This window comes from Rhopalosiphum maidis, chromosome 3 (assembly GCF_003676215.2).
Source record: "Rhopalosiphum maidis isolate BTI-1 chromosome 3, ASM367621v3, whole genome shotgun sequence".
Taxonomy (NCBI): domain Eukaryota; kingdom Metazoa; phylum Arthropoda; class Insecta; order Hemiptera; family Aphididae; genus Rhopalosiphum; species Rhopalosiphum maidis.
In genome coordinates this window covers 27869968-27942056 of record NC_040879.1, presented here as the reverse complement: position 1 = coordinate 27942056, position 72089 = coordinate 27869968, and the positions used below count along the sequence as shown (strand labels likewise).

At 27.5% G+C, this 72089-nt stretch overlaps 3 protein-coding genes and 1 pseudogene across 3 annotated transcripts; 2 read left to right on the top strand and 2 right to left on the bottom strand.

The window, feature by feature from the left end:
* The first annotated feature begins 38 nt into the window (after positions 1–38).
* LOC113557875 lies at positions 39–521 on the top strand. Its single transcript, XM_026963417.1, has one exon. The coding sequence runs from the start codon at positions 39–41 to the stop codon at positions 519–521; it is 483 nt and encodes a 160-aa protein (XP_026819218.1).
* A 324-nt stretch (positions 522–845) lies between these two features.
* LOC113558939 lies at positions 846–2523 on the top strand (annotated as a pseudogene).
* Positions 2524–16787: 14264 nt separating this feature from the next.
* On the bottom strand, positions 16788–18651 carry LOC113558844. The gene is made up of 2 exons (XM_026964415.1): positions 18487–18651; positions 16788–17269 (listed from the first exon to the last, which is right to left on the bottom strand). The coding sequence occupies exons 1-2, from the start codon at positions 18550–18552 to the stop codon at positions 16811–16813; spliced, it is 525 nt and encodes a 174-aa protein (XP_026820216.1). The 5' UTR covers positions 18553–18651; the 3' UTR covers positions 16788–16810.
* A 9755-nt stretch (positions 18652–28406) lies between these two features.
* On the bottom strand, positions 28407–54049 carry LOC113557171. Its single transcript, XM_026962521.1, has 9 exons — positions 53905–54049; positions 47552–47738; positions 31780–31987; positions 31001–31178; positions 30809–30887; positions 30421–30484; positions 30231–30344; positions 30036–30167; positions 28407–29183 (listed from the first exon to the last, which is right to left on the bottom strand). Exons 3-9 carry the CDS (start codon positions 31909–31911, stop codon positions 29103–29105), a joined length of 780 nt encoding a protein of 259 aa, XP_026818322.1. The 5' UTR covers positions 31912–31987; positions 47552–47738; positions 53905–54049; the 3' UTR covers positions 28407–29102.
* Between the last annotated feature and the right edge of the window lie 18040 nt (positions 54050–72089).

Here is a 72089-nt window from a genome sequence, read left to right as displayed (position 1 = left end):
ATATATTAAATTATTAAATACATTTTTAACACCAAACGATGAACAAATTATCTAATGAGAAACTGGTGTTGAGTGACAAGAAGAAGTCTAAAAACGTTAAAGGAACCACTCCTAAGAAAATCCATCGAAAAATCGTCAAAAAACAAACAGAAGTGGTTGGAGAATTGTCGACGACTGTTGAAAAAGTCCATCCAGTACAAGTAAAACCAAAAGTGCAACATAAAGAATTGAGTGCTACTAAAGGGACCGTTAAAAAATCAATTACACAATCGGCTGTGAATAAATCGTTAGCGCAAAAAGTGTTGGCTATGACCACCGAACAAACATCAATCAATCGTCCAAAATCTCGACCTATCAAGATACGTCCAAAAGAACCGAATTCCTCGACCATCAATAAGACAGAGCCGAAGAGGTCAAAACTGGTGAAACGCGTTCTGAAAGCGATTCCTACGACATCAAAAACAACAACAACGATCGTGATGCCGATAGTCTCAGCGGGGGCATCACACAAACTAGGATAAAGTAGCTTAACGACAACTTTTGATTCGTTAAGCTAACGAAGATTCTTTTATCGAATATTATCAATAAAAGCGATTCTGTACTACAAAATTCGTTAACTTAACTATTTTCGTTTAAACTGTCGATAGTGAAAATAAAATGTCGTTAATCTGATACACCCATCAAGACCCCTCAATAATACTTACCGGAGATGGATAAGAGGAAAAACGTCATATTTCGTGTCATCGTTGATTTATTATGATGTTATCTACCTATTTACTATTTTCAAATTTTCAACTTTGACCTTGTGAAGTATTTATTACTAAGTACGATTTCCTCAGATAGACATGGCCTCAGAATTTTTAAGGTGGGAACTTATGCTATTGAAATAAAAAGTTGGACTACAATAAAGGCGTGTTGAAGAAGGATTTTGAGAGATGAACAAAATCCTTTTTATCTCCCTCTCGAAGAATTTATATTCATGTACCACATAAATTCCAAACTAGCATTTGATGTAATAAATATTATTATGCCTTTATTGTAAAATCAACGTTCTTCAGGGTTATTTCCAAAAGTGCAAGTAAGTTAATTTATTTGCAATAATTTTAGTGATTAAATTGGTGAATTTGATTTAATCTAATATTTTATTTCAGTTTCTAGTTACTGTTCATTTCTACGCTCAAGGTAATTATCCTTATAGGTTTGGGTGGTAATTCTATCCTCAACATAAGTCAGCCATCTGAAGCCAATCTATTAGTAGCATCACAAATGCTGTGTTGTCTCTTTAGACAGTTGGTAAAATTTCCAATTACAGCTGTTGAAAGACAAAAAATTTGAAGCAGCACTTTTTGAACAAACTTCAGGATCAATTTACTGCACTCACATCAATATTCTTGCTCCAACTGTCCACAAAGAGTCGTATGTCAATCACCATAGTAATCATTCGCTTAATGTCCAAGCAGTAAGTATTAAAACTATCTACTCCCCGTTATGTCTAAAATAAATATTGTTTATTATTTATGAAATAGAAAAACTCATATTATAAATTTTAATTATTAAATTATATTTATAAGATGGTTGATCCAGATTTGAAAATTTTGAATATGAATGCAAGGTATCCAGGAGCTCGCAATGATGCATATAATACGTATATTAAGTATATCTGCTGTTCGACGAGTCCACTTTAACCATGGTGAACGTTGTACACAGTTAGTTGGTATTTTGGTAAGTCATTCAGTTTCTTATAAAAACAACCAAATAAAATTATAAATAACAATTAAAATTGTATCTACATAAAATTTTGTCTAATCACTTGTTAAATAATTTTAAAATTCTCTGAGAAGTTTAATACCATACATTCTTTAAATGAATTATTAATCAATGTATATTTAAAACAAAAATTTTTAAAAATAAATCTATAACTTAAAAGGGTCTATAGATATATGATATGCTATAACTATATATTATATATTAATTATTTATTATCTACTATTTTATGTAATTGGGCTTCACTGTATTTATATAAAAATAAATAATATACATATTGTTTTTCAATTTAAATTTCTCAGACTTAAATGTTTACCTAAGTAATTGTTTTTTCAGGGGGATGCTGGATACCCATTAGAACTATGACTTATGACACCATTACCACATTATTCGGAGAAGGCACGTCAATAATTTAAATACACCAACAATCTATGAAAGGCAAGAAATGTGGTGAAACGTTTTTTTGGTGTATTTAAAAGTGTTTAGAGATGTCTTTTATATTAAAGAGTATTAATGTATGCTCTCGGTAAAGGTGGTAGAATAGTAAATACTTGTGTCACACTTTACAACACCTGAATTCGTTATAAATTACACAATCATGAAGAAGATTTAGGTGTTAAACAAATTGGTCAAAATATGGATGGGAATCTAGAAATACCTTGCATTGATCAGCAAGGTGGTCCAAGAGCAGTGGCTAAGCATATACAAACATAAATTCTAGATAAATTTGGTAATTTAAAAGATGGAGAAGATGATTAAAAAACAATTAAAGAACACACATTACACCAAAACATACACAATGTACACAATATTATGTTGAGAATAAAATAAATATTAATTAAACTCTGTCTTTTAATTTTAAAACTTAACATTTCTTGAAAGATTAAAAAAAATATTTTTATTAATATATATGATAACCGTTATAGTAACTTGAGCTATTTTTTTCAAGTATTATTTCATACAATAACAATATTAACATCTTCCTTTCATTCTCTATTCTTTTTATATCATTATCATTGTTTATTTAGTTCATTATCATTATTCTTCCCAAGATCCTCAAAGTAGTCAAAGTGCATCTCTTGTATTCATTTTCATAAATTTTCCAGATATTACATTTGGATGTTGAAGTATTGAATCAAATAATGAATCAAATAATCCATTAGATACTCTATTTGATTATTATTTCTACGTAAAACATACTGGTAAAAAAATATATATAATAATTTTTGTACATTTAATAATATATCCAAAATGTATAGATTGTATAATTTGTAAGAATTAAATAGGACCTATAAACATTTAACTGATACGTGATAATTGTATTCATTTTAGATATATACAGTGTACACAGTTTGTACTGTGCTAGTTGTATGTTTAATTGGTTAACGGTATTTTTCCCGAATCGAAATTTCCGAATGATTAATTTTTGACATTCCCAATATGTTTTTCCATTAATTGATAATTTAGAACATACGTAAATAAAACCACCATTAATTAATTTTGTTTCACTCAAAATTTTAATTTCAGCCATGATGGTTTAAAATTAAATTTAAATAGTTTTGCTATGTTCTATGTATATAATTTACCTACAATAAAATGCACTAATGTCTTAAATGTCTAATATTATGGATATTTGAAAATGGAAGTATAACGACGACCGATAGCACTCGAATAACGAGACTCAACGATTACAACGATTACAGCGATTTGCGTATATACAAGCCAGTGGCGTAAACTGGGGGTCGCACGGGGTCGCACTTGCAACCCCTGAAAATATCAAAGGGTCGCAAGTGTATCTTTTTGCGACTCCAAAAAATCACGATTTCAGTTTTCAAAAAATTGAAATATTAATATAATAATAAATTAACTAATTTATATTTTGAGAACCAATGTTTAACTTTGTTTTGAAGCACTGGAATTATTATTATATTTATATCCTTTCCACAATTATTTATAGTTTTGTTATTAATCATTTTTTATTATTATACCAATATGTATATTTATTGTGATCGGCCGACTCGAGTCTCAATGGTAGCTGATAATAATTACAGAGGCCGCCGATTACTACTGCAGTAAATGATATTATTCCTTCAGTAAAAAACCAAGGCTCGGCAAGTTAATGATTTTTTTTAACTCAGTTAAGTTGATATGCGTCAATAAGAAAAAGTAAAAGTTAAAAGTTTAATACAATTTTTGGTTAACTCAGTTAAATATTTTTTTTTATTCGTTACCGTACTTTATTTCTTATCAACACACAACTAAATTATAGACTATAATGTTTATATTTCAAACAACATACAGTATTTCTATATAGTATGTGTTTTAATTAATAGTGTTTAATTGTGTTTTATCTAACAATAGTCATCTAAATAATAGTTAAGGTGCCTAAAAGCTGAAAATAATTAATTTACATTATTAAATAAAGTCTTTCATACAGATATTATTTGTGTGTTTGTAATAGAGTATTAGTGTATTTTTTAATAAAGAACCACAAAATATTTTATTAAATTGATAACAAGGTATTTAATATACATATTAAAAACAGTTCAGTTGTTTATATCATTATATAAATTCACAATGAAAATATTTTTTGACAAAAAAACGACTAAAATAGTGAATGTAAAAAAAAATAAATTAACTTATTTCTTAAAATGAAAGATAAATTCGTTAACTAAAAAATAAATTTAGTAAGTTAATAGTTAAGTAGTTTAATATTTTAAATCTATACTTATAATATATATATATATATATATATTATATTGTATTAGGTATTGTGTTATACAAAAAATATAAATGGCAGCTGATTTGAAGCCTGCCCAACCTAAAAACTGATTGCAACCCTAACAATTTAGCCCAATTTACGCCACTGATACAAGCGATAATAATATCAAAAATATCGGTGTAAAATTCAAATCCAGTTAATTGTTTATTATGTAGCGAAGATGGTAATAGTATATAAGTTATACATTTATACATAATATAGGCATATGTAGCTGTAACGACGGTAAAGTGCGATGATGGCAAGATGCGCGTACTTTTTCCGTTTTTGTAAATACTATGTGATTTTACATGCGTCGTGTGGACGAATAAAATAATTATTGATAGATTAGAATGTATAACGATAGCTGTATTTTAGCTTAGGTTTAAAATATGATCCATATGAAATATGCCACTATAGCGCCTCGTTATAACAATTTTTTTAAATTTAAAAAAGAATTTGATTCCGGAAACAATTACGGTCGGGAAAAAAAGTTCCGGGTTTTCGGATTTTCGGTCAATACAAATCGGGAAAAAGTTCATTCAGGAATTAATCAGAGCGTTATTACAGTATCACATTTTGGAACAGTCAATAAATAAGATATCAGAAGTACCATAACTAAAAATACCAAAAATCAGTATAAAATATTATTTTGTCATAGTTTCATTGTAGTTATGATAATCTAAAATCTAACTATACACTTAATATTATTTTTTTTTTAGTATAATAATAATCTTCATTAGAAACTCTATAAGTTCTAAACATTTTAAATTGTCATAATAAATGAAACAACCAATTAGTTATATTATATTTTTTTTTGAAAACTAAAACATTAGACATTTTTATTTTATTTTTAAAGTCCATTTAAATGTTGCTAAATGTGCTAAATTTAATTGGTATCTATACCTAAAATATATTTTGATAAGAAGACGTGACTTCAAGTAATATGGTTTATTGAAAGGGTTTACAGTACCCATCAGTTAGTTACATAGTTAAACAATAAAAAAGTTTAAAAAAACTTTTTAATTTACCATGAAATATCGGATGGTTGAAATACAATATCAAAAATCAGGAGTCTTAAATTCAATAAACAGTATTACTTGAAACATGAAACCATGTTTTTTTTTGTAAAAAATATGATTAATTAGTAGTTACGTCTGACAAGACAAGTGCTACGTTCATAAATAGAAGTAGGTACCAAACCATCGTTAGCCAAAGGGGTCAGATTCCCTCTTTGGCTTTTTATTGTTTTTTTTGTTTTTGCTTACATTATGCAGTATGCACTAAAATGTAATATTTTGTGATCATGATCTATCGAACTATTGAATTTCGACAATTTTGTCAATACTAAATACCATAATAATTTTATTTTATTTTATTTGTAGCAAAGTAATGTTTATTTAGTTGAAATGGTCAATGCCGTCCCGACTATGTTTATACTTTATTATAGCTTATCTTATTATTTATGGAGACAATACTTTATGTATAAATTATCGTTGTTATTAAATTATGAGAAATCACTAATGAGATCATTATCGCTACGGGTTTAGTTAACCGCGTATACGTAGTACACTAGTGCATAGTACGTACCTACCATTTATTAATCTGAAATCTAAAAAAAGACATTCACAGGATTGTTGAAAATTGGTGAAAATGTATTTGTTACAGGAACGGCCTAACACTTATGCCAGTTTATATTTTATTTATACATTTAATGATGTAGCATTTTATAATTTTATGAAGTATTGGAGTGAATAATTGTCCATATTGTGTTTAATGTGAATTTTGAATCAATTCAAATTATATTCATTGTTCCTATATTTTACTACCAATGTAAAAAGTTTTGGGAGGGCGGGGGATTTTTCCATTTTCCCCTACCGTTTGGGTTTCTTTTTTTTTATCCTCCTCCCCCTTTAAGAAATCATGTCTACGCCACTGTATCGGTGTCCACCCTATTTACCCGGCGCACGACAGTAGGTACACAATAGTTTTCATGATCATAAATAACCCGATATGGAAACGATTATATCAGCAATACATACTATTTAATTTTGTTCGATTTTGTATTGATATCGTTTTCACACAAATAAAAACTATGAATCGTTAAGTTGTCATAAATATATCGGTAATGTATGATTTAAATAATTAACTGTGTTTGAACCATTATTAATATTATTATTGTTTATTTTTTGAAAAATATAATGGGTCCCGTTGAACAGTTTCGTGCGTGGGCCCATAAGTTCACAATTTATAAAAATAAACTTAATAAGGGGCCGCTACACCAGCATTTGTTTTCTCTGTCTATCTCCCACATAATATAGGAATAAAGATGCTCCGTATTTCCGCGATTATGACTCTCTGGTTCAGTTTAGGACAAAAGCACCTATAATGTATTTTATAAAGAAGAGTATTTCCTGTACATTGACCGGATAGATTTTTAATATTTACATTTTTTTTTATAAATATAAGTATGTTTTAATTTAAAATAATTTCGATTATTTTTAACCACTAATAATTTATTCAAAATTGTGTGAGATTATTATTTAATTTATTTTCTTAAATTTAAATGTAAAAATATAGAACACATTTTGTTCGAAACTGACGCCCGGTTTTAAATTCCCGCCGACGGCGACCGGTTCTCGTACGTGCGGAAAATATAATCTCCATGAACTATTACGTCCCCCCACTCTATCACAGTGTCTTTGATGTCCGCGATCGTCGATGTCGTCGTGGGAGTCGGTCGGCTGTCTTTTACTCTTTTCTCGTCACCCGAGTTGGCCGGACACATTCCGGTCGCGGTTTCGTGTCTCCGCCGCGAGTGAAATTTGTTGTTATATCTTATATTGCCATGTGTTATAGTGGTCGGCATTTTTGTTCGAACTCGAGCGGTCATCCGGTTTTATGTACGTGCGATGTGCGAATAACATCTTAACTATATTTATTTCCATTACGCCCGCGAGTGCATTTTTTCTATATAGCCACGTGTTATCGCGGTCAGTATTTTCCGGAGTTAAGCGGACATCCGCTCATTCCGCTCGGCTGTACGTGCAACTAATTTGTTAATTAAATTTACTTATATTACGCCCGTTATATACGCACATAACTTCGCCACCCGATTACGCGTTGTAGAACGGCTGATGCGCATTCATATATTTATATCTATCGGCCAGTTAGCACTCACCGCCATCGCGAGGTCGTTGACCTCAAGACTGCCGTGCTAAGTGAAAACAGGATAACTCCATTTTCCGTAAAAATGAGGTTTTTGTTTCTATAGGTAAAATTAGTGGTTTAAAACCGATTTTTTTATGTAAAAATAGCGTATTTCCTATTAAAACATTTAAAACCCATATTTAGATAAAATTTTAAATAAGAAAATATGCGGTAAGTCCAGTATATTTTATGTTTACTAAGTGAAAACACGGTAGATCCAAATACTAAGCAAAAACTCGGTATATCACATGAAAAAAACTGGAGTTACCGTGTTTTGGCTTATGTTCATACGTTAGAAAAAAAGAATATGTACGTGACATAAAGTCACATTTTATAAATTAGAAACAATGATTATTTGATACTTTGTAATTTATTAAATTGATATTGTTACGAATATTATGGTCTCGACAGTCGACATGGTCATCGATGTATTAATCATTTATTAACATGATAATACGATCAAACGGTAGTTTAAAAATATTATAGTAATATATAATACAACTACAGCTGTCTCGCTTTGAGTCGTTTAACATTATTTATTAATTATTATAATGTATTAATTTATAACTTATATTTTTTAAACCGTCATCACACGTGGCTAGGTAAAAACTATAGACTTTGTCGATCCGATAATGTTGTATTTGTATGACATAGACTTAAATAAGGTATGTCCAAAAAAGTCTAAGCAATAACCCGGCAAGTCCATTATTATATGGAGCTTAATACTCCGATTTTATGATAGTCCTTTTTCTCCTTAAAAAACTCAATAAAGTTAAAATAAAAAGTGTTCAACCAATTCTAGATGTAAAATTAGATATATCAGCACAAGGTTTGACCAAATTTTTGTATAAACACTATTTTTAGGCTCGATTTACTGGTAATAACGTTATTTGGTGTTTCTCAATAATCATGTTGACTGGAGTTATCCTGTTTGCGATTAGCACGGCAGAAGAGTAGTCAGCTGATACGCGGCTATATTATTCATATATCGCGTGGGACTGTCGTCGCTCCAGTGAAGACATTTACGCGGACAGGTTTTATTTTAATATATAGGTATAAATTTGTTTATTATTATTAATTATTAGTTATTATCGAATATTATATCTATGTATGTTGATACTTTATATACTGTGTTCTGGGCGCCCATATTATTTATATTGAATTGTTCTTACTTCTTATAATTATTATATCATATTTCTGTAATTCATATCTTTTATATTGATTCGGTAACCCTCACGTCGACACTACATTTCTTATATTTAGTTATCCCGACCAAATGTTAGTCAATAGTTGAAGACGCAGCACCTTTTAAGAATCATATTGAATGTATCATTTTAATAAGCACAATAATATTATAACAGCATTTTACACATTTTAAATTTAAATTAAAATAGGTACACATATTTAAAATAATAAAATAAACATTGTTATTTATAAAATATTATTATATTATAAATTATAGTATGTACATTAACATTTAATTCTATGTTAATATTTCATTAGTATATTTTAGTAGTAATTCAATTCCTTATTTCCACCATAAGCTTACTGGAAATATGTTAATACAATTCGTATTATTAAAACAGTGGTTCCTAACATGTCTATGGTTATAAATTGGTGCCTTTGTAGAGCCCATTTGTACTATTTGTCCCTGGGCCCATTGTTTGAAAAATCTGAGTGGGTATATATATCTGGTTAATAAATAATACAGATTTACTGTACACAGGTAGGTCGATGATGGTTATAAATTTCAAGTCTATAGATGATTATCACCACTTTAAGAGCTATAATCATAATGACTTTCAATAAAACAAGACGCCATAGTACTAGCAATCATAATTTTTTTATGCTATTAAACATATATGAAATAAACAAGCGTTCACAAGAATGAAATAGAACATGTTGACAAGCCGGGTAGAATCAAACGCCATGAAATACTAAATTTAAGACGGAAATACGGCGAGAATAACGATTGATGAAGCAGAAGGTAACAAAAATTCCGCCGTTGGCGTGTGGAGGGCATGAACATATGTCGTATACGGTAAGTAACAAACACGACCGGTCGTCTGGTCTTGTTATCCGACAGCATTACGAATAACAGCAAAACACGTGCTATTTTTTCGCGAATATTTGTAATTACTTACCGATGAATTCATGGTTATTTTTGACTAATTTTCAATTAAACAAAACGGTGACGGCAACTATGAAATGTCGGTAGTAAATTTGCCGACAAAAAAGCAGACAGCAGCACGAACACAGACGCCCAAAGACAGAGAGGATCAACAATATAAATAAAAGGAAAGTATCAAACTGTCGAGTTCAATAGCTTATTCAGAATAAGAATCTTAAGAATGCCCACTAGAACGTCCAAACATCGATTTGTTCGCGCACGTTTGTTGCCACAATGACAGCTGATGTTTGTCGTCCTTGGGCTGCCCTGCACGTGCAGCAAATGTTTACGTAGTGAACTATAATATTTCACAGTATTATTAAAATCGTATTATTAGGATCCACTGTACACACGGCAGCAGCTGTCAACCGCAAAGGGCGACGATGACGGCGGTATTCGACAATGACAATCAATCGCACAGCACACCTGAATCTCGCCAGGGCGGTCGAGCCGTTCCGGCGGCGTAGTATGCATGCACGAAAGTGGTTATTCTTATTATGAATAGAATAAGTAAACAACCAGACAAGAATACTGAATGGTAGTCTTGTCCGTAATTCGATCGATAGTATATTAAATGCAATAAAACCATTACTGGCGTATCATTTGTTAGATTGATACTATCATCGCCACAACACAAAGCCAACGCAGGAAAGCGGACAGATATTAGCACACAACAGCAACAAAAATTAATTATAATAAGTTTAACCCTAAACCGGTAGCGCAACTACCAAGAAGGTTAGGTGTATCAAACACCAGAGCCTGCAGACTGCAAGATCCCCACAACCACACACACCAAAAGCAAAACTAACTAATAATATTTTATTTTCGTGATTGATAATAAATGTAAAAATCACATTATTTTAATTTTTAATGCATGGGTCAAATTTCAGAAAATAAGTACTACTAACTACTAACTACTAATACTTTATAAACTTATAACATACCTAGTTCGTATACATACATATATTAAGTCATTATAGTAACAATAAAATATAATTCAATAATTAATGAGCATATAACATAGAAAAATTAGGTAATTGTATATTGTTATCCGGGGATCAAAATGTCCGAAAACCCCGATTTTTTTTTTTTTTTATACAATTTTGCATAACTGGTAAAAACTGCAGGTCCGAGTTAATTCAGCTGAAGTGAGATGGTTAATTGACTATTTAGTTATACCCCATACTGTTGTACGCCATTACCCAGACTGCCCACTTTTCATTTTCATAGCTGGATTTCGAAGTATTTTGTCTCTTTCAAAAATAAACTTCATCTTTTATATAGGTGTATTACTTTTATAATTTCATGTTATAAATGGTATAAAATAAACATATATAACTTCCATATTACAAATCATATAATTTACGTAGTTAACCATAAAAATATACTAAGGAATCGTATGGTCCTAAGCGTTTTACTCAATTTATAGTTCCATGAGTTTGGTAAAGAATTAAAAAAATACTGGGACTAAAGTAGATCACTAAATAATGTTTAATAGTTTTTAAATAAATACTTATTAATAAGTTGTAATTAATATAATTCAATTAAATAAAATCATAGGATTCGCATAAAACAAGAATAAATTGTATTAGAAATCGCTAATAAAATGTAACATATATTCACGGCTATAATTTTCAAAATCCTCTGGTTGATTATACAAACTAACTGGATGACCATGTACACGTAAATGACAATTTTCAGCAAGATAACAATAATTATTATAATTGTTTAAAATTTATTTTGTTCATTTTTCAGGTCTAAAATGTCTTCTATGTTTGATTGAGTTTTATACGTTTTCGAATTTTTCGGTTTATAATTCTAAAGTCGTTTTTTTTTTTGATTTTCATCGCTTTTCAGGCATTCATTGTTTTGTTGATCTATAATCATAAAATATTCTATCAAAATCTTTATACTTCTGATATGTGGCGATTCCATTTTTTAATCCTGTAAGTTAAAGGTAAATACTTTTTTTTTTGGTTATATATACATCAGAATTATCTTAAGTCATAAAAAATGGTTATGAAAATTTGAACACTTGTGTTATATCACATTCCATCACTCCATATTTGATTATTACATCCTTGCATAACCGGTAAAAACCGCGGGTCTAAGTTAATTCAGCTGAAGTGAGATGGTTAATTGACTATTTAGTTATACCCCATACTGTTGTACGCCATTACCCAGACTGCCCACTTTTCATTTTCATAGCTGGATTTCGAAGTATTTTGTCTCTTTCAAAAATAAACTTCATCTTTTATATAGGTGTATTACTTTTATAATTTCATGTTATAAATGGTATAAAATAAACATATATAACTTCCATATTACAAATCATATAATTTACGTAGTTAAACATAAAAATATACTAAGGAACCGTATGGTCCTAAGCGTTTTACTCAATTTATAGTTCTATGAGTTTGGTAAAGAATTATATATATAAATAAATAAATTTATAACTGCCTCATTATAAATTGTTAGTAAATAAAGATGGTTAAACTACAAGACCTTGTGTTAACAGTTTAATTAGTTAATATTTAAGTTTATATAATTTTGCTAACATTAAATTGCTGGTATACATTGTATAAGTTATAATATATGTTAATAATATTAATAAGATTTGTAAGTTCTGTTGCTTTTTGGTAACGAACAATTTTAGGTACCTTTTTATATTAAAACAATAAATTTATCTCTTTTTAACTAACAACTTGAGTTAAATAGTTAAAATTAAATGTTGGTTATATTTTAACTTAGTTCAATTGATACTCAATTTTGAATTAAATTTTAACTAATTTATTTATTTATATTGTAATTTAATTAAGTATTTAATATATACTGTGATGTATAATATATAGATAATATAAATTGTATTGTGTATTATTGAAATTAAATTATGTACTTAGTATATATTGTAATATATAGTATATAGGTAATATAAATTGTATTGTATACTGAAATAAAATTATTTACTTAGTTTATATCTTTATTATTAATAGTTTTGTTTATATATTTTCTTTATACAATTTCTTTCCAATATTTAGGTTATCTACTAAACAAAAAAATTGCTATTAAAGGAATGAAAAGTAGTAGGTGTTTCCAGTGTTGGAGAATTGCTTCAAAACATAAATGTTTAACCAAATACAAAATGAAAAGATAATTTATACTAAAAAAGTGAAATATGTTAAAAATAAAAACATAAGACTTAAAAAAAAATTAAGAATGCATCAGTTTATGAACTTTATATTTTATATTCTTATTTAATCTATTATATCTCTCTGTTTTTCTCTTCATACATAGTATATGGGTATGTAAACTTCAAACAGCTATTAATATGTATAGAGAAAAATGTGCAAGTATAACAATCAAAAATATTAGCAGCAAGAAGCTTTTATAAGCTGTATAGCTGCAGCCAAAGTTAGTAGTATACATGGTATGCTTTATAATACTTATTGGGTAAATGAAAGTTTGCTTATTCAAATTAAAATTTGTAAAGCATATGAACATTTGAGGAAACATAAAATATTGGCTCTTCCTAGAATTGATACTCTAAGCAGATACATTAATAAAATGGATAGTGGTTATGGGTTTGCACATAGGTATTTTTGAATTGCTTAAAAAAATTCATCTGAAATGTCCATGGAAATTCGGTATTGATACCTTTATTAATATTCGCACACAAACAACTTAAATTTATAATCACAGATTTTGGGTGTTTTGAAAGCATTAAGTATTATTTTGTACTAGGATTTATAACATCTGATGACAATGTATAATCTGTCTGCTGTGGTTAGTTAAAAATATTTATCGGAAATCTGAGTGTGTACTGTAGATTGTACTGAAGAGTCTATTTTATTGGATTTTAGTATAGAAATGCATTCATTTGAATTTTATAAAATAATTTGACGAAAAATCTAATAATTAAACAATTATTTACAAATTCACAATTTACTGCCATATTATAATACAACACAAAATTGTCAAAATGTGATTCTGACACAAAAGCTGTTATCAGAAAAAAATGCATTCTGGTAAACAAAGCGAGTACCAACGTTTAAGGTGATACAAAAAGGATGTCAAACATTCCAGTCTGTGTGTGAGTGCAATTTATTTTTCATAAATGTATAATATATTAACTCTAAATTGTCACTTCAATACATTTTAGATTCAAATTATTCTGAATTTTTTAAGATAATAATTTTATATAATATTTTATAATTCTTTTATACTTATACAATGTAAGACATACTAGATAGAGACAACACACATGGGTGCAATGTCCTCTTAATTACAAATTTTCAATATTAAAATAATTATTTATAATCAAATTTATACTATTATTAGAAAAGTAACTGTGGAGAAAAGAAGGTAAAGTAATCCATTAATTATGATTATATAGTAATAGTACTTATTTAGTATACTTCTATGATTGTATGTTAAAAATAATGAACTAGGTTTGCGTTTAATTAAGTAGGTATATACAAATACATGAAATTGCTTTAAAATGGTAAAAAAAAAGTATTTTGCTTTAGTGAATTAAATTAATTTTAATTATTTCAATTAAAACTATCAAAGTTTATTAAAAATATAGTTGCTACCATTTAAAAAATAAAATCTATTTTATTATTAGTACAATTTTGTGCTTAAAATTTTTTAAATCAAATAAAAAAATTAGTGTGGGAAAATCATTTAAACCGGCCCTCTATATTATGATATTTAACATTATACATAAAAAAATAATATTAGGTACTTGTGTTCTTTAAGGCAATAGGTGGTTCGACTACACCCCCCTCCCATATACAATTTTGTTTACTGACATAAAATTTGCACATATATAATATAGCAAAACAATTTAACATGAGTTCTTTGTTAAGTAATGCACTTTTTTTTAACTCAAAAAAACCTATTCAAAACAAAGGCACCAGGTTTTTTAAAGATTGATAAATCTAATTCCTTTTTTTACTTAATTTTTCCTAAAATTTTTACATAAATATTTATATTTCAATAAATAAAATGTTGAAATCAAATAACATAAGCAATTGTATAGTCACAATGTATCAACACATTAACATGATATAAGAAAAACTTGTGTCTTTATATCTATATTATTATTATTGATTTTTGTTAATTTGTTATTCCTACTTAAAATATAGTTAACATCTTATAGTTCCTTTATTATAGCTCGATTCGCGGCTACAACGTTGGTATTATATTTAGGCATATTATACACGTATAATCACCGTAGTCTTGATAAAAAGTCAGAAATTATGAATTATGATAAAAAACTAAGTATACAATGAAATAAAACACAGTTAAACTGTATAATTAAAAAAAACATTTAATTGAAATATTATATAAAATCATAGTTGAGCATTTATAAATTTTACTTTATAATTTGTTTATAAAAATGGATACAAAATAATTAAAAATACACAAACGTCATTATAATACTTTATAAGGTTTTCACATAATATATTCATTATTTATATATTATAAACTTAACTTAATGAGTTAATTAATAAATTACCAGTTATAACATGGTAAAAAAACAAAAAATCATATTAAATTAAAAATTAAGACAACGTCTGATCCAATTATTGTATTGTCACATCTTACAAGTGTGTACAGTAACATATTTTTTTTTTTGGGGAGAGAGTGTCCAGATAATATAGGTATATACTTATTTGTTAATTGGTTGCAATATTTCTGTTTTACACCTACTACCACAAACCTCATAATATACTCATCAAATATTGTAATGAAAATTTTTTATTTATTTAATTAAAAGTAGTAATTTTTATGTAATTTAAAAAATCTTACAGGTATAAAATACCAACTGTAAACATAATTATTACTATGTATTGTGTTTGTTAAATTCAATAACAATGATGCAATAAGAATAACAGTTTTATAAATAATTAAAAATATAATAGGATAATAAGTACATTATTTAAAACTAAATTTATTTTCCTTCTTAATTAGTTAATGACTTATTTATATAAATAAAAAAAATTCAATATTTAATGTCGATAAATTTTGAAGGGAATTCGGCAAACAATAATATGTGATTTAATATGAACTAATTTAAAATTAGTTTATAACTATATAATATTAAATTAATTCATAACAAATCACATATTATTGTTTGCCGAATTCCCTTCAAAATTTATCGATATTAAATATTAAATTTTTTTGGTTTGGGAGGTGTCCAGACACCATGGATACCCCCCCTCCCCAAAAAAATATGCCACCAAGTTTGTAACATAATAAAAATTAACGTTCAACAGTTCTCATTTAACTTGCAAATTTTAATATTATTGTTTTTAATTTACCTATTATTAAACTTAGAAATAACAATAACAACATTCACTATGGTTTGTAGGATATTTTATTTTAACATTTTAAATTTAAAAACAACTTAAAATCATATAAAATATTACAATTTAAATATTTTTATTACTCGCTTCAAAATTAAAATTTTAAAAACGCTTCCATCAAACTATGGAATAATATGTTGTTACCTTTAAGAGAATGCTACACTTGCATATTGTGTTGTCTCCAGCTTGTAAACATACAAAATATCAAATTTTATATTCATAATAATCTATTTTACTTATTTTACTGTTATTTTTAAAATTAGGTTGAACTGATATTATAAATATATGTAAGTTAAGAGTATTTTAGAAATTGTAATTTTTTTGTAAATTTTAAAATTATCATAATTAACTTTAAATTTAAAATGTCAATAAAACCTCTAAGACATTACAGATAATAATTTAAAATTAACATTTTATAATAGGTAAATTCATTAATTTTAAAAATAATAAAGTAAAATGAATTGTTGTAAATATAACATTTACCATGTTATACATTTGTAAGACGGTGACAACACACACAAATGACACATTCTTAAGTTATTTCCTATAACATTTACAACCATGGAGGTGCATATGATTAAATTTGTTTATCACATTGTCTGTTGGCTCAATATCATCACGGTTTACTTGGTTGACATAATTTGCTGACAAGTCGATTTTAAATGGATTCTTTGTATTATTATAGATTGCTGATGAGTTCATTTTAAAAGGTTTCATTTCATTGATTGCCATTGCAGTTGAGTTAACATCAATATTTGTCATGTTTTCAACCAAATCCATTGTCATGTCAAACTGGCCCTTCATACGTTTACCGTTGTAAACTCCGTTTACAGTAATCTTGTTCACCACGTTATGAAGACATTTCTTAACATCTTCATCGGTATGATCCTCTGTTAGCACATTTTCGAGGGTCTCCCAATGTTCATCAAGTTTCAATGACTTAGTGATCACCCTTATACAGTCCATAGTGTGTTTATTTCGGTACAATTTTAAATTCTATACAACATAGACATAAAAATAAATAAAATAGGTAATAAAACTTTTGATGCACATTCTAATAATACAATAATATTATTATTTTAAAATTATATTTATCAGCCAATGTCGAGACAAGATCAGTTAGCTCATCCTTACATGTTAGACATCTCGTATATAATAATCAGGTACCGTCCAGAAGGGGGATTTTAGGGGGTGTCTCATCCCCAAGTGTACAATATGAATATGTCAATTGGCATATTGATACATTAAATATTTGAATTGGCACTTGCCAAATTATAATTTTTTTTATACAATTTATAAATAATTTTGTAAATACTACAAAGTTCAAATATGATAGCATAATAATTTATAGGTATATATAATATATAATATATAAGGTATACTGTAATAATGATGGAAGTATATAAGTTAATTTTCCAATTACCAAATGTCCAACACAAATACTATAATACAATTTAAATACTAAAATATAGTTTGTTAAATAATTTAAAACTTTTGAATTTTGATTTTTCAAATAGAAAAATTAAATTTTTTAAGTAAATTCAATTATTATTTTAATTAAATTTAACTTGTGTTCAAATAGTTAAGTTTTAATTAAAACCAGTTACCTATTTTTTAAATTATTATTTTATATTTGTTAAATATAACATCATCATGAAAGATTAGCTCCTAAACGATATAATTTTAATGCCACAACTCAAGCTGAATTCACAATGCATCTATTTTATAGAAAAGAATTTAAAATGCTTCTCAATACTCAGTTAAAACTAACAAATGAAAATTAAAAATCATGTATTTCTTCTATTCAATAATTATTTGCTTTATTTTCTCAACCATTTAATAAAAGCAATATTATATTATTTTACCAAATGGCAAATTATAATAGTTTTGTAAATATACAACAGTATTTTACATTTTGTTAATGAAAATATTTTATTGTAGTATACTTGTAAAGATATCAAAATATATTAATATATATACACATTATATAAGAGGTAGTAAAATGGAGAACATAGTAAAATATTTAAGAATTTGTAATATTGTGTAAAATATATTTACTGACTACTATATATATGTAATGTGTAGGTAGCAAATAGTTGTCGTGCGAAGCGAGAAAATTTTTTTTGAGTTGGCACATTAATGAATCTCATCCCCCTTTATTATTTTGTTTGGGACGGCTCTGATAATAATATTTTGCAACCTGTAGTACGTACCTGTTTCAATTGCTTTAGACGGCGGATGTAGTTAGCCCTATTGGTTTTGTCCCCTTTCCAATACATTATTGGACACAGTTAGTGCGTTTTCAGTACAAAACTAAAAATAAACGGATGGTCCGTAAAGTCGCGAATAAAATACAATAATACGATTAACGGGAGAGCACAGACACGAGACCATTGAACATGTGCGTCGTTTTCCGGAGAGTGTGGACCAACTGCAATGTTACCAACTAAAAATTTCAAATTTTCGTAGTTTTGTTATTAAAAATTTCGTAAATCTTATCAAATATCCCCACAAAAAAATTTTCGTATCAATAGAGGACGATTAAAGATATGTTTAAGATATTATTGTAAAGGAAAGGAATAATTTTACGATGAACAAGAAAATAAATAACCAAACGCAATATATAGGAAAAAATTTTATCACCGGCAACAACCCGTCGTCAAAGACTTATATTTGCCCACTGACAATTGTACACTCACTAAAATAATTGTTCGTGAGTCGTTTGACCACGATTATATAGGTATAAAGTATACTTTAATCGTGCAAGAGAGACAGGGTAAGTTATTATAATATTGTATTATTAAACTAATATTAATATTTTGGCTATACATCGGTCCTTTGAGTTAATAATAGTTGCATAAAATAATTTAATTAATAATCATAGTTAAAAAGATACAAAGAATATAAACGGATATATCCAAACGAGAAGAATATGTACGACGGGACGGACGTAGGTCGCGAGAGCGAGACTATACTAACTGGACATACAGTGGCGGTCAGTGGGGCCGTCGTGTGATGGTAGACAAGATACGACTATACGAGCGACCGTTAGAACGACTCAGCGGTTAACATTAAAATAATAAATACTCACCGTAAATCCAATGATGACAATAGAAATAATTCGTTTTAACACTAGACAAAAAATTGAGTTACGTAGATGGATTAATTACTGACGATAATACCGACGCGCGCCTAATCTATAGTTTCATCTAATAAAAAGAAATATATCGAACAGTGTTAAGAGTTGTATCGTGATATTTACAGTTTGTTCGATATTAATCGGGTATGCGTTCACATTTCACGTTTAAAAATTATCTAAAAGTTCAAATAATGGATAAAAAATATTGATAAATTATTATAAGTAGGTACCAGAGACAATGATTTGTTATTATTTGTAAATTTTACTTATCGAGAAGTTTACGAGTCCAAAAATGTTTAAGTGTTATTGTTATTTTAACTATTTATGTATTAATAAACTTTGTCATTTTCTAAAAATGTAACTATTTAAATTAACTTGATTGATCAATGATTAAAAATATAATCAATTGTTAATCTGTAAAAATAATTAGTAAATATTTAGTTATTCAAAAGTGGTGCAAATTACGTAATAGTTTAATACCCTTTTTTTTAATTGTATGTGGCACAAAATTAATTTTTAGATGTGGCGCAAATTACATAAATATTTTTTGGTTGTTTTTGACACAAATTACATACGCCCCTATTTAGTGGTTGTTAGTTATTATTTATTTCATAAACTAGGTACTATAACTCGCTGCTAATATAATAATACTACTGTACTTGGAGTGATTATATGTACTCGCGGTGATGTGGCTGTGGTAATGTCCACGACGAGCAATAATCAGAACATTGGGGTATGAGTGCACCATATGTAGATTATTAATATTTAGCTTAATATTATAAATCCTATTACATATGCGTACATATAATAGATACTATGTTAGCATTTTTATAGAAAATGTGTTTGGGCTTACTACCTTTCGTATACGCCGACTACTCGAACGTAAACCATAAATAAACAACCAAAATATTGTAAATACTTTACGCGTTGTCTACTGGTGACAGAGTCACACGATCACCACCACCGATCCCCATTTGGTCATCTCTACGGCTCGGAAGTCTATGCATTTTGCATTTTTTTTTTTTTTTTTTGGAACTTTTTAGACGTTGTTATCCTAGCCACAAATGTGTTTCATTAGCATGTGAATTCGAACAACTGATTTTTTATTTTTTATTTTTTTGGTGTTTATTACTTTTTAAGTCATTTTCCCACATTTATAGTCATTTTTACTGATTGCACATTAGTTCATTTCTTATTGTTTCTTGTCGACCATTATGCCGATAACTTATTTAAAACTTTGAAATTACCACGGACTAAGATTAGTACCTATCCGATTTTATTTCAACGATTATAAAGTTGTTGTTGTCGTGTTTGTAGTGAATATTATTGTACCTAAATTTTATTATTTTTTCGTAATATTTTCGAAGTGCCAAAAATTAAAACGTCGGTTAGTGCTTGTTTACGTCTACTATATTTGTAATTTTTTTTATTTAATTTTTAGTACATTTTTTGTCATATTTTGAGTAATTTGTAATCTTTGATAAATATGTATATAATTTTATAGTAAAATAGAGCACAAAAAAAATTTTTTTTATTAATTTAAAACAAATATTTGTAATTTTTTTAGGTAATTTTATAAGGACATTTTTATGTCATGTTTGCATTTTTTTAGGTCATTAACTTCCGAGCCCTAGCTCATCTAATTATCCTTATATAGTTATATATTAATTATATTATATTGTTTCTTTTATGCTTAGCTTAGCTATCTTGTTGACTATGCATAAAATTATACTAATTGTAATATTATTGTTATCTTACTCTAGTTATAGTTATAAATTGCAATATGCTTAAAAATGATTGTACTAGCTATTATATTGTTACACAACAGTTTTATTAATCTAGTTTTTAAATACCAACATTTCTTATTATTACCTATTTTAATTTATATTTTTCTTAAACGCTTAATACAACATACAGTATTAAAAATGTCGAAAAATTTAATTTTGTAACAGGCTGCAGTCCGCGAGACCTTGCGCCACTGCACAGTTCAAACCATCGTCAAGCCGGTGTGACATCGGCCCTAAGTGCAGACTCTAGCTGTTACAAATGGTAAGTGTTTTGATAAATTATAAGTGTTATCTATATCACGTTTTCCACGGTCTTTTTTTTTAGATGGTCGTGTTGTGGCGGACATCGGTTTCGGTGCAGACTCCAGTAAGTGGCGGTGGAACGGATTTCCGCGACATCATTTAGCGCAGTTCACGCTGTGTCCGGTTGTAAAACGTGATGTAATTTGCTTAACTGTAGCATTTCCGCGTACATCGGTGTGCGCGTGTGCAACACAGTGGCGCAACTAGAGTTTAAATCTTGGGGTTGCTACGATTATGAATTGCTTACAAAGTCGTGGCTACAGGCTGTTTGACATCGACCGGTGGAACACCTTGGGAAACACGACGTATCGGACACGAACTAAAATGTATAATATAGTTGGTGAAATTCTATCTATCGTATCCATTGTAATTTTTTTTAAATACAATAAAATACCAACAATTGTTTGAGAAAAAATAATTGCTTAACAGGTGAATATTGAATATCGTAAATATTTGAACCATCACAAGTTCAGTGCGTTGAAAACTGTGGTCACAAGAATTTTTCTCGTGAAACATGTCGATCGAGTTTGCCGCCAAGTGCGAAATCCGCGCCGTCATTCATTATCTCTATGGAACGCTATAAACTGGAGGATGATAATTTTCTCAAGTCTATTGTTACTGGAGATGAAACTTGGGTTGCACACTATATGCCTGAAACCAAGAGACAGTCCGAACACTAGTGTTCACCCTCAACCAAAAAGTTCAAAACCGATTTCAGTCAAAAAAATCATGGCATCAGTGTTTTGGGATCACAAAGACGTCATATTGATTGAATATTTACCTCAGGGTGAGATCATCAAAGCAGCAAGGTATTGTAAAACCCTATAAAAATTGAGGAGAGCTATTCAAAATAAAAGGAAGGGTCTGTTAACAAGAGGAGTCTGCCTGCTGCACGACAACTCCAGACCCCACACAGCCAATGTCGTGAAACAATTTTTGGGCTCATTTGGATGAGATGTTTTGAACCGCCCTCCGTATTCCCCGACCTGGTGCCTTCAGATTACCATTTGTTCACTTTCCTGAAGAAGCACACGGGTGGAAAAAAATTGTTTACTGACGAGGAGGTGAAGGGGCGGTCGAGAAGTAGACAAAGGAGGTGGCGGCAGACTCGATTGACATTATTCACAAGAAAAAATCTTGTGACCACAGTTTTCAACGTACTGAACTTGTTATGGTCTTGTTATAAAGAAGAGGAGTAAAGCTATACAGCAGTGTAGCGAACATAGTAAAAAAATATTTCCTGCGGTCGTGAGAGCCTTAGTACACTTACTTTCTGGATATGCCTCGTATTTCTAACCCAATTACTTTTTAAAATACATGTAAAATAATAATTTCATTACTATTAAACAGATTCTTTAATAAAAGTGTTGTGTATTTTACGTTATAATTTATAAGTGACATGAAGCAATTTTTGTACGATAATTTAATCTCCTAAATAAATATTAGCAATACTTTAAATAATTTTGATTAATGATTAATAAATATTGGTGTATTTACTTATTTTAATTTTAAACATAATACCTACATAAAATAAGTATAAAAATGTTATAATCAGGGCTGTGAATTTATTGTTTTAACAAACATAAAAAAATTAATTTCAAAAATGTTATTAATATTTATAGAAAGAAACTTAAACATTTGGTAACTGAGTATATCAGTAAACAACTCAAAACAAATCAAAATCTTTTTCGTTATTATTTAACGCCTGTATCTCTTTGAATAATTAGTGCTTAAGATTGTGAGACCTACACCATATTATAAAAAATAGATGTATTTTAGTCAACTTTTTTCACACACTGACACATATTTGTTACACTATTAAGTGTGACAAATATTGAAACAGATTACATGTTTAAGTATTTCAGAATTTTAAGAAATCATATTTAAGTATTCATATGAACAAATTAGTTAAAAATAGTTGCTTTTCTGTGAATAACCTTATAAAATATAAGTGCTATTCTTTAAAAAATTATATTAATAAAGGTACTAATTGTTTACAACAATCGTAATATTTAAATTTATTAGTTACGAGTAATATTACCTATATGTATATTTATGATTAACATGATTGACCAATTTAACTTACAGAGTTTTGATTCATGACAGCGGTTAATATCTAGTTTATTAAAATAATAAATCATAATATAGGTATTAAATACCTGTATATTATATATAATATGTATTAATAGAAAATAATGATAAGCCAGATAAGCTCATAATGGTAGCTTTTGTATGAATAACCTTATAAAATATAACTGTATAATTTTAAAAAGTTATAAATTTTAATTTTATTAATACAAATCGACAAAAAAAACCTATATATTATAATATTTAAAAAATAAAAAATAAAAAAGTATCATCAAACATAACAAAATCAATAAGGATAATATAATTCAATCAATAAAAAGGTGTTACATTTGCAGTCTTAGGTACCCTATAATGACTATTGACTTTTAAAGTAATTAAACATTTGCTTTATTCTAATTAGTTATCATATATTTCAAAAAGCTTTTAACTTAAAGTGATTAAAAATGAAAATGAATCATATCCAATAACAGTTTTAATTTAAATCAATGGGCTAAAAAAAATAAAAAAAATGAATAATACATATTAAATTTGAAGTTTCAGATAGGTACAAATGTACAATGACTTTTATACATATATAAAGTACCTTCTAAGTGTAAATAGATCAACTATCATATTATAGAAATGACATCTTCTGATGTCAGTACAAATACAAACATTTCCAAACGATAGCAACCAGTTGACAAAAATTCAAACGCACTAATTACAACAACTTAAAAATATGTTGAACTCCTTAAAAATGGTCTATATCGAATCTTACAAAACTGCTGAGAGGACGCTACACCCGCTATTTAAGGCAACTATTAAGGTAACTTTAAGATTAATTACTATTTTAAATATTAAAAATATTTAAATACTAATCGAAAGTAAATTAAGAGTGGTCACATATCAGCCAACAATTGCTGCTGTTAGTTTACAATGAACAAAAATAATTTATATATTATTCATTCATATTATATGGATAATTTGTATATTATTCTTGTTAATAACATGTTGTTTGAGAAGTAAAGATTAAACAACAAAAGCATATTTTTTGACAAATTTTCGAGTGCAGAAAGAAAAAAATTTTGAAATACATTTAAAGAAAATGTGGCATATACTTAAAACATTATTCATCAATATATACCTCAACATTTAGATTTCTTGAAATTATCACAAATGAAGGTTCAGTGGTAAGTAGACTAAAATGGTAGGTTAGACGGTTATTAAAAACTTATAAAGCATAGTAAAGTTTTACTAATCTTAAGAGAACGTCTCACCCGCATATGTTGTTTCCGTCTTACACACGTACGACATGGTAAATTTTCGTTCACCTGTTTCAATAGTGTGCTTTTAGTTTTAATATTAGAGTGAATTGACCTATTATCAAACTTTTAAGTAAAAACATTATCTGTGTTTTCTCATTGGTTTTTTACGATATTTTAATTTTTAAGTGAATCATGAGCATTTTCAAATATTTAATAAATTCATACTCATAACTCACCTAAAAATTAAAATATCGTAAAAAGCCAACGAGAGAACACAGATAATGTTCTTACCTAAAAGTTTGATAATAGGCTAATTCACTCTAATATTAAAACTAAAAGCACACTATTGAAACTGGTGAACGAAATATGTCGTACGTGTGTAAGACGGAGACAACACACGCGGGTGAGACGTCCTCTTAAGAGGATGTCAGCGTAGTATTTGTTATCTCTCTCTAACCCACGCGCAACATAGCAAATTTTTCGTTCACAAAAATAACTATAAGTCTATAACCATATTAAATTCTCAAATTAGAGTGAAATGACCTATTATAACATTTAAAGTTAAGAACATTATCTAGGGCATGGGTCACCAAATGTGGCCCTTCAAAAATATTAATTGGGGACCCCTAATCTAGAGTATCTCATAAGCGTTTTATTATATTTTTATTTTAAAGCGAGTTATGAGTATTTTAATATTGTTAATTGCTTATATATCCTAAAAAACTCATAACTCACTTTAAAATAAAAATATAATAAAACGCTTATGAGATGCCCTAGATAATGTTCTTAACTTTAAATTTTATAATAGATAATTTCACTCTAATTTGAGAAATTAATATGGTTATAGTCATTTTTGTGAACGTACAATTTACTATGTTGCGCGGTTGCGCGTGGGTTAGAGAGAGATAACAAATACTACACTGGCATACCTGATCAATAATATTGACACCCGCGTCAATGTACTTCAATTAGCTCGTCAAACACAGCCATCAATACTCATTCGAAATCAATATTTTTTAGCTACTATATCTTGTAATGATGTACGCATAAGCATCATATCTTTTTTTAAATTTAAAATATTCAATAAGATAAGTATAATAATTGTTAGACATTAACGATATGATATTGTAATGATGTACGCATAAGCATCATATCTTTTTTTAAATTTAAAATATTCAATAAGATAAGTATAATAATTGTTAGACATTAACGATATGATATTGTAATAATGTACGCATAAGCATCATATAAATTTAAAATATTCAATATAAGTATAATAATTGTTAGACATAATATGATATTACACACACACACACACAGACAATATTATATTATATAAGCATTCCAGTTTTATGTTCCACAGGAGACGCGTTATTATTGTCTTTTTGTATGGACGGTCAAAGGCGAGTGTAAGAGACTACGCAGATCGTTCATACAATAATACGTAATAATAATTCAATCGTAAACGTTTGTAATTAATTCAAATTCGCATGTGAAAAAAGTGTATTAAAAATTAAATAAAATTATTATAGTGATTCAAAGAAAAAAATGTGTACTTAATTATTTTAAGAAATAAATCGATCACCTCATATTATATCTTGAACGCGAACAACGATTTCAACAAGCAAGTCGCTACAAGGATTAGAGAGGTAATATTAACAAACTATTGTTTAAAAAGTAATGATTTAGAGACACAATATAATAGTCCCCAACTAACACTCATTACACCGTTTTTTCATATCATTACAATCTGGACACTTGATTCTTTACTTCTTCTACAACAGTACAACATGTATATATGTTACTGTCGCTTGTCAATGTTAGAACTTATAAGTTTAGACATAATATCATATTAAATATCTACGATATAGATACATATAAAAATAAGTACATATTTTTTTTTTAGCTTGTATTGAATGATTTAAATATGTTTTATTTATTATTAATAATACAAATATACATCTTTGGCAAATAACATTGATATACTACTAAGACTAATGTATATATATATTTTTAGAGTATAGCCATAGCGCAATATACATAATATTGCTTACAGTTTTAAGAATATTATAGTAAACAAAAAAAAAAGACACTTTACCCTTTTGAGTTTAGAGGGTGTAAATTTTAAAAACTACTTAAAAAGTAGCTGACAAGTATTTTACTTTTTAATTATTAACGTAAATACTAACTATTACATTTAATGCTAAAAAAAGTTAAATTTCCAGTCAATAAAAATTATTTTCAATTACAAAAAATCAAATATAAAATAAACATTTTCAAGATCAATTTATAATTTGTTTGAATTTAATGTTATTTTATTGTGTAAAATGTAAATGCCATGTGTGTTAAGTCCTCTTGAAGTGATAAACCTAAACTTAAATTATGTGTTGTAAACAAAAACATCTAATATTGTAAACTACAGAATCATAAATAACATAATTCATAATCGTAAGAAAATACAATGTCCAGAACCAATAACAAAAATGTATTTTTAAATCATAATTCTTAAATGACAATATTGACAAAACGTATATTTCTACTATCTCATTAGTTTTAAAACATAATTTATAGTAATTTAAACAGAATTACAAATGTTATAGTTATAATGAGTGAATTTTATTGAAATACATAAATATTTAACACTGATTCACATTTTACTGCTATAAATTGTAGGTACATGACTTTAATGATAAATGTGAGAATAAGCATTAGAAAAAATGAAAAATTACTATATGTACAAACTAAAAAAAACACACACATTTAATACACTACTAAGCCTAGTACATCTTAATGAGCACCTTACAAGGTCTCCATCAAACAACTAATGTCAGATAATAATATCATAAACAATATGCTTTTTGAATTTATTAATATTCTATTAATAACATTGTTTTACACAATCTACCGACAGTGTATTTATAATTTCAAGTCAATAATATGTATTTGTTTTGTAAGTTTGTAACACAATAGTTATATTAATATCAATCAAAGTATCACCATTAGTTTAATGTTATATAACATAGATTAAAAACTAACAAAACGTTATAGGCAAATTAATTTTGTATTCAAATATTATTTTCTGGTATAAGTTGTCTGACTTAACATTTATTTCACATGAATTCTAATTACTGAATTCATTAATTACATTCAAACGAAAAATCAAATCTTACCTAAGTGTTGAATATATGCTATTCCTATAATTTAGGCACCCAAACTAACAGCTAGACAAGTGACTATTATTCCACAGTATTATATGACAAATTTAATTGACATACATTGACATTTAATTACATACATAATTTGCTTATCAATTAACTTACATATAAACAAAACAAAAAGATTTAAGACTAGTAAAAGCTCAACAAAAAAGTAGGAGTTTTTTTCAAAAGAAGTTTAATATATAGATATGGGCAGAGATTTCTTTGATTTAAAAGTATTATTACATTTCATACTTTGAAAATCAATTGATTTTAACCATTAAAATTACATACAATGTTTTTGTTCTCAATGTTTAAATAAGATATAAATCTAACAGAAAAAAAAATTACATCTATAAAATAATTCTCAAAACAATAACTTATAATAATTTGACATTGTGCAAAAAAAATTAATGTTGGTATTAAAAAAAAAAACTGTATAATATAACGACAATAAAAAATTTAAAAAGAAGAATGTTCAATTTTAGTTTGGCGCATTGATCAACGACTAAAATTATGTACCCTTCAAGTGATATTTAACAATAAAATCAGATTTTTTTTTTGTGACAGTAAAATAGACATAGTTTTGTTTATTAATACAAAATCATTATTAGGCTTATACCTATTATCATTAATGAAATTATTAATTGATGCTGTTGTTGTAAGTATACATATAGGTATATTATACATTATTTTAGTCGCAATTTAAACGTATACCTGAATTATTTTCGACATTTACTAAAAACAAGAGCATTTTCAACTATTCACAAATTTGAGACCCATTTACAAAACAACAAACTTCTATGCACTACTATTGTGCAGTAGCTCCATATATATTACACTACATTAAAACCTACCACATAGATATTTATTTTATAAGTAAAAAAATAATAGATATTTTGTACATACATCTGCACTTAAAAACTTATGTTGTAAAAGTTCGTGAAAAATATTTAAAACCGTTATTATCGGTAAAAACAGTCGCTTAATAGTAATATTATAATATAACAAGGTCACAGTGACATTTACGGTGTATATATACATGATGAATTTGATACATAAATACTTATATTATATATAAATAAAATTTTCGTATTCGTTCGTTGAAGCTTCTTCTTCTTGATGGTGATGTTCGGTCCAAATCGTCTGCACCTAAAAATAAAGAAAAAACCATTAATTTAGCTATAGAAAAATTGAAATCGTTAAAATATTTTTTACTGTAACGCCAATTGTGAGCACTGAGCAGTTAATGCAAAAGCAAAATATGGGGTCTCGTTACCCATTGGCTTAAGTAACGTTTATTTATTTATTTTTATTTAAAGGGATGCAATAGCAACACTGACAATGTTTTCTACAAAAATAGACCTATCTTATGCCAACTATACTGACTATCCTAGTTTGAAAACATAAAGTTAACTGGAAACAACATATCCACTTTTTTTTTTTTTTTTTTGAATAATTTTCAATTATTATTAATATTGAAATAAAAAAATTAACAAAAAGTGGATTTCAAATTAAAGTGTTTTTAGAAATGTTACCCGATAAATATGTAAATTAATACGATTGGTGAAATGTTTAAAGGCACTATAATAAATAATAATAATATTCTAAGAGTTCATTATTGAAATGTGTGTACGGAAGCACTAATATTTTTTTTAGTCATATTCGGGTAGAGGTAAGTTAGGTTATTTATCTAAGTACTTTGTACTACCTATATTAATCAAATTTTGCAACAAAATTAGGAATTTAAAATTGTAGTCTACTGGAACTGATAATGAATTTTATATAGTTGACATTTTTAAAATTTTTATATAATCAATAATAATATTAATTATCTAATTATTAATAATATACAAACGAAGTTATTAGAGACCAGGAAAACCTAACACTGATCAGCTATGCGAGTAAATAGTACGATTATATACCGATTAGTTATCCATTATACCTAATACGATATTTAATACAAGCATTATACAAAATAACCAAATTCATATCTAAACTCACTTGTTTCGACTTATAATTTGGATTCCTTTTAATGATGAAAATGTAGTCACTATTAAGCGGCCAACAACATTGCACGTTCAATGGTATATCATCGTGGTGGAGTTTGCGTTGGTATTCTTCGGATTTCGATAACTAATTAAAAATAATGAAGTTTAATATTTGTCGTTAGATCTCAATGTCGTAATTACTATTTACCTCGTACAACGAAAACTGTTCGACTTGCTCTTTGCTATTATAACAGTTAAGTAATATTCTGATCAACTCGTCGACGGTCGTACGTTCAGAAATCAATAGGCTTTTATACTTGGACTAATAGAAATATATACATATTATTAATAGGGATAAGGGAAAAGTTTCGATGCAATAAAATAACTGTCAAACTTACCCCAGGCATCAATTCGCCGTCATAAACCTTCACAAGGCCACCTTTTTTGGATTGCAAGCAAAACCTGAAACGAATAATAAAACGTACACGTTAAATTGAGTTAATGATAAATGAAATAAATTTGACAAAAAAATAATGTGTGGAATTACTAAACTAATATTAATACAAATAGTTTGAGATATCAAGAAGTTAATAGATGTTAATGTGCAAACAGAATGCAGCACATATTTTAACGAAAATGACGAATAAAAAAAGCTGTGTAGATTTCGTGCGATAATAAAACAGTTGTATGACGAGGTGGAACAGTTATAAAGGCATATTGAAAATATCAAAATTAGAATAATAATGGTACATATATAAATAAATTAATAATAATATCATAACACACCTCGATTCTCCTCTGGGGTGACATGACTGCAACACGGCAGGACATGATTCGTTATCCAGGACGAATACAGTTCTGAGTCCTAAATAAAAATAATAAAAATACGATCATTGCAATGATATTGTACGTAAATAGTTTAATAATTCAAACTTGAATCGTAATTTTTAGTTACAATTGACGGTCATATTAACGTACCGATTTTCCTTAGATTTATTTCCATAGTCATGAAAAACAAATTTGGGTCTCTGTGACGCATTCGGTATTTATTGAGCAGAATAGATATCACTTCACTGCAAGTCGTCGTATAAGCCAGTCCAAGTGTTTTGTACTCGAGGTCGGAACGCAAACACTTTGTATACACTTTGATTGTATCCTGTAAGTATTATAATTGTATTATTATTTATTAACGTATAAAATATAACTCCATAAATAAGCGTTATGAAAAAAAAAAATTCAGCCCGAGTAAATATATTATTAATTAGTTACCTAACTATATTATTTATCTTTTATCGGTTCACGCGAGAGTAATCATTTTCATGTTTAAAAAAAAAATATTGAATAAAAATACAAGACAGACATTGTGATGAATACGTATAAAACATGACTATTATAGGATTTAAAATTGTCTTTAAAAACGAGTGAAATTTTAAGAATATAAAATGAAACATAAATAAATAATAACAATATCATTCTTGTCTCAATTTTTCTTTTGATAATGAATTTATTCAAATTCTAGTTTTGAGAATTTTTAAGTACACTTAAAAACCATTATCTATTTAAATACTTTATATTAAAAATTGTTAAAATGATTTTCTTTTGAAAACGTTGATGTGAATAAATCAAAATTCGAATAAATAGTTTCTGAATAATTAAACTTAAATTGTATAATTGTACTTAACGTTGAATTTAAATTTTCAAATATAGCAATCTAAAGTATATTTTTTTAAATTTTAAAAAATCGTCTAATAACTTACAACTGGATTTGAAATGTTCAACGACGATACACTTGAACATCTACTAGACATTGGCTCATGGTTAAAAGAACTTGCTGTAGACACAATGCTAAGTGTGTCGGCACATTTTGCTCGGTGCACGTGTTTCAACATGACTGCTTTTTTTGGATCCTTTTATCTTTTCTCACCGTCCGACATAAACCAACTCGAATGACAAATCGTTTAAAACCTGAAAAAACAAAATTCTCAATTTATGACCGACAATTAATTAACTAAAATTAATTTTCATAAAGTTTTACGGTACAAAATAGAAAAACTATTTTTAAATCAAACCGGTATATACACATCACATCCGCAGTTACAAATTATGTTTTAATTATTGTAAACAAATAAGTCCAAGTTAAAAATACCAATTAAAACTAAGAATACACACCGATGATAGTTATGAATTTATGATGGTAATAGATTTTTATTCAACAAATTTCCTGTTTTATTAATTATATTGATTATTTGGTTTAGAATATTAAAAGTTATGTTATATCAATAATAATAATATGTACCAACAAGGCAACAACTGTTAATAAACTGTGAACATTTGGTGATTTCATAACAATTTCAAGACATGTTGGTTTTGATTTGTGCAAAATTACTTTTGTTAAGCAAAAACAAAAACGCTTAGAATTTACATTTAGAGCAGCGCATTCTGTAGAACATCATAGTTTTGTTTGTCTGAGTCGTTTAAGGAGTTTTACATATGCAATAAAATATCATACATTCAGCTGCCTATACCGTATGTGTCTTCGCACATCTTCATTTACCATTAGATAAGATAACGAATTTTATAAAAAAAAAAATAATAATAATAATGACAATATTCATTAACGAAGAACCACAAAATGTAACAAAATATAATTATATAGTACCTATTCCCGTAATCCCGTGATGTTACCGCTTGTGATTGATGCGTTATTATCGGATAATGCGTGGGTAAATATACAGTCGTAAATATCATAGTTACGAAACAAAATATTTAAATGAGATAGATGAAACATTTTTCTGGGCGATCAGCGTGCTAGTTTTTTTGTCACCAACGCATTGCATATTAATACTAATTTAAATGATTTGATAACATTAGGTGATTTCGCATAAAAAAAAATAATGTTTCTATTGCACATATAGACAAAAAATTTCGTTACTTCACCACCTACAACAATTTAACTTATTTTTTTGGTGAAATTAACTCACCTATAGTTACTTTTCAATCTGTTTTCGCGCACGATATTTATTATTAGGGTTTGACTTTTGAATTTGTATATTTTTTTTTAGTGGCTGTAAATAATTATTCTAGGTAATACATACATTTTTTATGTAAAATTCTGAAATTAAATATAAATTTGACTGCATATTTCCGCATAATTTGTTATATTTTATGAAAAGTGCTTAATAGAAAATTTGTTAAATAATAGTGAATTTTTGGCATTTTTATATTATATAATACATGTAATATTATCGGCCAATATCGTGCTTAGATAACATTTTGGGAAAAATAATTCCTAAAATAAATTATCTTTACTAAAGAAGTCTCCTTTGTCGATCAATAAATCATTGCTATCGACAAACATACAATTACAAACTTAATGATGTCTAGATTCTATTACGAACGAAGAATTTAAAAATCAGTACGTGGTCGGCATCGTATAATTAGAAACAATGAACTACCAGCTATTTATCAACATACATTTTTCTTTACTTCGTTGTTTTATTATATTTTGACTAAATTTTCAAATAATAGTCGTATTAATCCATACGTATTCGAGTTAGGTTATTTTAAACAATTATTATTAATTTATAAATTATCATTCAATATATATTTTATATTATGTATTACCTAAGGTTTTTTTAAATAAATACCATTTTATTTGCATATTTTAAGTTTTAAATTTTTTAGTGCAATAAGTTCTGAACTAAAAATATTATATATTTATACACCTACCAATAAATAATTATGATGCAATATTAATGTAAAAAAAAGAACTCGTTTGTGCACATAATCTTTTATAGTCACTCGTCAAAGAATTTTTGTTCGTTTCTCTCAAAAAAAACGTGCGTTACTGCATTAGTCATAGTAACCTTCGAAAATCGAAATTTACTACATTTAATATTTATTGTTCTCATTCAAAAGCCTCGATTTACCTCAACGCATTACAAAAACATTTGATATATCAACACAATAGATTATTATATTGATAACTGCACTTTTGTTTATGCTATTTCGAAAAGAATTAAATTGATTTATCTGCAGGAAAAGTCTTGGTTTGAGAATTTGAGATATGAACACGTTGTCGTCAGTTCGTTAAATGTGTTATATGGCAAACAGACGATACGCACTTTTTGATAGTGATAAACATATTAGTATAATACAGATAACATTTAACGATGACAAACGACAATCAACAACGACCTATGTGCACATAAGTGGTACTCATTGGCAACGTGTAATGGGAAATTAGTATTTTGTGCAAATGAGTAATAAAAACGAAGAGTAAGTATTTTCATTATTATAATATATATATATATATTCGATATATGAGTAAGAGATTAGTCAAGTAAAAAATGTGAAATGTGCGCGAAGGAGAGTTGAGCCATCATGTTGTTGATTAGCCTATAAAAAGATAACGAACAAAAAACCTATTAATTTACTAATATTTATAGAATTTGAGTGTTTTTGACAGGCTATTTACTATTTAGGTACGCAGAAAATACTATATTATTGAATTATTTGTTTACGCTAGCAAAATTATAGATAATGATGTGAAATAAAAAAATAAAATTATTTCATGAGATTGAGTAGTCACTCTAATTGAAAAAAAAAACAGCACATCATTATTTATTCTCAAGTATGACGATGTAAAAATAATAATATATTTATTTAATTTGTTTTGATTCTCAATACAGAATTCATATCTTTCAGTTAATATAATTTAATGTACATTATGTCATTATATTTTATACAATATTAATAATTCTGTATTGATTATCAAAACACATTTAATTTATTTGATACTCCCGAAATGAAATTATTAGTGATTTTATACATTTTAAAATTTATCAGAAATTGACATAAAATTATACCTGATGTATTTTACGTGAAAAAGACGAACGTATAACCGTGACATTTGTTTCGAAAATAATGATTATCTAAAAACTGAAACTTTCTCGGACCATAATATTATACTAACATATTATCTAAACAACCGACAAGGTCACAAGTATATTACAATACTATATGAGAATGTGGACTATACGAGCACTGTTCTTCGATGTTTTATAAAGAAACAATTATAACAAAATTGTACGAATGATTCAAATAAAAAAATTAAAATATATTTAATACCAATTCTAAGTAGTCAACTAATGGTCCCACGACGTCCCTACTGTTCTGCGTAAGCACATAATTATACTTACGAAATTATAGAGAATAAGATGCATACATATATTGTTACAGAACAGCAATTACTGCATCTAAAGTGGGATTTTAGAGCTTAATCACTTTATATTAAAATGAAAGATAAAAATATTTTTCAGGGCATTTTTATATCCGCGGCTTTAATTTTGGTTGCATTTCCTAATACAAATTCGTATATATATTTTAAAACAAATAAAACTTTTTCTACAAATAATATTTCAAAAAAAGAAAAAGAAAATATGAGGCATTTGAAAATAGTGTTATCTTTAAAATTGTCATAACAAGTGTCTTATTTATAAAATTTCTTCCAGTAGTAGAATAACTATGTGGATAGATATAGGAGTCACTTATGCCCGGTATATATTTTTAATAATAAGTAAAATTAAACAGCATTAAACATTTTATATTATTATACGTAACTGGTATGAGTCAAAAATGTTTATTTTTTATTAGAATAATATATGAATTTACTGGGAATATAATAGTATTGCGTATCGTATACAATAATAATCGGGAATATACCTGGACTTAGGGCACGGATGTCTTAAGATAATTATATTACAATTAGCGTGGACAATAGAAAATTTCCTTTTTAGTAGTTCCAATTTTGTATTATAAGCTTTAATACCTATTAGACAAATAATAATACAATATTTTAATTTTTAGATTAAGACTAATATGAGTTATAAGCATTTTTAAATATAAATATTTTACAAACTCAAATTATACTATTGATTAAAGAATAGTCTATTCTAATTCTATAACCAATGGTTATACGGTGACAACATGTATGGGTACGTCGTCCTGTTTAAATCCTGCCTAGATATCTTCGAAAGTAATATTAGTATAGTTGATTCGATTTTCATGATGATTTTAGGTATCGAAAATTGACGGCGAGACGTCCTCGTCCTAACATTCTGAGAATCACTATATTGGTACCCACGACTCAGGGAGTAGTGCGGTGGATACATAAATAATAATATAATGATCGTATTGGAACCCAACTACTGATTTTTAATTTATTGAAATGTTTACCAGAAATCAGAATGCGCAAAGAATGGCGATCGATGGAGCGTAATAAAATGGTGCGAGGGGCAGGACACGCGGACGTCGTATTACCACAATATCGCACACACCGGCTGCAGCTGCTCCCTTTGGTGAGCAACCAAAATGGCAATATGCATTGCAGATGAACGCGACGTGTTGTTTTGGAGAAAAAAGAAATCCGTGTGCGCGACTATATTATAACCACACCACGGTGCAAGGATCAGCGCAGGACCTCTAAACAGTCTTAAACGTTGCAGGTGTGTGAGCGGTATCTGTAAGCCGTCCAAGTCTATATTTATACACGTTCGCGTGTCGTACATGATGAATGGTATACTTCCGATACAAATGCATTGGTTAAGCCGTTTCATATATTTTTATTTACGTCCACCAAAAGAAAAAAAATAAACGAACAAAATAATAATAATAATAATAATAGCATGAAAAACAAAAACAATTAATGCAGAGTACTCGGGTAATATCATAATACCTACACTATTATTATACAGGTATGTAAAAAACATGCATGTGTGGCAATCGTGAATAATAACGAATTGCAATAAAATGCTATAGCAATTTTTTATTTTTCATTTTTCTTGTAATGCGATTTTTTTAAATAGTTTTTAAAACACTAAGCCATCGAAAAACAAATTATTATTATTAAAACACATACGAGCGAATGTATATCTTAATATACAATTTACGCATAAATAGATATTTCCGGCGTTTAAAATAAAAGTCAAAACAAATATATTAGTAATTATGCATATCATTATAATATTGTTATTATTATTATTATCATCATCATTTATTAAAACCATACGTGTGCGTGTAACGTGTGTACAAATAATTTTACAAACATAACTACAATATTTTATATTGTAAGAAACGTGTGGTTAGGATTAATATTTTTTTTATAAACATTACATATTATTTTAATATCTCAGTTCGATAAACTAATTCGTTTTTATTTTATATAATTACACAAAGATGATTAAGGGTTATTCACGGTAGGAAAAAAAAGAATTAAAAATAAATTCCTACGCTCGCTACTAATGTGTTCCTCTTCTTTATATACACCGTCACGAGGTAAATACAAAAATAACTCTCACGCACTATAATAATAACAATAATGTCAGTATAATGGTCGAGAAATAACTCATTACCTACGAGCGGTAGTCGAACGAAAAGGGTCGGATGAAAAGGTGACGCGCGGACGAGAAGATCGTGATTTACCGACCCGGAGAAGCGTCGGAGGCTGATGGGATAACGCAGATTTCGACAGTTTAGTAGGTACACATAATAAAATACACACAATGTTACAGCTAGAATATATTATTCTCTTATCGTTTTTGAGTGTATAATTTATTATAGTCTTCATGTGACACACAATATCTTGCACAAGAAGGGTTGTAAGCGGCGCTCGAGGATCTATATACAGAGTGATTCAAGTACCTATGCCTAGAAATATATTTTCCTTTAAAATTAATTAATTAATAGTTTGACTTCTAGAATTTTTAAATATACCAAAGGTCTTAATTTTCATTCCTTGAGATTTTTGTAGGTACCACTTAATAAAGATGAGCGTCCGTCGGAAAATTTGAAAACTTTAAGGTGTCAAAATACAAATTCGAACGAGTTATTTTTGAGTTATGTAATGTTTTGTGACAATAGGTCTACATGATAATGAGTTTAGAATATATGTGTTTTGAATATTTCAGTAATTAATATTATTGTAATGTGTGCCCTAATGTAAATATTAAATCGTTTAAATTCAATATTACATTACCTATTTGATATTTCTGTAAAATTATTTTAAATTTTCATTCGAATTTTGAATTAGGTACATTAATATTATCAAAACAACTATCCACTAAATAATTTATAGTAAAGGAGAAAGGGCTTTTATATGAAAAAAAAAACAGAAGTTTTTATCACCAACCAAATGACACTCTTTAAGTATTACAAGAAATCTCAAACATTTTAAAATATGGTCTTTAGTTATATAAATAATTCAAAAATCAGAATTTGAATAAATTCATTATCTATTAGAAGAAAAATGAAGGCGAGAATGTTAGGTGAATCGTTCTGTATACATTACTATAAAATGACTATCTCTCCACGGCTCTATACCCTTTGGCTGGCTGCATGTAAATAATACATGGAGTGGTAATGTTTCAGGTATACTATAGAAGTCGATGTAAAGATACGCGATACGCCCCCCGACTACTAAATACGTATACAAACACTTTATTTTTTTTTTTCATATTATTAAATTAAACGTCGACAAAACAAACGCAAACAGCAATCTGTATATATTATACAGTATTCCGGACCAGTGTTTTTTTCGACTCGTCCCGAAAACTGTTCACGACGTTTTTTGATACACACACGCGCGCGCGAGCGCGCACACACACTTATTATATTACGACGATAATAATTATAATATTATGTGCGGCGTATAAAAAAACAGTGGACGTCGGAGAAATGCGATTTTGTCGTATAGGCGTATTTTTTTCAACAATAAGATGACCACCATTGTCCTGTCCTAGCTATATTAAAATAACGCATATTTATTTCGCTGTCATTTCAATTTTCATCATTAATACGATGATAGGATTCTAACAATATTCTGTTGTAACGGTCAAACAAACAACACAATTCGATTATACGACTAGGAATTTTAAAACCACAATCCAATACACAATAAACAAAATAAAATACGTACGAAAACGTAGTATGTATACTATAATATAATATATTTATTTTATTGTGTGCGGGATGCATCCTCATATTATATTATGGTCATCGATGCCTATAGCTGTTCGTTTTGAAACGTGTGCATACGATTAAAAGTAAAATCACGTTATACTAGGATCTATTTGATAATTCAATACACCGTTGATCATGGATTGTACACAGTCTTGTACTGTACATGTATTTTGGTTTTAAGACGCAAAATTATAAGAGATTTGGCCAATTAGAAATGATATAAACATTACGCACATGATAATTAATAATACATCATAATATAAATACGACCAGTTACTGACTACTATTTTATATTTAAAAAAATACAATATTTTCAAATTATCTAAGCACATTTTTTTTTTAATAACAATTTATAAATGTTTACATTTTAATCGTTTTTGTATGTTTTTTATTATCTACGTATTTATGCATGAAAATCGAAATATTATTTCAACAACATTTTCACGGCCATGGTCTAATTTAAATTTATTTATATAAATGTAATACTTTTTATTTATAAGATTCTCTTCATTCATAAATGTCTAAACATAGGAAATACATAACATTAGAAAATATTGTACAGTTTATTATCAGTATACATTAGTATTTCTCTAACGGACGAGTTTTATCTACATAAATCCACATACTTTGGACTTGGATTAGGAATTTGTTCTCTTGTCTACACAAACGATTACATTACACAGAATATTGGTCATATTCTGTTTATCGAATAGAGGATTACTTTATCAGAGCGTGACACATCAACGTTATGTCGTATAGCAATGAAGTGGGCTTATGTTATTCATCCGTTGCGATGGAATAATATTCTTGAAAACGATTTCAAGCTACGAATCGGAAATATGATATAAGAAGTGCAACATTTTAATATAGCTGATATATGCATTTTATATAAAAGACATATTGAATGTTCGTAAGTCATAAGTACGTTATCGACAATCGACAAACCATTTATAGAAATATGTATCTATATTCTATTTAGTTATACAGTACATACCAATACGAATAGATTATAGTGAACGCTAATCTGTTTGCTTTCAACATTTTAATTAAGCTTTGTCGTTTCGAAATCTTTTTTGTCACGTGTCATCGACGTTTGTGTTATATTTTTCATCGCACGTTTATAAGTACTGACGTACTGTTCGAGTTTTTTTCTTCATATTTAAAAAAAAATATTATGCATGTTCATCTGTATGTTACGAGGCGTAAGTGCATTTATTTGTTTACGGGCATGACGACATGTAAATAAGTTTGATGAAAAATTCTGTATCTAAAAGGTCATGACTTTTAAGTTTGAGAGCTAAGAAATTTTTGGATGAACGTGTACTCCGATAACTCACAATGTGTACTCCCGGGAATGACTTCAATACAACAATTTAATTTAATTAGCAGCATAGTATTTAAAATATCTGAATTGGTTTTTTTAAACATGAAATTAAAATAATGTTAAAACAATAAAATGTACTTCGATCGACCACTTATGTTCTAATTTAAATATTATTCAACGTATAAAGTTCATACTGAGAGTAGAACATAGGGCTCTGACCGGATCAGTAGTCACCTTATTTTAATAATATATTGTGTTACCTATGTACGAGAAATATATTTAAAATACATATAAGAGAAAATAGGAGGGAATAATTCGGAAAAGACGTCTCTTTATGCTGTGTGTGTTGGAGAGGGAGGGCGAATATTCGAAATAAAAATACATAAGGGCGATAAATAAGATTTTTATACTTTTATATTTGTATATACGACTATATACTACTTGAAAGAGTTTCAATTCTATCCCCATAATAAATAAACATAGCGCCACTACGGGATAATACAATTTATAGTTTGCACCTAATGTATAGGGGGTGTTTTAAGAATGTTTGAAACTGATACATTAGACGGTCCCAGATTTTTTGAAAATCTTGTGTATACACATTGTGGTCTACCACGCCGTCGACGGCCGACCTTCACATACTCTCTACAGATAGATTCCTGCAGCCCCGGCTGAGCAACGGTATCACACACAGTATTAACTATTATTACTATTATTCAAGAAAATATTTTTCTACAATAATAACGCATATATATATTAGTATATCAAAACCTTGAGATAGTTTATACACATGTCTTGTCGCGACTGTCCGGCACACAATATAATTTTATGTTATAATATAGGTATCTGGTATACGCACCTCGATGCTGTTGCGGTTTTGGGCGGGTATATAATATTATACGTATCCACACATTATGCGGTGTACACACGCTATTCCTATTACGCCAACGCCATCCCAGTGACCAACATTATACATTTATACATAGGTATACGCATTACGAGCCATATAATATGTATAATAATAATTACTATTATTTGTCGTTATACATTATTATTATGATCACACGATCATCATATCCATCCATCGTCGCGGCGACTCGTACAAAATTCTACACCCAACCGCAAATATGTCTTTGCGTGTAACGCAGTACCCGTGTAAGTACAACAATAATAATAATAATAACAACGCATCGATGAATGGAAATACACTAGCCGTAGCCCATATAGGTAAAAAAAAAATCGGATAAAGGAACTTGTTACGTATTGAAAACCGATGCTCCTGAGATATTTCGTCACACTCACCGAATTCTTTTTCCGTCTATTTATTAATTTAGTATATAGGCACAAATATAACAGCGACAATGCACAACACAACATAACATAATGTAATAATAATATCACATCCTTTCGTTTTTCTCGGTCGACACGGCCGCGCCTAAACGTACATATATAATAATAGTACGTATTGGTACAGCGTGTATACTTATAGCGTACTTTGAGTCGAATTGCCGCTAGCGGGCGGAAAGCCGACGCGCTTTATCACACGACAACGACGACCGCGACGCCGACGATAATGTAATATTATCATTTTATTTTCCCACCGATGACGGAGGAGTCGTTTAGTTATTTCTATTGTTTTGGTAAAAAAAAAATATAACTTCGCTCACGCGTGTACAAAATGCTATTATTATAGGCGTGTTATATTGCACGTAGTATTTCAGACTTTTTACTAACTTTGAGAAAAATGTTTTCATGGAGGCGAGAGGTAAACCTAAAAACAGCTATATTGTTTTTAGCAAAAAAAAGGACTATTAAGGAAAGACTTATACGATTTCAGCCAATATATCTTTAGTTATAAATTCATTGTAAATTATTGCAAAATACCATAAGTAACGCAAATACGAGAAATCCTCAGTTATACATATATTATGTGCGCTAAACTGCCGAATACGCCACGAGATTTATCGTCACCACAAAACTCCTGTCACGGGTTTTCTTGTTTTTCGTTATATATATTAACATGCTAGTGTGGCGTCTGAAATTTTAAAATCCGCCTGAAAATTAATCTCATGACTGAATTATGAAAAAAATAAAACATTAAAATAAAATAAACATTTATTTTGTCATAAGACGTATAGGACCTAAATAGTCTTAAAAGTACAACAAACGGAAAATAAGTTTTCTTTTTCACTTCACCGACAAAAGATCACATAATATTATACTAAAATGTGTATACTTATATAGAAAACATTAAAATTACCTATTTAAATACATTACAAATCAAAATATTATCATTAAAAAGTTTCGATTTCGAACTTGGACTACGTGAATGTCCTTCGCGAGTAAACGAGTAGTAAAACGCATATTTACACGACATATTTACGTATAACATATTATGATATTGGTACTTGTTTCGATTTTCGTTTTAAACTGGTTTTGCCGCAGTCGACAATGTTGATATCATATAAATTATAATACATTAAAACATACACGTTTATATACGTATATACGTATATAAGTATTTACTGAAACGTAACATTGCACGTACCTATTTATGCCAACAAAACGGGGTTATTATTTTACAACTACCTATTCTCAGTATACCAACGTCTATGCAATCGAGTTAAGGCGAATATTTTTACGTCACATGGTCATACGCTGACAAATAATCATATTTCCTTTCCGTGAACGCGATCATTAGCTACCTATATGCATATTATATTCCTTAATCGAAATACCTACTGCATTACGCACGATTATCATCATTTCTAAGCTAATTGATGCCTAATCGCCGCGTTATTGTTGAAATAATAAGTATACATTACGCTCAATTATTATTGCTAATACTCCACCAAACATGTCCTGTGAACCGGAGAAAATAGTTTGATGAGACAATAGATTTATAGGCGAAAAACTGTAAACTGGGGTCGAGGAAAAATACTGTTTAATAATTGTTCTATTGTATATACTCGGCCCCAATTTTTTTCAGATTGATATGTTATATGTATCTCCTTGAATAAAAAAAGGCCCTGATATTCTCATATTGAATTCGATATTAACTTGTAATATTTTTAAGATTCATTTGTCCATTTAACGTTACCCAGAGGACTCTCTCTCGAGGTGGACATTTTCATTATCCTTCAAGAATTATCTTATAAAATTAACAATAGGCAAACGTGACAGTTAAGTAAACAAAAAATATAATTGTTTTTAAATATAGGTTTACATAATAAATTAATAACCAATATGTATGTAGTCATATAAAGTATAATTTAGACTGTAACATAATATCGTCATTATACACTTAAAACATTTTAAGATATTATTTTAAAGTAAAGAAATAAGGAATGAAACAGTTGAGGGGAGGTAATAGGATTTCAAGGAACTAAAGCATTCGCACAAATGTCCATAATGACACTATATAGTATATAGTGCTTATTATACCTACGTAATATTGTTATTGTATAATATATATATATTACAACTGGCATAGTGGTATTAATTCTAGTTAATAAATTTAAGCCAAGTTCAGAATTATCCCACGTGATATTCAAGTATAATTGGTTTATAATATTATTCACATTTGTAGGTGTGTAACACACTCAAAGTAATCCTATTATAATAGGTAAAAACGCCGAAAACGTTTAAAATTGTTGTTTAGAAACGTAGAATATGTACCTATATACTTGTATTATAATCCGACTACCGAAACTTTGCAAGGAAAAGTGTATCACATATTATTATTATTAATATTCTTCTGCTGTGCGGCTAATGTTTTGTTTCGTGTGAAATGTGAATAGCACACAGATTTCATTTTTAAGACGTTTTTGAATTAAATATTTAGATCATACGTTTTTCTTTTGGAGGAAAGTCGAACCGGATGTTGCACTTATATTTGCATGTACTTTGCACACGTAAGTACCTACTAATATTTAATGCCTATGTCAAATCGACAAACATATATTGTATTATATTATTTCATATAATATAGTGTAAAGTGTTACGAAACGCCAAATTGTCATTGCATAAATTTTTTTCCTTACGATATTCACGCCTTAAATGCAAATTTCACTATTGTACGGTTTTTAAATAGTACGATATATAGGTACAACAGTTTTATGAATTCCTAAAGACTGATATCCAATAATCGAATGTACAGAAAACTTATGTGGTTGCGTAATTATTGTATTGTACGGCTTTTTTTGTGTCTGACTAACATCGAGTTTAAACAAAGAAATTAATAATGAAATTGTGCAATTATTAATAAACTATAACAAATATATACCTACATTCTACAGACTATTTAACACAAATCGTTTTAAAGGTACAAAAATCTTGTCCGAAATAAACAGAAAATTGGTTATTTTCCTAAATTGAATTTCTATACACATCAATATTATGATTTATGTGAGTGTAATTTTATTAAGCATATTATATTCTAATAGTATAATAACGTTATAAAAACGAATGAACCGTAAAAACAATAAAATATGTTAAATTAATACAAATATACATTTTCTTTGTTTTATCTAATAATTAAATATTGACATTTGTAGGTTCAATAAATATACATTATATTTGATATTATGCACATAATATAAAAAAATGGATTTGATTATATTATCACGATGGCGTCGGCATCTAATTGTAGGTTGCAAATTTAATGGTATGCATTTGACATTTGACCATAAGTTATAACACATAATGTTATTGGACTAGATATACAACATATTTTTTATTTGGCTGATTTAGCGTTTATTTTAATATAAAATAAACCTAAATCAAACATAAATATAGGTATTTAAGTATTAATATTAATAAAATGTGCACAGAGTTATTTAATTAGTCAAAATAAATTATAATAACTAAGTTTGACAACAAATCAGATAAGCTCAAGTGAGAAAATAATTTCCATTTATAAAACATTAATACAAATACTTAATTAATTAATTAATTACAATACGAAAAACAAATATTTATCTATATAGTTATATATAACAGTATTGATATATTATTTATATCGTGTCCATAAAACATACGATATTTGTATAGTTTTTATAAATAACAATATTATACGATGAATACAATTTACACCCAATGGACATAGGTATCAAAGTATAAACCCCTATATAAACAAATATCAATAAGACATTATATTATTTATAAATTATAAAACGTTTCAATATTTTAACAGAAGACGACAATTTCGAGTAATGTTTTATATGTTTATATTATACATAATTTATCAATAAAATATGATATAGACGTATAATAGATGGCAGATGTGCCAAAAATCAATAGTAAAAAGTGCTGTTCGTGAATAAAATAAAATAACAATTCTTCAATTAAGTACTTACGTCAATATACCTATGCCAAGAAAAACAAATTTTAATTTGTAATTTTCAGTCGGATGATTTTAATTGATAGTTTATCTTAATAGTATCACTAAATATAAAAATATTTGTAGTTTTTAAAGATAGTTATAGTTAGTTTTTTCATATTTCGTATTTTGTTATTTCTCTAAAAAGGATCGGTGATCGATATTCAATTTATAATTTTATATAGCAACTAGCAACAATCGAATAAGAATATTCGTTATACCAAGGTCGTTATACAACTATACCAGAGGTGATTACTACATTACAATTTACAATATTTGTATAAATTATATTTGTACATAACTATATACTTGGAATTTTTCAGTGATTCAGAGAAAATTTTAAAAGCTAATAATATGCATAATTTAATATATCTTAATTCTTCTTAAGGTCGAAATAATTTACTAAAACTTAACATACTTGTACTACTTAATAGTAGAGTCGTTTTAAACTATTAAGGGTTAAAATTTAAAAAACTTTCTTGATTGAAAATTGGTCATAACTATAAGATTATAAATAAATTAAGTAGTTTGTTACACTAACCATTAAACAAATATGGTAATATATACAATACATCTATTATTATACGTGTAGTAGCAGATAGCTGTCATAAGACAAAACACGGCATAATGAGTAACAAAAAAATATTTTGATATTATAATAACCTAATTGTAATTCGTAAACATAATGCTAATGATATCATAAAATATATTAGGTTTAATGTACTGTATAATGTTATAAGTAAATTATTCTAATGAAAAAAATGTTGTTTTTTTTTTTTATTAAAAGAAAAAAAATATATATACAATCCGTATTATACTTTGCAATAAGTAATATGATTAATAATTTACAAAACTGGGCGGCTTGATGGAAGGGGGTGTCCAAACAACACTACTTCAAAAAAATGTAGTTATGTCATAAAATTGTACAGAAAAAATTACACATATGCTAAATATTATATAACAACGCATATAGATACATGAAAATAATAATTGATAAAATATTATAACATAATATTAATAATATGAAATTTTAATACAAACAAATGTCAAATGACGTCAACAATTTTGTATCTAATTCGTGAGTACCTACAAATTATGAGTAGATTGCACAGAAATATACATAAATATATATATATAATATGGCATATAATATATTAGCCAAACCTAACCTATTTTTTTTTTTTGAACTACGCAAACGTAACTTCATTAAATTGTCTAAGTATCTACCTCATAGTTAATTGTATCCGCTGAAATAACAAGTAAACAATCATATAAAACTATACCGTCTACCTGTTATAATCATACATTACTTGGATTGCTATTGCATCAATATATATATATACTATGTTGTAAAAAATAAGAAAAAAAATATAATTCGATATAGCTGCAACCAACCCACAAACACTAAATACATTCTATATCTATACATTCTAAAATAATACACAACTTTTTAGAACTTTTCAAATAAATGATAAAACAGTCTTAGTCCCTAACTATGATGTACCTCAAAGTTTGATGTATTAAATCCTTGGTGACTCTACTGACTCTGTTTATTGTAACTATCTTCTGGAGGATACACTATACCATATACCACAATATATGATACCAATGATACAGTTTTCTATTTACTATATAGGTACGTATACTGTATAGTGTATAATATATAATTACAGTAAATAGTAAATACTGAACATTTAAATAACAATCGCATATTATTATTATTATTATTAGCACTATAGTTGAGTATTAATATTTGTCTAAAGATTAATACAAAATCATTTTGCAAACAGTAACTTATTAGTTTTACCTGTATGAATACGGAGTCTTGATCATCACGATTTTACGACTATAACCGTAGGAGCACAGTCTAGGCGCAGGTGTATAAGTGTATTGTTCTGGCGTTCAGCAATCCAAATTCATGGGCATGACCTCAACCTCACAATACAAATGGAAATTATTGCACGCACCAGTGTACACAGCGATACCAAAATACACTACAAAACACAGAAAATAATTATTTTTTTTAAAAACTACCTATTTGTCAACAAATTGTGCGCAACACACAATGGGCATTATAAGTACTTAAATGACTAAATTTTACTTTTGAAACTTTAATGCAACTTTCGTTTTATATTTTTGCAACAATGACTTTACGGAGAAAACGCCGGCTAGGCTATACTGCAGGAGTGCTGAACATGTATTATTTTTTTTTCCTAAGTTTATAATGTTCGTCGAGTGATTTTTTTTTTTTTTTGGTGACGAATTTTAGACGCATGTAACAAACAAGCCTTCGAACACTTATTTTATTCACCCGGACGTTATTTATTACCCCAGTATTGTGTGCAAATGTTTATAAATCAATAATATTGTTCTTTGTTGAATACTAATACGCATGGTGCATATATTATTATCAAGTTGTTATCAAAAACTATAAAATCGCGTCGACAACAATATGTGATAATATCACGTACCCAATATACTTACAGTTTTATTACAAGTGAAAACATTTGTACGTTTATACTGATACATAATATATTATTATGCCGAACGCAATAAATCTAGTGGTACCTACTTGACAGTTTCGATCCGTGTTGAACAATTATAATATATGCAGTATACTAGCTATATCATTACTCGTACAAGGTGAAGTAAAACGAGAGTTCAAAGACATGGTTTTTACCAGCCAATATTAAAAATATGTTATTTTACTTTCTATTAAGAATAAAATAGGGAATTAGCTGAAATAAAATGCCGCAAAAAAAATGAAGGAAACGATATTGTTATATCATACAATATACAATCCTTTAGGGTTGGCCGAATATACAATGTAATTTAACGGGTGTAGAAAAAACATTTCCGCCTTATTGCTCATAAATTTCCAGATCTCCAAGACATCTGATAGACATTTTTCCATCACTGTTGACAATTAATGTGAATAGTTTAACAGTTTTAAATACCACCGGTAGGTATCACATACTATACACTATAGTATATACATTGTATATAGGAGTAATAGGTAAAATAATAATAATACAGTTAGATATATATGCCACCCGCGATACACCAAGGACAGCCTCTGTACTGAACCGGATCACGCAATCATTTTAAAACATTGCTCTTGTCCTTTTGTGTGTTTATAAATATAAAATAAAAAAAAGGGATACATATATATATATAGATGCACGAGTACTGCAACATTATATTGTATATTATATATACATACGCCCATTACGATATCCGGTATTTTATAATTTTAGTTTCGAGTTGTGCACACATTTTTTACACACTAATGGGTGCACTTCCCCTTTACGGACACGCACCACTGATTAAACCGAATCGGAAGTAATGTAGGGGTTTCAAAACACAAACGCTCTTAATTGGTCATATTATACCCGTGTTAAATGACGTGCGGACATTAGATACGGATTTATACTAAATACGGACAACTATCAATAACAAATCCAACCACAGCTGGTGGTGGTTTCACGGTCATGTGCGAAAATATTAAACACTGCACGTATCCTGCATACATTATATAATTTTATATTGATATACCTGTAAAATATTTATCGAACAAACGTTTCAATAAAAAAATAATTGATATTGTTAAAATAAATAAATATACATATCAAAATCGTGATAAACGTGAATTATAATTATTTAGCTACTATAAATGCAAAGCCAGAAAATAAAGTTTTATAGGTACTTATTTTTGATAAATAGATGTTTATCAAAATTCACAATGCAATTATTAACATTTTTTTAGTATTATTTTTAACATAGAAGCAGTAAAATTAATAAGAATTAATACATTCATGTAATTCGTAAATCATAAAATATTGACATTAAAGAGGTCATTTTTTAGACCCCCGAAAAAAATACATATTAATTTTATTTAACCATATAACGATTAGGTAATTTTTATTATAACGCCAATAATAAATTACAATAAGCATAGAAACTTCAAACTGTATAATACTAATACAATTTATAAGAACTTGAGATTGTCAAATTCATTTAAATCTTGTCAATACTATTAATATGTATTTTTGTGATTGGTCATATTAAAAACAGAAATTATTTAAATCAATTCGATTGATAATGAATAAAAAAAAAATAACCACATTATCTTTGTAAAGTAATAGATATTATTACTTACCTATTATTCTATGATTGCAATTTGAAACTGTTAAATATTATTTTTATATAATGAACTCATGTAAATAAAAAAAATCTATATCCATATATAACACTTCTACTAATATCACACGTCTTTAATACTTTTTATCTACGTATTTTATACGTTACAAAGTGCAGCGTGTAAACATTTATTGGTATGTAAATCTTAAAAGATATTGTGTACCTAAGTGTAAATGAATGAAATGTTTAAAACGTTGTTTACTCTTATCAGTGTTGATATTACCATTATAACAAAATAAAAATTATATATATTATTATTATTAGTGTAAGTATTATTAAAATATCAAAGAAAAATACATTAAAGCTAAAACATACAAAATATTACGATATCATTATTGAATACAATGGTTTGAATGTTTAATTATCAAATTTATCTGAGTAATAATTCACGTTTTAGGTTAGGACGGTTAGGTTAGGCTTGCAGTTGTATGTAGAACACACAGAAACAATTAAAATATAAATATAGTAGTCAAATATAGTCGTAATCGTTGACCCTTGTCATGATAGAACATATTTTTTTTATTATTACGACATGATTAGCCAAATACCGTCTTTAATGGATAATTCAATATTAAAAAATTAATATGCAGTTAAGCATGAAAAATACCAGACAAGTTGTTTTCATTTAAATTTTAATAACGATAACACGTGTGGATATAAAAAAAATCTCGTACTTAAACCTTAAACACACTTTACACTCGACAGTTGAGATGTTTGACAAGCGATTTACTGAAAACAACAAACAAATATGTCCCCACTTAAATACGTTTTTTTCCAGAAACACTAAAAACAAAAAAAAATAAAAGTTATTTCTAAACAATCAACAATCGTGCACCTAGTTTAAATAAATGACAACCAGCGGGGAGTAATAAGGATTTTCCGGTTACACAGACCAGCAGCCGGAACACAACGCCCTTGTGTTTCAGCTTCAATAAAGATCCCGGTACCAAAACACCAGCTGCTGCTGGCTTCAATTAATACAACCAGCGATCTAACATCGTACTTGTATACAGGGTGTCTAACAAATATATAAATTAATAACGGTAGTAGGATGATGAAACTGTAAAATCCCACTGTGCGTATGTACCAGATTCTATAGCGAATTACTGTAGGACATCCTGTACAGACACCCCATGTTAAATCTAACGGTTTGATGCTATTAAAATATTATAGATAATAATAACTCATGACGTTTAATGTGTATATTATATAAAAATTACTCTACCTATATCATAAATTATACTACCTATAGTATGATGTTTTAAATTTGAAAATTAAATAAAAGAAAAACAGCCAGGTTAACAATATTGTTATCGTTTATTATTTACGAAATTATTTATTTACAGTTTTATTATAACAATAATATTATTAAATAAATTATAACCTAACATATAGTATAATTTATGTATTATATAATATTATATATATATAAGATTATTATTTTTAAATGCAAATATTTATAGTATAATATTATATACCTTTTAAAGCGTACGTTTGTTAATGTTTAATATATACATCACAAGCGTATTAGACGAGGTATTAGACTATAATAATTCGGAACAAAATGTGCGAACATCATACATTTTGAACTCGACGACTTTAACGAGATTAGTTCTAATAAAATATTCCAATTTAATATAATTAAAAAAAACTTCTTAATCAACACGTATTATAATATACGTGAGAAATAGGTTAAGACAAATAACAATTATAATAGCTCACTTTCATACTAATTTAAATGTTGTTTTCGCAAACTAATTGATTATGGAGCCATTTTTAAATCAAAACTAAATTACTTATATAAAATAATTTTTAAGGAACTATTACTACGAAATTTTAAATTAAACGCTGCTATAGCTATATAATACTTGTTAATAAAATATAATTGTACGACCTAAAATTTCTGAAATAGTTACATAATTTATTAAAATACCTAATTATTGCGAACAGCTTTATTACGATTATTACATTAGTACTTTGACAAGAAAATATATATCAATATAGTAGAAAAGTGGGTGTATTAATAATCAGTTATTACATCCCACGAACTAGAAGCCAATAGGTAAACGTGGGCAGCAAATGTCTATAAAACGTGTGTGTATTGGATATTTGGCCCCAATAAACAAATATTTTTAATGACTTAAGGATACAGACAATAATTATTATGATAGAAATTATTTTTTATGTTAAGTAATTTTTTGTATGCCTAAGAAAATGTATGGAGCAACAATAACGTTAAGATTTTAACGATATTACAAAATTATATCGTCAAGAAATATTTATATATTCGTGTGTATATTTATTTAAAAATTAAAAATACAAAATAAGTATTGTTTCAATTATGAATACTTCTTAGTTCTTATAAAATAAATGTAAAAATTAACTTCGTTAGAATGATAAATAAATTACATTTCCTTATTTAAATTACAGTAATATTATTATTTTTTAAATTAGGTACATTATCTAAACGAAAAATATTTTTTTGTAAAAAATTATATGACATGATACCTATAAAATGCATAGATTTTCCAAATTGTTAGCACCAAGTACCTACTTGATACTTGAATTTTAGAAAAACATAACATAATATAATAAACGCACTGTTTTGTTACGTTTAATAATTATATTATATTAATAGAATAAATATTATACTCTTAATGCTATTGTTAATTGAACATGTGTAAGCAAATGTATTTTTAAAAATTGTAAAAAAAAAAATATAACAATATAATAAAATGAACACAGTTTCGACTGATATTATGACGTAATGGATATTTAAAATCATTTTTAATGAACAACAAAGATATTCTGGTTTGAGAGCAACAGATGTTTCGTTAATTTCTAGTTAATTAAAACCACGAGCACAGTGAAGTACATAATATTAATATGACGTACTGCCCACACAACAATCAAACGTGCGTAGTTATTCATCGAACCAATTCGTAAAAGCAATGAAGCATAATATTATATTATATTGCGGTACAATTTTCAGCGACTGCCGACTGGTAATGATAATAGACAACATTAATACCTATAAATGTCTATAAATAAATATCTATTATATCGTATTATTAACTTTCATAATAATAATAGAATAATATAATATAATAATTATTATACACTCCACGTGTATTTATATTGTATATTATAATAGTACGATGTGTACCCGTGTAGACGGAATGAAAATACTTCAAACACAATTGCTCACATTCTTCACAAGGCCGTAGGTATACAGCACTAATACGAAAAAAATTACCTAGGAATCCAATGTAAAAAACTAGTTGACCATATGGGGGGTTTTCACGGCTCGGTGATCCCGAAAAGATTTTTCACTGTTATTTAGTGTAACAACGTTTATTTATTTTTTTTGACGTGTCATACACTCGACATGGAATGTGGGAAAATAGATTTTTTGATATTTTTTTTTTCATCACACCGGAATATGTACTGACGCAAACGCGGCAGCGGTGAAATTTATACTTGATGAATCTTTTGTCGAAGTACTCATTTTTCCAGCATTTTTTAAATGGAAACATACTTTTAAATTTCCCATAGCAAACAGAACATTTTCTGAAATACTTCAGAGTATAAGAATTTTGAACGAGTTGTTTATGCGTGATAAGTATTTATCGTAATAACGTATTATATTTCCGATACTAAGTACTATATCGTCCAAATTTTAATTTGTATACATCGTAATACTCCAAATAATATTCTGTTTCGGACAAATGAAAAATAATGGCAAAATATATTTGATAAAAAAAAAAAAAAAAAATGTTTTGAAAAATAAGTGTTCGATAAAAGTATCGGTCTTTTACAATTATTAAATAATAATATAATATGTACAGTAGGGTGCTTAGACGTTCGAAAAAAAATGCATTTACGTCTCATTATGCGAGAAAATCTTCTCGGGAGCGGTGAAAAATAAAATACACAACAATGACAATATAGGTAGGTTACCTGCAGGGCTGGTGACGGATTTCGGTCGTACACTGTGAGATGTTGTTGCTGTCGAAACGTGTAAGTACTCAGTAAGCGGTGCGCGGTGACGGAGACGACGAAACCGCGACGACGACGACGACGATGACGACAATCGCGGACGGACGACGGACGGGTAATGAATCACTGAAATATCCACGCGCACGCACACCATCCGGTTTCGAGCGAAACGCACATGTCGACCGGAGAAAAGCCGCCGCCAGCGCTGCCCCAGTGCGGCCACGCTGAACGCCCGAAACACGACATATTTTCATATTGACATGATGTTGAATTGTTTTTGTTTTTCGTCAATATCGTGTTTGCAATTTATCGCTTTATTATGTCTGATCCAGATGGTCCAGAAAAACATTGAGCAATTTTTCAGCGGCAAACTAAAAATTCGATGTATATTTTTGTACGTTTTCTATAAATATCGTAACGTGTTTATGTGATGCAGTTTGTTTCAATGTAACAAAATCAACTGGCGATATTTGTCAACATTCGAACAACTACTTTTTACTTAGTTGTGTGGTCCAAGCTTTATACTTAAAAAATACAATTTTAAAACGCGTTCTTGAAATTTCCATTAGGAAAACACGAAAAAAATCTGGTTTAACATTCGAGCTTGACGCGCCGAACATACCAGATACCGGGACGACGGGAATTTGTTATTTGTCGTTTTTGGTGCTCTAATAAAAATAGCGAACTATATAAACTGTTGTAGACAAAACACGTCGATCCGATCGGTGAAAAATAATTGTTGTTGTAACTCGAATAACCAAGTAAACCCGTATGTTATTCAATCTTATCGGTTAGATATCAATAAATATTAGTATAGCAAAAATAAAGAAGTAATAACGTTTGCTCTCTAATGACTAATATTGTAAAATACACTAATATCCGTGTTTACTGTTTTGGTTTAATAATTGTAATTTATAACAGAAGCAATAATTATTTAATATACTAAAGGTGTCAGATGGTAAATGAATAATAAATGAATAATAAAATTACAAAATTCAACAACAATTTTAATTCAAAAATGATTAGATACAAACGTAAAGAAAAATTGTAAAATATGCATTTAAAAACCTTAAATCACAAAATTGTTATGTAAAATATAATGTTGTATATTCATGTATACATTTATACGAATATTATTTATTATTCTACCAAACAAAAATTGTTATTTATAGTAAGTATTTCATGGTAACTAATAAAAAAATGTGCTTAATTTATTTATAATATTATATTTTAGACCCACTGTACTAAACACTAAAGTCTAAAACATTATTTATTATTATAATTTATAAGAGCGTACTTATGTCGTGGTACACTAACAGTTTTTAATTTATCGGTTTGCGATAGCCGATAAGGCACTACGTTGAGCGTGTTTAGTGTCTGGCGTCTGCTGACTGCTGCAAAGGCAACGATTAAAATTGGTTTTATTCCGACGACCGATTTTATTATACTTTATAGTTTATACCTATATTATACATCATACATAAAACATGCAACACGTTGTACTGCAGTTTGCAGGACCCACAGCTGCTGTATAATATAAAATATTATAGTTCCACCCGCTACTAATGATTTTATTGTGATTTCGAAAAATCGTTGAATCGATCGGCATAATGATTCATTGCAGGCAATTCGCAACATGTAAATGTATAGTGAACTTAATACACAAGACACGCATTCAACGCACATTGCATACTTGCATATAGTCCAATAATCTGCTGCACAGTAGTAAACAAACTTTTACATTGTGATTCATGGCAAACGGACTATTTATATTGAGAATTGAGATCAATATAACGTAGAGATCATTTTCAGTGTTGAGGTTAAATTTGCAGTACGTTAATTTATTGAAAAAATAAAACATATAATAATATAATAATATTTTTTAAAAATTATATGATATGTTGACATTACCTTGAATGTAATATAAGTATATATTATATTATAATCTTAAAAGTTAAAAGGTTATTTAATTGTTTAAATACTTAATAATGATAATAAATAATACCAATATTGAACTATATGCTACAATTTAGATTTTGCAAGAAAGAATTATTCTATTTTGCCAAATTAGATAGACAAAGACAATTGACAAGTGACTCGTTCTTATCATGCTTGATTCGAAAAGCAAACAAATTCAAATTTTTATAATTATATGCAATATTATATATAATTATATTATGTGTAGTGTATACTGTATAGTAACTCCTCTTAAATATTAGATGAAGATTAGTTGTAGACTTCTTTACTTACTTGTAATATCTATACCTTTACTTACACGTTACAATGAATTTATTATTATATTTTTAATAATATTATTATATAGGCAGTTGAGGACAGGTATATCTTATTCATAAATGTACCTACGGTCGTGCGTGTACATAACGTATACATTTGAAATTTAAATTAGAATTGATCGAGCTATTCTATTTTTTATAATATACTTCGTTTATGTGAGTCGTCCAGTCATGTCATCAACGGTTATTTGTGTATTAAGAAGGAAAAAATAAACGACAATTTGTGGAAAAATGTTTAAAATACCAACTGAAATTATTATTAGATAGTAATAAATAATAATTGCATACTCGCGTAGCCACCGCTGATTATAATATAATATCATTTATTAACACTTGGTAATAATTGACAATGTATCATTATGTGTGTCTACTGAGTTAATAATAGATACGGTTACTGAATGTTGCACTGGACGCCAGTGATTAGTCACTACACATTATAAAATATTATAATATATATCATTTTTTCTAACCATATATATCAATTTATCTCCGTACCTATAAAGGTACTATAGATACTAACCATCTTAAAAAAAATAAACTTCTAATATGATAAAGTAATTAACTAATATTTAACAATATTATTGGAAATTATCTAGAGTCTAAAACTCATCAGATATTGTGGCCGCTAACAAATTGTTCGTTAAAATTTACAGCAGAAACATAAAAACTAAAAAGTGTATAGCATAGTAATATAATGAATACCATCATCCACCACAAAACATATTGCGTTGCGGACGTAACACATATGGACATTAGGTCGAGATTTTACAACATCCATGTGTTGGGTATATTTGGACGTCAAAGAAAAACGGTGTGATTTTTCGGGTGTTTTTGTTGAATTGGTTGTTAAGCGGGTCTGTCGTTAACATTACCAATTGAATTTACCATACTACCATATTGTTCACATCACACGTGGCTACACAATAAACTGCGGTGTTTTCAATATATTTGTCGTCATTATTCGGAATATAATTTATAACTCAAATACCATAAAAACATGTGGTCAAGTTCTATGTAATAATATAATACTATAATAGTCATATACCATATACTCCTATATAACATATAGGGTAGGCGTTCATTTACTTTTAACAAATAAGCGAAATTACATGTAGTTAAATATAGTATACATGTATAATACTATAATTTATATATAATTATTATTTACTATGTTGAAGTATTCACTACAAATTCTGAAACTTTAAACTCTTACAAAAAAATTAAAAATTAACAATTTTTACGTGGATAAATACTACGCAATGTTCTTTAATACAAAATAATTAATAGAAATACAATCAAAATTGTGCTAATAATTATGTAATAAAATACAATTCAACAATAGTATACTTTTCTAATTTATGATATCAAAATATGCCAGGCGCTAGCTACCTTCTCAATGTTTCTATTAAAAAATAGTGCTCAGAGAAAAGAAACATAATAATATACAATTTTAAAACATATCTATTTACATGTTTGTACTATAAAAAATGTATAAACACATTCGTGATGTTGTTTGCTCGTTAACGGGTTAACGTGTAACACAAACCAGAAGGCTGATTAACAACCGTTTGTATTTTGTTAGTATTTTTTATTTTATTTGTAAAATGAAAGTCAGCAAAAAGCCATGATTTTAAATTGTGTATAGAAATAAATAAAATGCTGACATATATTTGGCAATTAGATATAACTCGATTAAAATATTAAGTGATGTTAATAAGAGAAATTGTTATGCATTTTTAGTTTTTACTTATTATTATACTTAAATGAGTAGGTGACATGTGTAATATTTTGAGTGCCATAAGTGTTGATTTGTCCGGAACTATACCAGTTTCGAATATAGCGTCCTTGTAGTTTCCTGATTAAGTATTTTTAGGCAACCAATTGTTCCAGAATTAAACTTCAATAGTTATTATTGACTATAATACTAACATTTTGTCTTTTATTAAGCATTTCTAGTAGAAAAACAATATTGCTTATAAAATAATCTGGAAAAACATTATTTGTGATTCGTCGTGGAGAAATAGGAACATTTTTCCCATAAAAATATACAGAAAAATGTTTGTCACGATTGAAGTAAAATAAAATATGGTCATTCCTAACCCTCTAAAATAGGGGTGAGTTTCAAACATTCCCGGAGGTATTAAAATTCTAATTACAGCTTTGTGTGAACTAGGTAACTAGGTATTTACTAATTATGAATGATGATAGTAACATTAGTTACTAACTAATTACTAGTACATAATGCCTAAACAGTACAGCCAGTACATAACTAATTTCTAATATGATACTTCAGCAATTTAATATGTTAACAAATTAAAGTAGTATATTAGTATGAGTAGTATGACATAAGCTATTTAACTGCAATGTTACGACATTGACATATATTTAAAATATAGTGTATATAATATATATATACTATTTTATATTTTGTATTTGTATCAGTATTCTAAACCTAGAATCTAGGTACTTAAGATTCAAATATTTTACTATATTAGTTTAATAAAAATACACTAAATGTGAATTTTTCAGTGGTCAGGTGGATAATGGTAATGACCTACTATTTACTAAACCAATATTTTTATTTTATTTTATCAAACTATGGTTTATCAAAAAATTATAACGATTATTATTTACTAATCATATTTTAATTATTAATTTTGGTTGACAATTATTTCATATAGTAAGTATAAAATTATATTCGAAAATTGATATAAAAAGGATTGTATTTTAAAATATGTAAGTATTATTTGTTTACTTACATTAAATAACTCTTTATTTTTTAATATATTAAATATTTATGAAGAAAATAGTCTGTTTTGTTAAATTTGTTTTAATATATCTGTAATAGATACTTTCTAAAAAATGTACACCTACCCGCATCGAGGTACTTTTTAAGGTAAATAAGTATTTCACTCTATCTGTGTCTGTATCTAGATACTAGTTGATAGTATCTAATTACAGCACTGAATAAGATTATATTTATTTCGTTAACTAACTTTTAAAATAATAATATTAAACTTACATACTTAATACTTACCTATTTATAGAAAAAAAAATATATTATGAATACATATACCTACATAATTTGGTATTCATAATTAAACGTTTAACTTTAATTTGTCTTACTCTGGGTAAGATTTTAAATTTCCTCTATATTTAAAATTTAAAAAATGTGGGGCCCAAACGGCCTGAACGTACATTTTATAGCTAATTTCTTATTATGTAATCTATCTATTTGTTACAAAACTACAACCGAAATTATATTTATTAAAATGTACACATTTTAAAGGAATAGTTTTCAAATATAAAAATAAATAATAATACCTAACATTAGTAAGTACATCATTAATCATTGTCACTCTTTCGTTCATCCTATAAGTGTACATAATATATATATACCTAACTTATAGATAGATATAATACTAGGTAGTCCACCATATTAGTGAATTGCTGTTAACTTTAAAGCTAGACCGGATTGGACACTCGTAATATGCGCCGGTTATGATGAGTGTCTGATTGCAATTTTATTTTTTTATAATAATAAATTATTACAAACATTAGTAGAAAATATAATTGAATCGAATTATTAGTCTGTACAATAGCTGTAGCTTCAAGCGTTAGAAATCCTAAAACTCGGTAGGCCGATACCTTACCTATCCGGCGTAGCTTTTAACTTTTAAGTAGTTTTGTTTTACCTCTATAAATAAAATATAATATATACATTAAACATTATGTATTTATGTACATAATAGTATATTGTTTTTCTAGTGTTATTTTAGCAGTGTCGTCCTGCTGGTTGATTCGATAATACTGAGTATATACTATAGATACTACCTATATAACAGGTATATTATATTGACGTGTAAAGTGTACTTACACAAAGGCTGCCCGTGTAGAATTGACATAATAATGTATTATCGCTTACTACAGTAGTACAGTCGACTCGGTACTAATGAACTGGAACTCGGGTGGGAAGGGTGTGTAGTGCACAATAAATTTGAAATTTGTATGGGACCACTGATCGCCATAATAACTAAAATTAAAACTAAAATCAGCAAACTCAACAAATTATTATTATTTGGTTATTTGGTGACATTGGATTATTTACCGAAATATTTTTATAATTTTGTGAATTATTGTGACATGGCTTATAAACAGTAGGTGCAGGGATATTCCGAACTCAATGCCACAGTACACACCTGTAGCCGTTGGTCTACTAAATGGCACGCGTATTGTATGTTGAATAAATAATATTATATCTGTTTTTGTGTGAAATATTTGTAAAAAATAAAAATATATTTTTTTATTGGTATATTTGGATACTTTTGCAAAAAGTTTAAAGTGGATATTTTAAAAGAAATAGGTAAAAGCAGAGGCAAACTTTATTCGGACGTATAAATGTAAAAAAAGTCACTCTTTAATTGTAAAATAATATACACAACATTTTCTAAAATACAATAATTTTGGTTTAAATTTTTTTTAAAACCCAACAAAAATGTTAACAAATAGACTAGAGTATATTCACACAATTACTAATGTAAAATTAAAAATACGTGAAAAAATACTGAAGCACCAGAATAAAATCGTGCTTGAGGCCTTGCATATGCCAAATGCTCAATTGACCAAAAACTGAAACTATAATAAATCAGATTTACTAAGATTAAATGCGTCTCTTACTCTGGTGAAAGTTTTGTCTTATTGGTATAATGACATAGGTAGGTACCTACCGTATATATAAAAGAGTAAAAGTTTTTAATTTTAATAATTAGGATAATAATAACAAATAATTATAGTAAATAAAAAATGTATCTATTCATTACTATATTTACAAGTCTATAAATGTATAGTATTCCATTACACTTAGCTTAAATTCTACAATGTATATTTATTTATATTTTTACAATATAATAAAACTAATGATGTACATAATATTATAGCTCATATGTTAAATAAATAATAGTTAGTAATATGCTTTAATAGAGATAAATTAATATATACTCTAGTAATTTGTAACTAATATTATGTAATAGCATCATAACAATTAGGCTCGTTTACTACAAATTACACGACTGCACTAACAATTACTACATTCTAAATTACCTATTTCAAATATAGTTAATACGCGAATAATAATTTTACAAGACAGAACAAACTAAGTACCATTTAATGTTTTTAACCAAAAGTTTAATGTTGATTGTACCTATAACTATTTAGGATTAGTATGCGTGTACAATAAAATAAATAACCACACTTACAAATATATAGGTATACATAATATAATATTATAATTATACATATTATATAAATGCATCGTATGTAAGTTTTATGCATGTTTTGATTGATGTCATGTACACGGTTTTACCAAGCACTGATTCACTTATACGACATAAGGTAGACGGTAGACAGTAAACATCAGTAGGCTAATGATTAATGAATAATGATCAGATTATGTAATAATGAAAAACTACAATTATGTTAACAAGATAATACAATTTAATATATAATTAGAATAATTTGATAATTTTACGATGTAAGTATATGAACAATATCGTATTAGCATGTCGAATCAACTGAATATAAGTGTATATAAGTAAATGTTATCATAATATTAAACCTTAACGTCCAGAAAAACATTAAATAAAAATTCTAGTACCTACATATTGACTTTTGAGTTTTGACTAATTTTAAGAAAATGTAAAATATTATTATATGTTTAAATTTGTATGTAAAAAATATACGTTTTTAGATAAGTGTTGAGTATAGGCTCCGATTAATGTAATAAGTGTATTTGGTGCACAAATATTTACAGTCTTACAGTTAATCCATTAATTGACCGCTCGATGATTTATTGTAAATAATTGAATTAATTTAAATAAATGGTTAGGTTTAAAAAAACACACGATTTATCTTTTAATTTAGGTATATCTTCAATAAGTCCGTGAACAGCTTTCAAAATATATATAGCCTTTCTACTCAAATATGAAATTACGCCTATGCCCTATGGTTGCGGCAATATTATCGTTAAGGAAAAGTGTACACTGTATACTGTTCAGCGTACACCACGTGAAACGAATATTATAATTTATGCAATACTGGGTATTGAACGTAATAGACTTATTAATAATATAATTAGTTATTATATAAAAATTATTTATCTAAATTGGTTTTAATTTTCGAAAATTTATGAATGCTTTGGTGAATCTGTAAACAAAAATTTGGATGTGTGGATTAGGATATTTTTAAAATTATATAACTATCAGAAAATTTAGAAAGGAGTAAACTACTGGAAAAATAATATATGAATTTTACAATGGTTGTGTTTTAGATTATGAGCGAAGTGATTTTACAATGACATATACGAAGTATGGTTTTGAACTTTGGTAGCAAATTGGAACTAATTGGTACTTTTGGGAGGTAAAAATTAAAAATTATCAACAATTACAATTTAAAATATTTATGAAATTACTATACACTAGTCTATATTAGTATATTATTGTGATTATATACTAAATAGACTAATCACTAATCAGCAGTAATATGCATGTAGGTAGACACCATCTTTAGAATATATAAAATGTTTAATCTGTGTATGGCCTAACTATTTAAAACAATGATGTGCAAACAGCTACTTCTATAGTTCTATACAACATAACTAATGAATAATAATACTACATGTCTGTATTTTATACTTTCAGATCTTTCATCGCGGATATCCGCCAACGCCTCTTGAATCAAATACACATTGTAGGTGGTCGTTGAATGCAATTGTGTAATCACGAGCCCTGCATGGCTGCATGATTTGGTAGATAGGGTGTCACGACCGGATATGCGGGTCGAAATATTATGGCGCCAACTTTAATAAACTGTCGAGACATATTATCACTAAAGTATCGGAATTCTAAATAGTGGAGACAAGCACGTGCACAAAAAATGAATTGAGATTTGTGTCTATATTACGAGTTGTGACTGATCTATAGCTCAGATTTATTGCACTAAAAATCACGAAAGATGCTATTAAAAGTACGCGTTATGTATCAAAAATGACCGAAATTACTTGTGATAATGAATACCTCCTATTCATGCTACATAATATAGTAGTATTGAATTTTGGCTAATATATTTTGGACAGTTACCACTAGGTACTAGGTACTAGGTCAATCTTTTCAAACTTCCATGCCTTATACATGTACAATATACCTATGTATCATATACTTATTGTAATTATATAATTACTGATTGTATATTATTTTAAATAAAAATTATTTATAAAAAAATGTTGCATATAATATTATTTTTGACATCTTTTTTCCGTTAGAAAAACTTATGAAAAATACGTATTAAATTGTCAGACCATAGTTATTATTTAAATTGAAAATCTTATACATAAATAATAAACATTTTTTTTAATAACAAAATAATTCATAAATTAAAATTTTAAGTCCTTACAAAAAAACAAAAAATTTTTGAATTATAAAAAAAATGATATGGATATAATCGAAAATACCATTTATGCATTAATATTCCCAATTATTATTATTTTTTTTTTGTTTTTCAGATTATTTTGAAAATTTTTAGAATTTTTAACTTTTTTCTAGCCTTTTGCATCACCATCAAAATATATCCGATTTACAACAGAAACTGTTCTCAATGTTGAAAATTGAAGCATTTTTTCTATTAAAAAAATCTTATTCAAACACAAAAAACACACACGATACGCATCATTGTAAAAGTAATACTACTAGTCAAAAACGACAGAAATTCAGAATGATATCGTCCTAAAAGTAAAATTGTATTATAAGATAATAATATATGGTTAGGTATAGACTTTAAACTTATCTTTTTTGCTTCTTCTAAACTAGAATTGACAATATTTATTAAAACGAATATTTTCAGAATTTTATGTAAGTTTTTAACGCATTATGAGCGAACAAACACCTTTCAGTAAACATTTATAATATAATGTTTAAATTTATATTGTTAAAAAATAAAAATGACCAAATGCCCAATATGACCTTAAAATTGTAAAGTGTGTTCGTTAATAATTCGTATTTTTAATCATACCTCCATGAAAAATAATATTTTGTACTTACTTAGCATATAATACGATCAACCAGTATAGAAATATGTAAATGCATACAAATCTGAACCTTAGTTATGACCTTTTATGATATTTTGTAGTACATATAGATAGGTAATATATGAATAATAATTTATTAATATTTATTATTTATTATTGATCAACAGGCTACGAAAAGAAAATAGTATATCTATACTACACGTGCGTACGAACTTATTGGATTTTTTATTCAATACATCATTAAATTATTGGTTTTCTTTTCGTTTATTGCGTTTCAATCTTTAAATATACGTCCGGAATGGCGGATTAGAGACTAGAACTTTAAGCACTTCATAGCACTTGTACACGTCCCAAAATGCAGAGTAATCGAGTGATACATATAACTACCTACTATGTCTTAAATAATATATGTTACAAAGGTCAAAGACTTAACATTTCTCAACAATGGCAATAGGTATTATAGTAGGCTACATCTATTATTATAATTGCATAACATTAAAATAAACTCTTATTCTAATACATTATTTTGCAACACTATTTATGAATATATTATATATACCTCCAATATTATCTTTTGACTATTTTAATAATTCGTGGATAAAAATAGTTGTTAAAATTATTATTATTATTATTGCTGTTAATAAATCAAACCTAGTTGTTAATTTATTTTCATAATTATAATGGATATTACATCATTGTATAAACGTCTAATCATTATCAATATGATTTGTTTCTTCGCGTGTTCATTTAATAGTAGGTAATAAAAATGTCATATTACGTACGTAAGACTTCTCATAGGTACTGTATGGTTTTCTTAAACCTACACTGTATTTAATATTTTATAAGCGTACAAAATAAATAAATTTGCTTACTGCTCGTATGGTGTATTTTAATAATATAATTAATAGGTAATAATACAAAGAGATATGTCGCTAATTGCGGCGTTATTCAAAAACATTTTATCTGCCTACTTACTACTTAGGTCTTAATTTTTTTTATTTATTCCGGATTTTCTAATTGATATTTGTGTACATTTAATTGTATTGTATAAATGTATAATATTTATTGTTAACAAATAATACGGTGTTTATGTAATATTTAAAAACATTTAGTTACAGAATCAGTCTAATTATTAAAATTGTTAATGCCCAAACAAAATACAAGTCGATTTTAGAACAAATTAAGTGCTTCTTTTTCCAAATCCACAGTGTAAAAAGCTATTATTATTTTATGATTTGTATATAATCGCTTTATTATAATATTGATTCTGGACGTTTTGATCACATCAACTTTTGAACTATATACCAGGTAACTGTCGTTTATTAGTAGAAACTGGTCAACACTAGCTGTGTTTAATCAGTAAATAGTAAATAATAATACTTAATAGTATTATGATATCATCTGTAACGTATACTGGTGGCATTAATATTTATCACTCATCAGTTTTAAAACCTAATTTTATTCTAAGAAATAATTTAATATTGAAATTATATTATGATTTATGTTTATGGATATGATTTAAAAAAAAATATGGAAATTAAAAATAACAATAATACCATTTTATCAATACACGCTGCTTTGTCCAGATTTGCATCATGAATCCATTTATAATAATTTTCAATATAATTATTATAAGTTTTGATATTTTGCGTAATTTTAAAAATGTTCTATGTTATGAGCGTTGGGCTATATCGCACTGATGATGGTCTGTGAGTAAAAACTAAAAATTATTAAAAAAATATGGATAATGACGACATCTGAATAAGATAGGTACCTGCGAAATACGAACGAGATATTAAAACTGTGTAGGTACCTACATTTTTTTTTATAAATATGTGTATACATAAAAAATATTCTATTTTTCATAGCAATAATAAGACATTAAATGAATTTAAAAAAATAAAAGCCTACATAAAAATATTTTTTTACAGTATTGGTATTACTGTTATTTACTTATTTTATTAGTTGTGAGTCAATTTTGTTCGTATAAGCGTTTGATGTTTTCTTTCGTTTGTATTTTAATGTAGGTAATCGAATGTTTTTGTTTCGTATTTTTTTTTAACATTCAATGGAATTTTTGATGTTTGCTACACTTTTTAACGTCATTATTTAATATTTTATTTTCAAGGTCATATATATACAATTTTTATAAATAATTTTTAGGCTCCGTGAAAATGATATCTAAGGGCTGCGTAGAAATATCCAATGATTAAATATAATTCAATGTTACTAGTTAGTAGTTATATAATTGTATTATGATGACAATGATTAATCATCGTATTTGCTTTAAAATTAACATTCTCAGATTTTTGAGATCGTAAATTTTTTTTTTATAGCAACTCTGTGAACAAAGAAAATCTTAGGACATTAATAACCGCGCCGTATTAATGATAGTTTTAACTTTACACTTTTGAACGTAGACTATTACTAAAGTCCACATTTGGTACGGTAATTCCATCCACTATATTTTATCAAAGTATTTTGTAATTACAGCAAACGGAATTTTCTATACAATAACTATTGTAATATAGGTAGGTACATGACGGTAGCCGGTAGGTCGTATAAGGTGTATAACCTTAAAATATGAACTTTATTTCCTATAAATATTTATTTTTCTACAGAAAAAAAATTGTTATATTTTATTATATATTTTTGTATTTTTAACATTCATTATACACCCATTCATTATAGATAATTGCCCGGCATAAAAAAAACATCGGAATGCTTCTGGACAATATTATTTTATTCTAAAGATACGCATACTCAGGTCAATATGCTGTAACAATTTAATATTTATCTGTGTACAGACATTTTGACTGTTCGCGGTAAACAGCGACGGCGATACACGGTTTGTTTCAAAGACAGCTATAAAAATATTTTTCTCAGCATCTTCTAGAGCACACCATGTGCATTATGCAGTGTATACATGTGAAAAAAATATGGCTGGCGAATTAATAAACTATTTCACTGTAATTCATCCGTGGCGTGTCTGAGATAATTTGCGTATCAAATGTAAAAAAAAAAAATCAAAATATGACGACGGCAGTGCCCTTTACTTATTTGCTTTCATATTATTCGAAGTTTGATTAAATTATATAGGTACCTCTTCTCTGGATGGAAACAATACAATACGTTCTTTGTCTATAGTTCGTCATTTTTACGACGTACAAATGTACAATTACCATAATTTTTATACTCGCCTATTAATACGCGGCGGCTGGCAGGCGGGCGGGCTTCAGTGTCATGCGGACCTCGGAACCTTATAGTTATTAATTAGTTGTAATTATTACTAATCAGTTTTGAATGGTGTAATAATATGGAATTAACCGTAAATGTAAAATAAAACGTTAATACTGCCGAATTCCAATAAACCTAATACTAATTTTCATTTAAACTACGATACAAATGTAGGTAGGTACCTAGAACTAATGAAAATAATATAGTCGGACGTAAATGCGTAAGCTATCGAAGAATGACATCATAAGTCTTAATCAGACGCGTGTGACGAACTAAGGTAATTTCAACAACGGAAATGAAAAACATTTTTAAATGAAATAACCAACCAAATAATACATGTTTTATGACCTAATATTATTATTAGCCTAATAATGTAAATTGCGAAAATATTACACACAGGGCACAGGCTTAGAACAACAATTAAAATTTAATTATTGAAATATAATATAAATTTGATTTGAGCAAAATCTGTTTATTTTAGAACATTTTACATTTTGGTATAACTTATAATAATCATAAAAATAATAATTTAGTATAAATATTTAAAATAATGATTATATTATTGTTATTATTCTTTTAAGTTAATAACGTATAAATAGTCATCATGCAAATGTTTAACTGGTAAGTTATAACTTCTCTATGAAAAGTAATGACTAATGATGATACATCTATTAAGCTATTTTAAATTTGACAATAATTTGAAAATATTTATGCATAGTGATTAATATTGTACTGTTAGGTTGATAGAAGTTGACCTATCCTATATGGTTTTAAAAAGAAAAAACCAAGTTTACCGATGTCATTTATTATCAAAATAGTGATTTTACAAAGGACATGACTATATTGACTATACACACAATAATAAAACTATCGTTATAGCTTTTTGTCAGATTTAAGTACAAGGTGATTTATTAATCACTAAGCACATTTACTGCAGCTCACCAACTCAACCCTTTTATACAAGCACATGAAATTAGTTAGGTATTTTGAAAAATTAATTGTGAATAAAAACTGATAAATTAAGCTACACATTATTAAGTATTTCAAATTAAAATATAACAATAATCATTTTCATTTATTTCAATATCCGATGTCGTTAAAATTAGAATTTTAACCACTTATAAAGAAAATTATAACTGTAATTAATCGCAAATTTCCAAAAAAACTTCAAAGTTTATTTAAGCTAAACATAGCTATGTTTATTGGTGATAGATTTGTACAAATATCAACGCTTTTATACAACGTATACAACGATATGAACCTAGTTATGATAAATGATTATTTTTGCTTCGGATTCTTTGATTTTTTTTCCTTTTATAACTGATACAAATGATTAAGTTATGTTATAGAATTTTTTTTTAAATCCTTATTTTTTTTTACAAGTGTATGTGATAAGGGCAAAAAGCCAAAAAAGGAATATTAATGACTGTGGTTAATTAATCAATATCTAAAAATAGACTAAAAATCAAATAGTTGTATAGGATACTTATAATAATAATAAAAAAAAATGAATTTAAAATAATTTTTTTATTGGAAATTTTTTTATCGTATTTTATAAATTACTATTCCTAAAGGTGAGTCACAAAAATAAAACATTCATTGTAAAATCTATACAACAGGTTTTCATCGTTTCACGTAGAATTTAATAAAGCTATCAATAAAATTAGGTAAAATACTAAAATGTAATACTTACCTAACAAATTATATTATCAGCAATGGCTATAATATAAATAATATTATTTATACCTGATTGGCAAATATTTATAATTTGTATAGTTTGTATGTTATTTACAGCAACCGACTATAATAATAATAATCAGTTATATTCACCATATTATTATTGACCAAAAATAATTATCCATTGTGTACCTATTCTTTAGTCAAACGGAATCAATATACGTAGGTAATAATTATAGTTTCTGTATACACTTATCAAATTCAAAATATGTACAAAAGATGTTGTTGGTAATTTTTATAAAAATATGTGAACTTTGTTATGGGATGACTGTACAAATAATAATAATAATAATAATATGTAGCATAATATTCCCATCTATGTTTAAGCCACGTGAAATTACTCTGAACAATAAATCGATCCAGTTCGTCAACAAAATAATATTATATTATACTAGCGACAGATGTTCGTCGGTCATCGTCGAATGCTGTGCATTTTACGAGTAAACCTCTATCGATACGACGCACATGCAGATATTATTATTATAATACGATAAACGGAGTAACCTTTTCGAATGAAAAGATTGAATATTACACACAATTAAATGCAGCAAGAACATCTGGCGGCGTCGGCTACCCGGTCTTGTTCCTTATATTGTTTTAACAATAGGCCGAGACGCTTGGAAAAACGTAGTCGTCCCTAAGCTATAACACGCCTATTATATTATTATACGAACGAGGATTATACAATAAACACTAATTTATAGGATTTAAAAAACGGGACGAAAAATGATCCGAAACCGACTCGGATGCTGCAGTAGGTACGAAATAAAATAAATAAAATGCAATAAAAAAGACGGGAATGGTCTCGTGAAAATAACAGGTAGACAGGCAATGATGCATTATTATTAAATTCTGCAGGTATATTATGAGGAGAATAAGAGAGTCCAGTCACTATTGTCTTAATAATAATAATAATGTGAAGTATAAACACGACGTGAACAACGGGTTTCGGCGTTCGACAAATATTTGCACGCGTGCCCGAGTTCTAATGTTCTACGAGTATGTCGTATACTCACTCGTATCTGTACCTGTCGTACGTGTATATTATTCCAAACTCCGCAGAACAGAATATTATTATTGTCTTTGTCTTTCAATTATCCAACCGCAATGAATACGGAAAAAAATAAAATGTTCTGAACACCACACGTCACTATAAATTATAATATTATGTTTTATTAATTAATAAAATATATTTTTTTTAAATGCAATCGTTGTATTAGACCATAAAAATATTTATTGTGTCGTAGTGATAATTTTAATCATGAAATTATTGTACTTTTTATGATAGCTGTTTTGTTGACGCGTCTGCAATCACCAGATGAGTGAAATTATGCAAAGATGTCAACACGGGTCAATATGAACTGGATCTGTGATGTAGGGTTTTTATTTGACCTGTAGCTCAACTCGGTCTTTTTAAATAACTAAACAAATCTTTTTTAAAATAAAAAAGTTCTAGAACTTAAAAACTAATAAATTATCATAAATTAAAAGTTATAAAAACATCAAGGACTCAAAATGAACTCTGACAATTTGAATATTATGTTACAAATCTAATTAGTTTAGAGGATTTCACAACCCAATGAAACTTTTAAAAGTATTAAAATACCTAATAAATAGCAGTGAAACTCCTAAATGTTTATTTTAAATCCTTAAAAAGCCATTTAATAATTAATATATATTTTTTTTAACATATAAGTATGGTCTACGATTATTACAGCTTACAGGTAATAGTTGTTTAAGAAATTAAACGTCTTAAGATTTGTATGTAGTGTATATAAAGACACCAAAAATATAAAAATAAATCGATTTTATCGTAAACTGATGTTTTGTAAATATTTTTAATATTTTTTTTTGACAATTTTTCCCAGTTATAAACAAAATATATTAACTATTGATTCCCAAAGTGCTAAATAAATCAAATTTATTACTAAAAATTACTTTCAATGTTGAAAATTGGTGCAAATTGTCGGCTTTAAAATAGTAGAATATGATACAAATTAAAAATCCCACTGTAAATTATATGAATATAATAATAATAAAAAATAATTACGGCCATTAAATCAAACGTAACGAATTAAAAATAAATACTGACCTTTCAGTCAAATTCAAATACGTACACGCTTTGTAGAAAGCTACTATATTGAAAACAAAAAAAATCTACTCAAATGTCATAAAGAGATCCCCTGAAAAAATTAAAAATAGCTAAAAAAAAATTGTTTATTTTATGTATAGTATACATAAAACTGAATTATATATATTATCCGAATATTTTATAACGTATTCTATTGCTTTCTCTCTCTATGAAATTACTAAAGCTAGCTAAGAAACAACGTTGTACCTATTTAATAAATTCACCCCATACTCACTACCAAGATAATAGATTCACATTAAAATAATGTCCCAAAAATATTGTTAGAAAACTGTACACTTGAAACACATTTGTAGGCTTGTCAAGTATTCCAAAAAAAAAAAAATTAAATGCATTCAGGATTTTATTTTTTTCTTGCGGTGGGAGGGGGTGTTTAAATAATTATGAATATAATTTTAATTTGTTTACATGATTAATAAACAAAACCTTTTATTTCAAAAAAAGAGGCTGGGAAGTACAGACACCATGGACCCCCCCCTGGATACGTACCTGAATGCATTAAAATCCAAGCCCTGCTGTAGTTATCAAGCGTTCATCATTATTATTGTATTGTATAATAGTAAATAATTTTTGGACAATCGATCTGTTATATTTTCTAGTTTAAAATTGTCGATAGTCATTTGTTGAATTTAAATAACCATACATAAAATAT

Coding starts and splice junctions, on each gene's coding strand:
- LOC113557875 (XM_026963417.1), top strand. CDS start 39: ATGAACAAATTATCTAATGAGAAACTGGTGTTGAGTGACAAGAAGAAG.
- LOC113558844 (XM_026964415.1), bottom strand. CDS start 18,552: ATGTATTGGAAAGGGGACAAAACCAATAGGGCTAACTACATCCGCCGT. Junction 17,270..18,486: donor GTCTAAAGCAATTGAAACAG/GTACGTACTACA, acceptor TATGTTGTATAG/AATTTAAAATTGTACCGAAA.
- LOC113557171 (XM_026962521.1), bottom strand. CDS start 31,911: ATGTTGAAACACGTGCACCGAGCAAAATGTGCCGACACACTTAGCATT. Junction 31,179..31,779: donor TGAACATTTCAAATCCAGTT/GTAAGTTATTAG, acceptor TAATACTTACAG/GATACAATCAAAGTGTATAC. Junction 30,168..30,230: donor AACAGTTTTCGTTGTACGAG/GTAAATAGTAAT, acceptor ATTTTTAATTAG/TTATCGAAATCCGAAGAATA.